At 36.0% G+C, this 60948-nt stretch overlaps 10 protein-coding genes and 1 non-coding gene across 16 annotated transcripts; 7 read left to right on the forward strand and 4 right to left on the reverse strand.

The window, feature by feature from the left end:
* Positions 1 to 73: 73 nt before the first annotated feature.
* Positions 74 to 4832, forward strand: ARF9 (auxin response factor 9). The gene is made up of 14 exons (XM_086255938.1): positions 74 to 613; positions 730 to 836; positions 963 to 1064; positions 1381 to 1437; positions 1539 to 1691; positions 1805 to 1889; positions 2018 to 2108; positions 2264 to 2428; positions 2534 to 2647; positions 2752 to 2824; positions 2973 to 3126; positions 3254 to 3855; positions 3975 to 4162; positions 4266 to 4832. Exons 1-14 carry the CDS (start codon positions 562 to 564, stop codon positions 4390 to 4392), a joined length of 2070 nt encoding a protein of 689 aa, XP_086112064.1. The 5' UTR covers positions 74 to 561; the 3' UTR covers positions 4393 to 4832.
* A 10092-nt stretch (positions 4833 to 14924) lies between these two features.
* On the forward strand, positions 14925 to 20257 carry LOC147274294 (cellulose synthase-like protein G3). The gene is made up of 6 exons (XM_086257566.1): positions 14925 to 15580; positions 16953 to 17102; positions 17344 to 17469; positions 17576 to 18022; positions 18567 to 18914; positions 19633 to 20257. Exons 1-6 carry the CDS (start codon positions 14954 to 14956, stop codon positions 20194 to 20196), a joined length of 2262 nt encoding a protein of 753 aa, XP_086113692.1. The 5' UTR covers positions 14925 to 14953; the 3' UTR covers positions 20197 to 20257.
* Positions 20258 to 20439: 182 nt separating this feature from the next.
* Positions 20440 to 20521, forward strand: TRNAS-UGA (transfer RNA serine (anticodon UGA)). The gene has a single exon. It is a non-coding gene; the product is annotated as a tRNA-Ser (tRNA).
* Positions 20473 to 23394, reverse strand: LOC147274296 (RING/U-box superfamily protein). The gene is made up of 3 exons (XM_086227923.1): positions 23032 to 23394; positions 22779 to 22864; positions 20473 to 21357 (listed from the first exon to the last, which is right to left on the reverse strand). Exons 1-3 carry the CDS (start codon positions 23275 to 23277, stop codon positions 20919 to 20921), a joined length of 771 nt encoding a protein of 256 aa, XP_086084049.1. The 5' UTR covers positions 23278 to 23394; the 3' UTR covers positions 20473 to 20918.
* A 3619-nt stretch (positions 23395 to 27013) lies between these two features.
* LOC147274297 (Translation elongation factor EF1B/ribosomal protein S6 family protein) lies at positions 27014 to 29597 on the reverse strand. The gene is made up of 2 exons (XM_086257235.1): positions 29127 to 29597; positions 27014 to 27424 (listed from the first exon to the last, which is right to left on the reverse strand). Exons 1-2 carry the CDS (start codon positions 29514 to 29516, stop codon positions 27185 to 27187), a joined length of 630 nt encoding a protein of 209 aa, XP_086113361.1. The 5' UTR covers positions 29517 to 29597; the 3' UTR covers positions 27014 to 27184.
* An 895-nt stretch (positions 29598 to 30492) lies between these two features.
* Positions 30493 to 33319, forward strand: RPN12A (regulatory particle non-ATPase 12A). Its single transcript, XM_086257478.1, has 6 exons — positions 30493 to 30676; positions 31076 to 31154; positions 31388 to 31490; positions 31898 to 32161; positions 32454 to 32565; positions 32968 to 33319. The coding sequence occupies exons 1-6, from the start codon at positions 30572 to 30574 to the stop codon at positions 33106 to 33108; spliced, it is 804 nt and encodes a 267-aa protein (XP_086113604.1). The 5' UTR covers positions 30493 to 30571; the 3' UTR covers positions 33109 to 33319.
* Positions 33320 to 34354: 1035 nt separating this feature from the next.
* Positions 34355 to 37682, forward strand: LOC147274299 (protein ABIL2-like). Of its 5 annotated transcripts, none has more exons than XM_086257475.1 (10): positions 34355 to 34425; positions 35069 to 35194; positions 35530 to 35612; positions 35766 to 35916; positions 36153 to 36252; positions 36395 to 36475; positions 36611 to 36692; positions 36784 to 36860; positions 36997 to 37097; positions 37301 to 37682. In XM_086257475.1, exons 2-10 carry the CDS (start codon positions 35090 to 35092, stop codon positions 37472 to 37474), a joined length of 954 nt encoding a protein of 317 aa, XP_086113601.1. In that variant the 5' UTR covers positions 34355 to 34425; positions 35069 to 35089; the 3' UTR covers positions 37475 to 37682. The 5 variants fall into 5 exon arrangements, with proteins under 5 accessions (XP_086113601.1, XP_086113599.1, XP_086113598.1 ...); XM_086257473.1 differs by lacking the exon at positions 34355 to 34425 and adding an exon at positions 34432 to 34601 and having other exon boundaries at positions 35072 to 35194; XM_086257472.1 differs by lacking the exon at positions 34355 to 34425 and adding an exon at positions 34432 to 34599.
* A 220-nt stretch (positions 37683 to 37902) lies between these two features.
* On the reverse strand, positions 37903 to 42693 carry LOC147274300 (uncharacterized). The gene is made up of 14 exons (XM_086228446.1): positions 42589 to 42693; positions 42284 to 42494; positions 42124 to 42171; positions 41684 to 41764; positions 41312 to 41409; positions 40839 to 41082; positions 40606 to 40703; positions 40223 to 40463; positions 39610 to 39707; positions 39288 to 39423; positions 39079 to 39201; positions 38682 to 38933; positions 38515 to 38570; positions 37903 to 38082 (listed from the first exon to the last, which is right to left on the reverse strand). The coding sequence occupies exons 1-14, from the start codon at positions 42691 to 42693 to the stop codon at positions 37903 to 37905; spliced, it is 1971 nt and encodes a 656-aa protein (XP_086084572.1).
* A 231-nt stretch (positions 42694 to 42924) lies between these two features.
* Positions 42925 to 45494, forward strand: LOC147274301 (kish-A-like protein). 2 transcript variants are annotated; one of them, XM_086256423.1, is made up of 5 exons: positions 42925 to 43085; positions 43191 to 43297; positions 44175 to 44209; positions 44322 to 44389; positions 45183 to 45494. In XM_086256423.1, exons 1-4 carry the CDS (start codon positions 43083 to 43085, stop codon positions 44387 to 44389), a joined length of 213 nt encoding a protein of 70 aa, XP_086112549.1. In that variant the 5' UTR covers positions 42925 to 43082; the 3' UTR covers positions 45183 to 45494. The 2 variants fall into 2 exon arrangements, with proteins under 2 accessions (XP_086112549.1, XP_086112550.1); XM_086256424.1 differs by lacking the exon at positions 45183 to 45494 and having other exon boundaries at positions 44322 to 44481.
* A 5401-nt stretch (positions 45495 to 50895) lies between these two features.
* LOC147274302 (protein NLP6-like) lies at positions 50896 to 55286 on the forward strand. The gene is made up of 5 exons (XM_086256422.1): positions 50896 to 51310; positions 52074 to 52645; positions 52822 to 52869; positions 53000 to 53936; positions 54080 to 55286. Exons 1-5 carry the CDS (start codon positions 51019 to 51021, stop codon positions 55207 to 55209), a joined length of 2979 nt encoding a protein of 992 aa, XP_086112548.1. The 5' UTR covers positions 50896 to 51018; the 3' UTR covers positions 55210 to 55286.
* A 792-nt stretch (positions 55287 to 56078) lies between these two features.
* Positions 56079 to 59024, reverse strand: SWEET7 (Nodulin MtN3 family protein). The gene is made up of 5 exons (XM_086257511.1): positions 58832 to 59024; positions 58584 to 58620; positions 57306 to 57687; positions 56950 to 57069; positions 56079 to 56684 (listed from the first exon to the last, which is right to left on the reverse strand). Exons 1-5 carry the CDS (start codon positions 58872 to 58874, stop codon positions 56484 to 56486), a joined length of 783 nt encoding a protein of 260 aa, XP_086113637.1. The 5' UTR covers positions 58875 to 59024; the 3' UTR covers positions 56079 to 56483.
* Between the last annotated feature and the right edge of the window lie 1924 nt (positions 59025 to 60948).

Genomic DNA, 60948 nt, shown 5'->3' on the forward strand with positions numbered 1-60948 from the left:
TTACTTAACCCAACTACGGTTAGTGAAGTTCGTACTATTACACAGAAAGGCACAGAGAGAGAGGGTCAGAGTTAAAAGCAAACAAAGAGTCGCGTATAACAAACAAGACGCGCGCAAAGCGGTTTGGGGATTCTCTGTAACGGCGTTTTCCTCCTGGATTCCTCCTAGAGAGAGAGAGTGTGAGCAAGTGTTTTTGTGCGAGTTTTTTTAGAAAGAGAAAGGGCGAAAAGCGGTTTTGCGGGGCTGAGGAAGGCGGTTTTGTAACGGTTGCAGAGGAGGGGATTGGCGGTTTTGGCGTAACGGTTTTTCGATCGTGAATCGTTACACGGAGAGTGCGTGAGCGAGAAAAAGTGGAAGTGCTGCTGGTGCTGCTTGGTTGCTGGTGGAGTCGAAAAGCAAAGAGCTTTGTGGTTAAAATCGTGTTAACGGCTTGATAATACTCATTATTATTGGCGGTATTTATTATGCTTAATTATATGTATGCATTGAGCTCAGCTTTTTTAGCTTAGAGCGAGAAACACAGACACAGAGAGAGAGAGAGACAGAGAGGCAGACAGAGAGATGATGGCTAATCGAGGAGGGTCGTTTTCGCGGCCAAATGGTTCGATTGAAGGTAAAATGGCCGTTGATTTTCTCTCTCATTTTTCTCAAACTTTGCTCAATTTTCCCGCAAATTAAAAATTTTATTTATTTATTTATTTATTTTCCTTTGGGGTTTTGGTTTTGCAGGAGATGTTCTGTATTCTGAGCTATGGAAGGCATGTGCGGGCCCACTCGTTGATGTCCCTCGCCACCGCGAGAGAGTCTTCTACTTCCCACAGGGGCACATGGAACAAGTAAGTTCTTCTTCATCTTCTTCTTTTTTTTTTTTTTTTTTTTTTTTTCTGTTTATGGAAGTGTTATATTTTCGTTGAAATTGAAACCCTTTTGCTATTTTTGGGGGGGTTTATATGTATATATAGTTAGAGGCGTCAACACCAACAAATCTGGAAGTGAATCAGGGGATTCCGCAGTTTAACCTTCCCTCAAAGATTCTTTGTCGCGTCCTTCACGTTGAGCTACTGGTATTTCCTCTTTCTCAAATTCTGTTTCTTAATTTCTGTTTGGTTACTGAGAAAATGAAGGATGGATGGAAAGTAGTGAACTTTTGCTTTTGATTCCGGAAAAGTGATAAGTCAGATCAGCTGGATCCATTAGTTGAATTTAGCTCCAGTTGATTAGGAGTTATAATTTTAAAGGGTCCTTGTAATTGGAAGTCTTGGACTTCATAAAATATATTTTTCTATTTTCTGCATTTTCTCAGAAACCGAACGAGTTAAGTATAATTTGTGAAAGTTATTTATTCGGCAAGAATTTACCTTGAGTTTTCTGAAATTTTAGGCTGAACAAGAAACGGATGAGGTTTATGCACAGATTACTTTACTTCCAGATGCAAGTGTAAGAACCAATTGTGCTTCTTTCTGATTTCAACAGCTTTCTATATTTGGGCAGCAATTTATTTGTCCTTAAGTTCTAATAGTGTTAATATTTATGTTTAGCAAAACGAGCCCACTAGTCCCGATCCTTGCCATCCTGAACCTCCAAGACCGACAGTTCACTCATTCTGCAAAGTTTTAACAGCCTCTGATACAAGCACCCATGGCGGGTTTTCTGTTCTACGGAAACACGCCACTGAATGCCTTCCTCCACTGGTATTTTTCTTTTGTTTTGCCTTTTTGTTGACTTTTCCTTTAGTCTTGATATTTCTTTGATGTTGATTTCCATGTCTATATCCTTTTCACCAAGTGTGTATCTTCTTTTTCAGGATATGACCCAGTCAACCCCAACTCAGGAATTGGTTTCCAAGGATCTTCATGGTTATGAGTGGCGATTTAAGCATATTTTCAGAGGTGATTTACTTCGTCTGATTTGCACCCTTTTGTCCCAAATGTGTAAACATTCAGACATGATGTGTGATGGACCAATTAACCTTATCAATCCTCACTCATGGTTCCTCGATCTGTAATTAACTGAACAGGTCAACCACGAAGACACTTGCTTACAACAGGCTGGAGTACTTTTGTTACTTCTAAGAGATTGAGTGCCGGGGATTCCTTTGTATTTCTCAGGTATACATTTTGCTTTTGTAGTCCCTTTTTTTTGTCCTTTTATTGGTTGTCAACCAAATTTAACACTGCCTGAAAAATAAATTCTCCCCTATGGTTATTGGCTATATAGATTTCCAATGGAACAATCATTAAACTATATAAGATTGGTTGCTCAGGGGGGACAGCGGGGAGTTACGTGTCGGAGTTAGGCGTCTTGCTCGTCAACATAGCAGCATGCCATCATCTGTGATCTCAAGTCAAAGCATGCATGTAGGGGTTCTTGCAACTGCATCTCATGCTGTTGCAACCCAAACTCTCTTTGTAGTCTATTATAAACCAAGGTATGATGCATTAATTAAATCTGACAAACTTAAGATGACTTTTGTGTTGAATCATTCGCACCAGATTTCTCATATTCTTTCATGATTCCCTTTTAAAATGTCCAGGACAAGTCAGTTCATTATTAGCTTGAATAAGTATTTGGAGGCTGTTAACAATAAGTTTGCAGTTGGAATGAGGTTCAAGATGAGGTTTGAGGGGGAGGATGCTCCTGAGCGAAGGTAGTAAAAGTGCAAAACAGGATTGCTGTGAGAATTGTTCTTCCCTTAAATGTGTTTATGAACTGTCTAATGTATTCTTGTTCTATGTTCTTTAAATTTTATAGGTTTTCAGGGACAATAATTGGTCTCGAAGATAAATCTCGTCATTGGGCAGATTCAAAATGGCGATCACTTAAAGTAAACTCTTCTTACACTTAGTTTCTTTTCTGTTACCTTTTCTTTTTGTTCCTTTTTCTTTTTCTTGTAATATTGTTCCTCTCTTCCCCTTACCCTTCCCCTTGTGCACTGTCTTAAATGAAAATGGTTGACCTTACTTTTCTCTCAGGTTCAATGGGATGAGTCTGCATCCATTCCAAGACCTGACAGGGTTTCACCCTGGGAGATAGAACCTTTTGTGGCTTCTATACCTGCGAGTCTTCCTCAACCAGCTGTGGTGAAGAACAAAAGGCCTCGACCAGCCACTGAAATCCCAGCTCATGGTAGGACTTCTTACTGTATATTATCTAGTAACCAACCAAACAACCTCCCCCCTTTTCTTTTCCTTTTTCTTTGCCTTGGACTATTATAAGTTTTCTAGCTCTTAATTCTGTTTTATTTGGATTATAGATGCTACAAGTTCAACTGCATCGGCTCTCTGGAATCCTGGGTTGGCACAGTCCCATGACATGACACAACTGAGTGTTGCTGCTGAAGGCAAAAGAAGTGAGAACCATGTTGTTTGGCACGATCAGCAGACAGATGTTATCAGCAATAGCAACTTTATCTCAAGGACTCAGACTGATGGTGGCTGGCTATCTTCTCATGCAGGTGGTTCTCAGCATATCTTTCAGGATACAATGGAGGATAGTAAAAGTGTTTCTGCCTGGCCTGTTTTGTCTGGATATTCAACTCCAAAATCATCAAAGCTGAAAAGTGACTCAATGTTTGACCATGTTGAAAAAGGGAGGAAAACTGAGACTAGTTGGCGATTGTTTGGGATAGATCTCATTAATCATTCTACGAGCTCCCCTTCTGTGGAGAAGCCACCTCCAGAACCAATCAATGTATCTACTAGAACCACTGAAAGATATGTTAGTACCTCGTTGGCAGCTGAGTCAGACCTGAAATCTGACCTTTCAAAGGCTTCTAAAGAGAGCAAACCTGAGCAGTCACCAAAAGAGACACAGAGCAAGCAGAGTTGCTCCACGTCTACCAGAAGTCGCACCAAGGTGCTCAAAGTAGAATTTGTTTTTTCCTTTATTTATTTTCGAAGTTGCAACTATCTATATCTGGAGTTAGTAGACTATTTAGCAGAGTTCTGATTTATGGTGCTTGGACATGCCAAAAGGTTCAAATGCAGGGGATAGCTGTTGGCCGAGCAGTGGACTTGGCAATGTTGGAAGGATATGACCAGCTTATAGATGAGCTGGAGGAGATGTTTGATATCAAGGGACAGATTGGTCCACGTAACAAGTGGGAAATTGTATTTACTGATGATGAAGGAGATATGATGCTTGCGGGTGACGACCCATGGTCGTAAGTATTCTTTAATACAAAAGTGTTGTAAACGGTTAGCGTTTGGATTTTCTAACATGTTACTTGTGTTAGTTTTAATTCCTTCGTGTCATTTTCTTTGCAGGGAATTCTGTAGCATGGTGAGAAGAATCTTTATATGCTCAAGTCAGGACGTGAAGAAAATTAGTGCAGGGAGCAAACTGCCTATGTCTTCACTAGAAGTTGAAGGGACTGTAATAAGCTCGGACTAACACCAAGCTGGTTGTTCTTTTTCTTTCTCTTTTGTTTTTTTGGATCTTTGGGACATGGTTTTTTTGTTTGTTTGTTTGTTTGTGGAGGAGACTCTTCTTAATTTGGTCAAAGGAAAAAAGAAAAAGTTTGAAGTTGGAAGTAGAGAGGACATTGGCTAATTGATAGCTCGCTTTTTAGAGCTAACTTACAATTTGACTGGGAAATTAAAGGGGTCTAATGCAGCATCTGTTGGATAGTGGATAGGATTAGAATATGTGAATATATTTAAAGCTATTTTGTGGTGGGTGGATGAGGGGAGGGGGTGGTGAAGTCTTTGTTCCATGTTGTTGTAAATATGTGTACTTTGACAGTGTAATCTTGGTCGTTAGTGAGTGGCAGTATGCAAATGCAATCTTTTTGTTGCTGTATTTTAGCTTTGAATGAATGATTTTTGTAATAATCAATGCGATTTGTTTTTCCCCATCCAAATTTTTGTGCACATGTCGCTTCTTCTTGCTGGTGGTAGCGAGCACTCTTGTTCCTCTCTCCCCCTTTTAGGTTCCACCTAAACCCCCCCACTGGAGCTTTTAGGTTAGCTGAAATAAGTAGGAGGTAATTTAATACCCAGTGCTTGAAAAAATATCTGGAGGTGGACTGTAAAAGCATTGAAGCTGTGATCCATATACTTGCTTTGGGCTAGATTATGGACTTGTATACCAATAATATATGGGTAATGGGTACTTTGAGAGGTTGTACCTCGTAGATGCTGTTTCATTTGTTATTATCCTTTATGGGCTATGCTGTTATTTGATGGCCCAGAGAGCAAACCTGTATAAGGTCCATTAACTTTTTATTTTGAAGTTTGTTTGGAAATTGCAAAGAACCACTTAATTTTCAAGTAGTGTTTTATTTTGAGAGCAGTTTTGCTCACCCCTTTAACTAAGGTGTATACTAAGGTGTATGTTTACTTCTCTTTTAAAATGTTGTCATGTGTTTAAAAAATTAATTATGAGTTAACCCAAAATTATTTTATTTTATTTTTCCTTTGTTTTTCCCAAAACCCGGTTCCCCCCTTTCTCCTTTTTTTTTTTTTTTTTTTTTTCTTCTTCTTCTTCTCCATTCTCTCCATTACCCCGTGCTTCTCTTTCTCATGGTTAACCCAGAATATCATAAAACCATTCTATACAATAAACAAATCATACTACACTTTCTTCCTTAAAAAAAAAAAAATAATAATAACTAGAAGAACACAAAAGAATAAAATAGAGAAACTGGGCTTGGATATACCAATAATTATGGTTGTGATTATGAATTTATGGATTTTGGGTGCGATCACTAAATTGTCTGCAGTTGTAGCAGTGATCTTGTTTGGTAATTTACATGCTCTATGTTCAACTACAACTAGTAGTGTGCCAACAATTTCAGCTTCTCCAGCCGTTTTACCATATGGGAATGGGAACGCAGAGCATCACCCAACATGTCCTCATTTTTCCCTTCTCCAAGTGCCCAGAGGCCTCTGAGCTCCGTAGAATAGTCTCCTAATGCACAGGCATTTGCACCACTGCCAACCTCAGGGGAGTTTGTGGGCAAGGTTTCATCCGCCAACTCCAATTTCAACCTCAACCCTACTCTTTTTGTTTGTGATTATGAATTTATGGATTTTGGGTGCGATCATAAATTCATAATCACAACCATGTATAATTATTGGTATATCCAAGCCCAATTTCTCTATTTTATTGTTTTTTGTTCTTCTAGTTATTTATTCTTTTTTTTTTTTTTTGGAAGGAAGAAAGTGCAGTATGATTTGTTCATTTTATAGAACTATAGAATGGTTTTATCATGTTCTGGGTTAACCATGAGAGAGAGAAGCACGGGGTATGGAGAGAGGAGAAGAACAAAGAAAAATAAAAAGGAAAGGGGAACCGGGTTTTGGGAAAAAACAAAGAAAAAAAATAATAAAATAATTTTAAGTTAACTCTAGTTAATTTTTTAAACACATGACAGTATTTTAAAAATGAGGTGAGCATATACCTTAGTTGGGGGTGAGCAAAACTACTCTCTTTTATTTTAGGTGTTGTTACTCAGACCCAACTTTTTTAAACCTAATACATTTTTTATATTCAAAATTAAATTTAAAATTACAAAAATTCATTATCACACTTAACAAGTTTCTCAAAAATACCCTATTAAAACCCAATATCATGACCAACTTATTTTATTTTCTATACCCAACAACACACCCAATTAATGGTCCCAACACTACCCCCGCCACCTTAACACCATAACCACCACCATTTGACACCAACACATGACCACCACTACCCAACTTGAGGTATTTTCATTAAATAGAATATCTCTAGCAGCCCTCCACCTCCCTCTCTCTCTCTTCTTCATATTGAAGCCGACCTGAGGGACAAGTTCCACTACTACACAAAAACAACCAAGAGGCAAACACCTCTTGAATTTCTCATAATCCAAGATTATGGAGTTGAAATCACCAAATGATCAACTTGAGAAACCCAAACAGATCAACTTAAGAAAGTCACAACCCACTTCTCAACTTTTGCCGGTAGTTGATCTTTTTGGGTTTTCCAAGATGATAAGGTGATTTCAACTCCAAAATCTTGGATTCTGAGAAATTCAAGAGGTGTTTGCTTTTTGGGTATTTTTGTGTAGTAGTGGAACTTGTCCCTCAAGTCGACTCCGATATAAGGGAGAGAAAGAGGGAGGTGAACGGCTGCCAGAGATATTCTATTTAATTAAAATACATCAAGTTGGGTGGTGGTGGTTATAGTGTTAAGGTGGCGGCGGTAGTTTTGAGACCATTAATTGGGTGTATTGTTGGGTATAGAGAATAAAATAGGTTGGTTATGATGAGTTTTAATATGGGTACTTTTGAGAAACTTGTTGGGTGTGATAATGAATTTTTGTAAGTTTAAATTTAATGTTGAATATAAAAATGTGTTGCGTATACTGATAAAAAAGATGGGGCCGAATAGCTACACCATTTTATTTTTTGCCGGAACGATGAGTCCACGATACTATGACTCCTTTTTCATATTCAGTATGCACCATCTTGGGAATGAGTTAGCCTTAAAAATAAGACACTCATACAATGTAGAAATCAATGAGAATCACTCATTGAGTGTGCCATTCTCATTTCCTCGAATGAGCTTATAATAATTTTTAATGACTATATTACCCCTCATATCATTTAATGATAATAATTTTAATGACTATTTTTTATTGGAAAACACCCTTTATATCTTGAAATCTTGGAGCATTTTTAAATATTGGAATGAGAATTATTGATTGTTATTACTTTGAAACGGGTCTTATCTCAACATATTCATCCGTAAACAAACCTTACTTAAGAGTAAAGTTCCAACAGACATTAATGGTGGAATTAATGGTTTAATTAAGTGACGAAGGGTGTAACATTGTAACTCAACCTAAAGTTTGTTATAATAGGAATTCAATTTACAAATTTAAACTCGTCACATTCAAGATTAGAGAAGTATTTGTATTTCATAAGAATTCTTACTACATATATTTTTTGAAAACTTGGTGGGTCATTCAAATTTTAAGGATGGCACTTGCTGAATGGTAGTTGGAAGGTGCTGAATGACAGTTACTTGCTCCATTATTCTCAGGATGACATGTACGTGAAACATCCTCAGACGCTTCCTCTTTTAGGACGTGTTACATTTCACTTCCATTTGGAGATTTGACATTAATCCGTTCAAGGTGCCACTCTGAAATGGAAAGCAATGACTAATGACAGCGCCATTTGGACCATGATAATTTGGTTTAATTTGATTGTTTTGGAGTGGGTTGTTCATTGCTATCTGCTATGTGCATTTCATGACTATAGTTGAGACTACCAACTGGCCATTAATCTAATAATATGAATTCGTTCGTCTTTGGTACGATAGCTGGCCATATATAACAAACAACTCAAATAAAATCTCTTAAGTTGGAATTCTCTTTTCTCAAATAAAAAGACTTAAATATAGCACGTTCCGTAAACAAATTCTCAGAAGCTTGAGAAAGAGACAGTAATGCTGTACATATATATAGTGGTGGCCCATGAAAAAACCATTACGTCCTGGACCTCCTCACATTGCTATCACAGCTACAGCTACAGCTAGCTACCTCCAAATTGACGGCCTGGAATTGAGCAATCCCCAATGTCCAAGGACAGCTCCAAGCTCAGTCGACCTAGCATGTGCATAACAGTAGGCCCTGCCCACCATTATTCTCATAAAATAATTAACAAGGCAGGGGCAAGTGGGCAATGTGACTGCAACCAGTCAGTGATAATGTATGGACTTCTTTGCGCACACACACCCATGCATTTGACGTACACCGTATCTTTTAGAGAATAACTTACCTGCTGAAACGGGATACACAGCTGGTATCTCCTCTCTCTCTCTCTCTCATTTCGGACAAAACTTACCTATCACGGTTGTATACACTCTTTGTGTCTATTTCTCTCGTTATGTAATCTAACACATGATGAGAGAGATAGACATAATGTTATATACACTCGTTACATGGAAGTCTTTTTCCTCTCCTCTCTCTTTTTTTCTCTCTCCCTTTCTCTTTCTCTCCTCTCCTTCTGTTCTTTTTCTCTCACTACTGATACACAAGCCTCTCCTATCACAGTGATAGCGCAGTAGGTTATTCTCTATCTTTTATAATGGGATCACAAAAAATATCTCATCCAATTATTTGTTCTTGTGGGTCTCATGCCCCTCACTTCATATGAATCTCGATCATCTAATGCGACTTCACTTCCAGCATTATTTCAAATCAAATTCTAAAGACAATAATTACAAAGGACGATGATATGAATCAATACATAATGTTTTTTTGTTAAACAGTCTGTTTAAACAGGCTGATGTTGTTCATCATTTTGAGACGCTCCTGAAGAAGAACTGCTGTCACGAAAGATGGTAGCCATGATGACTTGTGTGAAGGAAGAGCTTAGCACTTGTGGTGATGAACACAACGGCTGAAGTCGATCTTCCCACAGACGGCGCCAATCTGTTGATGCAAATTTCCGTAAGAAAGTTACAACAACTTAGGGGTAGTGACCTGGCTGATCCGAAGTCTTGCTGGATGATGACGTGAGATGTTGATTGGGATCTTCCTGCAAATGAACACAAAACCAAAGGAGATGGACCGGTGTGGTACCAGCCAAACACGCTCCGATGATGAAGTCAGTGATGTGTGTTTGGTGGTGTTTGAATGGAAGTGAGGAAGAACATGTGATGAACTTGGGAGAATGGGAAGAACAAGGCAAATGTTCTGGGTTTATTCTCAGCAAATCCAAGTGTGATTTTGGTAAGCCAAAGTTTGTGCAAGTGTTTGCTTTGTGATGGCTGGATGGGTGGGGATCCTGGCTTTGTGCATATAAGTTGGTTTATATAGACAAGGGAAGGTGTGGAGAGTAAGTTACCTGCATGTGATTGAGTGGCTGAGAGAGATCCACGCGTTCGGTCATAACTAGTAGCATGCACAGCTACTCACCTCCTTTGCATTCAATGCTGCATTGAATGCAAGGATGAAAGATCAGGTGGAATGCCCCAATAGTCATGGCTGTGAGCTGGAATGTCTTATCTGTCAGAGAGTCACGTCAGGTGCACTTGAGTATGGCGGTTCGTCCCAACGTGATCTTCTTTAGGATGGCGGTGGGAGGCCGAGCCGATCCGAACACATGTCCTCACGTGTAGACGTGAAACCCATGTGTGATCGGATCGGATTTAGACAAGTCGGCCAAGCCGATTAGGTAGGTAGTGCAGTGATCCTCTCAAGTGAAATCCGGCCGCAACTAGGTTCTGAGATGACGATCACCAAAGCCGAGCCGATCCGAACTGGGAATGGAATGGACTGAGTTGATGTGGTGATGTGGAGATCCACGTCTGATCGTGATCGGTCATTGGTCCGGGCCGAGCCGAACCAATGGTTGAGATGATCAGGTGGTGACAAGATTGTCGAAGCACGTCTGATCGTGATCGGTCATTGGGCCGGGCCGAGCCGAACCAATGGTTGAGATGATCAGGTGGTGACAAGATTGTCGAAGCACGTCTGATCGTGATCGGTCATCGGTCCGGGCCGAGCCGAACCAATGGTTGAGATGATCAGGTGGTGACAAGATTGTCGAAGCACGTCTGATCGTGATCGGTCATTGGGCCGGGCCGAGCCGAACCAATGGTTGAGACGATCAGGTGGTGACAAGATTGTCGAAGCACGTCTGATCGTGATCGGTCATTGGGCCGGGCCGAGCCGAACCAATGGTCGAGGTGTGACTGGAGAAAAATGATCTCCAGATCCGAGCCGAACTGATGGTGCCGAAAAAGATGATCTCTCGAATTCCTAGTGGATCCCAATGTCGGTTCGGATCGGATATGGGTAACCCGGAGGTAAGAGCCGATCTCAGATGTACATGTTGTTGGCATTTGCTGAGCTAAGATGATGACACAGATGGCTGGGTCTGACCAAGTTAACTATCAAAGAGTCTGAGCAAAAATGGGACCTGGTGTGCCACGTGTTGGTATGTGTTTGGTCATTGAATCCATGTGGATTTATCCACAAACAGTCAACATAATTAATAATTTAGATTTACAACATAACAAGAGAAATAGAGCACAAAACACTAGGCAAGCCAACAAATTAAAAAATAAAAATATTTGTGTGCAGTTCATCTTCTATAAAGTCTACCTTTTGGACGGGTATTGTCTTGTAACTATTACTCAATTCAGTTACGTATTAGCATCGATCTCTTTTATTTTCAGAGTTATATATATATGGCAGTAGTAAGGATTATATACTTTTGTATTTGTTTGGTTGCTAAGAAAGTCAACCACGTGCTTGACTATATACGTATTGCCACAGTAGGCATCCACAAACAATGCACCAAGTTGAAGTCGTAAGAATATGGCGATTGGTGTGCCTTTCTAAGAAAGATCCAAATTATTGTGAGATCTTCTATACAATACAATACAAATATACAATAACTTGGGAGGATCACCACTTTCCATTTCCAATGCACAAAAGGCATCGTTATATGGATAGATAGGGATATGCATGCATTTCTTTAATTAATTCTTGGACTGATCAGCTCCATATATTTCATTTAATTATTTTGTTTTCTAATGCCGATTTTCTTGACAGTCTCATGCATATATATATATGTTCCTTTTGACCATGTTACAGCAGCATTGACTGCTAGTACTAGAATTGTATTCTATATATCAATGATCAATCCTCGATATTAATCTTTACGTACTATTTAATTGGGTGTGATTTTTATAATATAATTAATACAAAAAAAGTTTTCACTAAGTAAGTATAATACTATATCTACACCTGCAATGTCATATCCAGCTATTACATTGTAAACCTTTTTAATTGTTTACAAGTACAAAATTTATATATATATGAAAATTTTCAAGTAAGGATGTCCTTATTTTAAGAAAAGTAACAACATCATCTTTGGACCTACCATTCAATGATCAGAACCGTCTATATTTTAGAACATCATTCAAAGATCACCCTTGTAAAAAATCAGCCAGATTGAAAACTGTTTAGCCAGTTTAATTATTATAGCAAATATTATTTTAATTTTATTTGACGAACTGTATTTGTTTGCATAGTTTAGATGACCAAACAATTACCGATTTGACTTATTTTTTACAGAGGTGACCCTTGAGGAGGAACCTAAAATAAGAACAGTTCTTATTATGGAACTACACTGCATGGTGGTAACGAGAGATCGAGGATGTCCTTACTTTAACGGGACTATATATATATATATATATGATTTTTCGTTTAATTCTTTTCAAACAATCATCCTTTAACCTTTGTTTTTTCTTTATCCTTCTTCTCTTATAAGTTTTTTGGTTTGAATTATAAATAGTTGATGTTGTCTTGTTGATAATGATGCATCACTACCGGCACACCCTAGAAGATTTAGAAAACTTAGAGGCAATATCTTCACAAAAATATGGATGCATGGTAAATGAATGATATTAAGTAACCAAAGACAAAACCATCTGATTAATTATCCTCCTGATCTGGCCTTTGTCATGCCAATGGTATCAAATTAAGGTGTGGTCTTGTAGCTCATGTATTCTTTATTTTTTTATTTTTGGAAAGTAACATGCATATGTGCTAATAATGTAAGTGATAGAAGATTGTATAAGTAAAAAGTGTGTATTTTATTTTCTAACCATAATAGTTGATGGCATGCTGTGACCTGTGAGATAGTCACGTATATTTAGTATATCAATTATTATGAACAGTTGTCAATTAATCGACACATTAACTGGCACATTATATAAAAAAAAAATTATAATAACATTACTCTTATATTTAGTGAAGATATCCCTCAACAATAAGTCACACATCAACACACAAACTATTGTCTCACATGTGTATCAAATGGCATTAACAGTAATTAACATCCTATAATGTAATTAAATTGTATTATAATTAGTTTTGTAGATAATTCAGTAAATTAAAGCTATTTAATACTGTTGAACAATGTCTTAAGTTCTAATTTGGTTTGGTGAATATTGTTTGTATTTTGATAACTTTATAAGAATGAATTGTATTCATTAATTGTTAAGTAAGTGATTACTTGTGGTGCATACATAGCTCTATAAATTAATTAATATGTTGTTAGTCAACAATTAGGGTTATAAAACTTTTATTTAATTTGTTTCGTACGTGCATGATTAATTAATTATACATGTACATCTTGACGAAGATCAAAATATATCGACCATATATTTATGACATGAATGTGTCTCGTTAATGGTTCTTTGATTTTTTATTTTATTTATGTAGAAAATAATTTTTGGGCTCTACTTTCTAACATAACTTTTTTTTGTGTGGTCAAACTCCACTTTCTAATTACATGCATGTGCCTTGTTTGTGCTTCTTTGATATTTTCTCTTACGTAAACACTAAACATGCAATAATTTTTTTGGCTCAAGTTGCCATGAAATTGAGGTTGTCTGTTTTTTTTATTTTTTATTATAAATTATTGGGGTCTTTAATTTACATTATCGATCACACACACATCCACTGGACCATTTGTGTGCATAACTACGCGTATAAATTTGAAAATTTAGGTAGGCGCGCACTCCAAACCCTAACATGTGCTAGCTACTCTTACTCATTCTAACCAAAACATTACCATTTCTTATTCCAAAACAATTGGAAGCATTCATGGGATTTAACTCAAGTAGTATGAGTCAATGAATAATAGATTATAAATTTGGTTATCTATTAACCAAAAAGTAAAAACATATATATAGAGTTTAAATATTTGTTTTCCGAAAATAAAGAAAACGAAAAAATAATGTCATAGAATATTGATTAATTGAAAAGTAATGTTAATTTGATAAATAAAAAGTAATATTAGAGGTAATATATATATATATACAGGCTCCTTCTGTTGAGGTATACCTCAACTTATTTATGTTGAGGTATGACCTTGTTGAAGCCCACACGAGTCGTTTTGTGTCGATCCAAACCGTTCACAAGGATCATCTTCATTGATAGATCATCCTTGTAAAAAATTAGTCAAATCGGAAATCATTTGCCTATCTAACTTTGATAAAACAAATGGACGGTTTCATCGAAAATATTTGGTTCGTCCATTTATTTGATCAAAGTTAGATAGGCAAATGATTTCCGATTTGGCTAATTTTTTGCAAAGATGATCTATCTATGGAGATATAAAAATTGAACGGTTCGGATCGACACAAAACGACTCGTGTGGGCCCCAATAAGGTATACCTCAACATAAATAAGTTGAGATATACCTTAACAGAAGGAAGCTGTATATATATATATATATTGTACGTAGAGGTAGAAAAATGTTATTGTATAAGGTCTACGTACCCAATTAGTGCTAGATGTAGATCAGGCACATAATAGATCGATTGATCTTTATGAATATCATAAATTGTCTCGTAATATATAGAACCGATTTTTGCTTATATATAGTTTCTTCTCAATTCTTTCTTCTTTGATATATAACTACTCGGAGAAGAAAAAAGAGAGGGTCATGTGCTGCATTTTGCCAGGCATCCATTTATACAAGCATGTCCCACTTTTATTAAAGCTGGTCAATTTATTTATTTTTATTTATTTATACTTGACTTTTAATTTGAATTATATATTTGATATTTAAAGATAAAATTTAAAAGATGAAATAAATGTGAGTGGAGTTACATAAACTCCATTCGCGATTTAAATTATACTTATATTACACGATTTAAAATTATATTGAAACAAGTAAAAATAAATCAAACAAATAACTAATAATGTCTTATCTAAAGTATATATTTTCTTTAGAAAAAATAAAAGTTAAGATAATCTTAATTTATCACTGAGAAAAAAAAAAAAAAAAAAAAAAAAAAAGGTAATGATCTTGTGTCCTAGAGACAGATGTTCCTCTCACATGCACTTACATGCATATACATATATAATGGTCTATATATACAAGACCCTCTCGACCTCATGCCATGTCTTGACATAGCAGCACCAGCTTATTGATCTTCCATGGCGGCTCAAAAAGCAGCTGCTTGCACTTGCACCACCACCACCACCCACAACCCTCCTCTCCACACCCACCAACACTCTCATCGCACCACCCTCAACCGCCTCTTTGTGGTGCTTCACTCTCTCGCCGTCTTAGCCCTCCTCTACCACCACTCCCTCTCTCTACTCCATTCCACCACCCCAACCTCCTTCCTCATCACCCTCTCCCTCTTAATCTCCGACACCATCCTTGCCTTCATGTCCGCCACCACACACTCCTTCCGCCTCCGTCCCATTTACCGAACCGAATTCCCGGAAAACCTCGAAAGGGTTATTGGCCTCGGAGATGCTGAGTCTCCGGGGCTTGATGTGTTCATCTGCACGGCAGATCCTTACAAGGAGCCGCCGTGCAGCGTGGTGAACACAGCGCTGTCAGTGATGTCGTATGACTATCCGGCAGCAAAGGTGTCGGTTTATGTTTCGGACGACGGGGGATCGGCGCTGACTCTGTTTGCTTTCATGGAGGCTGCCAAGTTTGCGAGCCACTGGCTGCCTTTCTGCAGAGAGAATAATATAGTGGAGCGCAGCCCAGAGGCTTATTTTGCAATGGATCATTCCAGGATTAATTCTGAGGCTGAGAAGATTAAGGTAATTAATCAGCTATAGTTTTCTTGGTTTTAGTGGATGCCTAATTAAGGAAACATGCATTAAAGTTTACGAAGTGATATTCATTGTTATTTACCAAAAAAAGATATTCATAGTTACCTTAAAGTCACCAAATCTGCTAATTTCCGAAAGATATGTCTGTACATATGTATGTTAATTAATGTTCTATATATATGTTAGAAATAAATGAATCTAAAGGGGTATTGGATAATATGGTTTTTGAAATTGATTTCTGGAAGCTGATATGGTATTGGATAATGATTAGACGATTGGTTGTTTGTTTCCTTAGTTGTTAAATTTGAATTGTTTGTAGTTTTTTTTATTCTATATGTTATCAGAGCTACCGATCCTTTAGCCTTAGCTCCCCAACCCATCCATTCATGATTAAGTGAAATAGACCACTGACACCGATATTTATAAAGGCATACAAGGACAAGACTATAAGTCTATAATGGTCATAACTCATAATGCCCCTTCCTTGCAATTCCCTTCAATTATCCCTACTTTAATTTTGTAGCGGCTGTGAAATAAAGGGAGGCACATCCTGTGCTTGTTTTTTTTCTACTTATTTATACTTTATTTTTATTTTTAATTATATATTTATTATTTAATGGTAGGAAATAAAAGATAAAATGATTTTTAACTACATTTTGAATATGAATAGAGTTATATAATCTTTAAACTTATATTTTAAGTTACAATTAAAACAAGTAAAAAAAAGTTATTGGGATTAGTCCAAGTGGTGAGGGTGAGTGAGGTAAAAATTAAGATTAAATTAAGTCTAAGATTCGATTTCTTTCAATATAAAAAATAATAATAATTCAAATCCGAATTAAATAAATGTAAATACATGAATAATGAAAAACATTGAAACCTGATCCACGCACCAGCTAACTATGCAGCAGCAATATTTGTTTGTCACTTTCTTTGGTCCTTATCCTCTTCATAATGATTCACATGATTGTATAAAGAGAAAAACTTATTTATCCCCTTATAGGTAATATGACATCACCACTAAAGAGAAAGTGTGACGCAGAGAATTTTAATGTATCAAAACTCTTCTATTTTAGTAGTAATGCCACGTCACCTATCATGGGGATAGGTAATTAAGTTTCTCTCCTACACAAAAAACCATCACCATTACACACGTACCATGCATGTTACTAGTACCACATCACATTTGCATATTATGGACCTAGTTAATTTTTTCTTGGTTTCAGTTTTAATCTGTAATTTTTTGTTGGTTGGATCAGTATGATTTAATTACTTAACCGGATCAAATCAACTATTCAAACTTCCCTAATTAACTTAATTAGGGCTTAATTTTGTTCTAAATCATATATATGTGCCACAGATTATGTACCAAGGTATGAAGGTGCGGGTAGACAATGTAATCGAAAGAGGCAAAGTTGGCAGCGAGTATATAACTGGAGAACGAGAAAGCCAAGTTTTTAGCAAGTGGACTGATGGATTTACCCGCCAAGACCATCCCACTATCATTCAGGTAAGCTTTGTATTTTCTCCCAACAATATTTTGCGATTCGCATCACAAGAGTTCAATTCTAATTCACGAATGGCATATAATTTATCAAATTGTAAATAAAAATATATAGCAGATCGATATATGACTTATGAGCAACTCAATTAAGGTTTATGCACATATACGAAAATGTTCTCTTATCAAACTCTAATTAAATTTAAATTATTAATTATGTTGATTTTTATCTAAATATGTAATTGAACAGGTTTTATCCGACACTAGAAGAGACAAAGACATCACAGGGAATCCAATGCCAAACCTAATATATGTCTCTAGAGAAAAAAGCAGGACATCAACCCACCATTTTAAAGCTGGTGCCCTTAATGTCCTTGTAAGCTTAGTTTCAATAATTCAATTCCCTACATATTTAATTTTCTCATTTACTAGCTGTTTATTACTTAAATTATTAACTAATTAATTAATCTATTGATGTGAAGCTTCGAGTTTCAGCTGCCATGACCAATGCGCCAATAGTCTTGACCCTAGACTGTGACATGTACTCAAACGATCCCCAAACGCCACGTCGTGTGCTGTGCTACTTATCAGACCCCAAACTTCGATCCCAAGTAGGCTACGTGCAGTTTCCTCAGCGTTTTCGCGGAATCAACAAAAACGACATCTATGGATGCGAACACAAGCGTTTGTTTCAAATCAATCCGGTGGGAATGGATGGGCTTTCTGGCCCAAATTATGTGGGAACGGGATGCTTTTTCTCTAGACGAGTGTTCTTTGGAGGCCCATCAAATTTTTTGCCACCCGAAATCCCTGAACTGGGCCCAAACTATGTAGTGAACAAGCCCATTCAGTCTCCAGAGGTTCTGGAATTGGCTCACCGTGTTGCTGCTTGCAATTATGAGAACAATTATACTGATTGGGGCTACAAGGTAAGCAAATAAATACACCCAAACATTTGATCAGTATACCCAGTTAAAAAACATCCAAAAATACTTATTTATCTTAGATTTACATGCAAGGTGGCATGATATTTAGAGGCCCGAGACGAACTATAAAAATAACGCTCTCGATTCTTCATGTAGTCATATACATTTACGTAATTTTAATTTTTGATAAGAACTCACAAAAACGATCAAAATATATAAGGATCTATAAAATCTGGGGTCCGAAGCAATTGCCTCATTTCCCTACCCTCAAGGTTGATCATGTTGGCCCCCATGAGCCCTAAGAGATGGTGGTTCAAATCCCCCATCTCATGAGAATCGGCAATATCCGACTCTTTTTTCATTCTTTCATTTTCGATTTGTTTTGTTTAATTTTTGTAAATTTGAAAAATATTTTTTTTTTTGAAGCTGGGTGGACTGATCAAATATTTGGGTGGATTTACAAACTCTTTTACTTCTTTTCTTTCATTTGTATGACAATGCTAAGATAATTTGGAATCTGATAAACCAAAATTTTAAAACTATGTAGGTGGGTGTGAGATATGGGTCACTGGTGGAGGACTTCTTCACAGGCTATCGTTTGCAGTGTGAGGGGTGGAAGTCCATATTCTGCCATCCAGATAGGGCAGCATTTTATGGGGATGCCCCAATAAACCTTCTTGATGTGCTGAATCAAAACAAGCGATGGGCCATAGGCCTCCTTGAGGTGGTTTTCTCTAGATATAATCCACTCATATTTGGCACGCAGTCCATGGGCCCTCTAATGGGCCTTACTTATGCTCACTATGCATTTTGGCCCGTTTGGTCAATTCCAGTGACCACCTATGCCTTCCTACCCCAGCTAGCTCTCCTCAATGGACTCACTATCTTTCCGAAGGTAATGTACATTCACCCTTTCCTATCTCTTTTTGGGGTTATTCTCTTGCCAAATACACTCAATTTAAACAAAATATTTAAACATGAATTAAGTTGGGAACCAACCCGAATAATTGCCACTTAAACGTTTAATCTCAAACCTGAATCCAATATGATACACATTTGTCCACTATCTCAACCTAGAAATTACTGTAGCCCTTTGCTTTCTTTTAAGTTTTAGCTGTCTAGTGATTTTAGAGTGAATACGCCACAACTTGAGTGATGACTAAAACGCCTTGTATGGATCTCCTTCTTTATATATATAGATTATAGGTAATAGGCTCAAGGTATGCCTAAAATTAGGCCATCAATAAACTAACAACAAGCCACATTGAATACAAGTGTACGAATACTAAAAGCCAAATGTCAAAATGCATTCGCCACTCTCTTTTCTATATAGGCTCACGGTATGGCTAAAATTAGGTCATCAATAAAGCAATAGCCACCCACATGGAGAATTCAAGCTTAAGAAGACTAAAAGCCAAAAACCAAAATGCATTCACCAACGTCCACCACAATGAATGTAAAATTGTTCGTGTGCCAAAATATGAAAAACTTTCACTAAGGAGGGAATTAATATAACACTAACCTTGACAAATTCATTTGTCTTACAAGCTTTCATACGCTATGGTAAGAGAACATTTTCGTTGTATTTCTTAAGATTTAAGTGATTGTTACAGGTTTCAGAGCCATGGTTTCTCTTATATGTGTTTACTTTCCTTGGAACCTACACTCAAGACCTCCTAGATTTTGTGTTAGCTGGAGGAACATTCCATAGGTGGTGGAATGACCAAAGGATGTGGATGGGTAGGGCCCTCTCAAGCTACTTGTTTGGGTCCATTGAGTTCTTCCTCAAGTCCTTGGGCATTTCCACACATGGGTTCAATGTGACTAGCAAAGTCCTTGAGGATGACCAAAGCAAAAGATATGAGCAAGGAACCATTGAGTTTGGAGTCCCATCACCCATGATTGTGCCACTAACAATGGCTGCCATTCTCAACTTGGCTGCCTTTGCTTGGGGCCATGTGGAGGTTTTCAGAGGCAGCAATAATTTGGAGGGATTGTTCTTGCAGACGTTTATAGCTGGTTTTGGTGTAGTGAATTGCTTACCAATTTATGAGGCCATAATCTATAGGAGTGATAAAGGAAGACTTCCTACAAAAACAACCGTAATTTCAGCTTTTCTAGCTTTTGCTCTTTATGCAGCTGCGCGCTTATCAGCTTATGTTACTCTAAGGAACTGAATGGCCAAAATGGGTATTTTAGCCTTAAAAATTATTCTTAAATTTACAAGAACTTCATGTATTTGCACTATTGATGTCACACTTGTGGGTCTTCTTTTTTATTTTTTTCTCTATACAAACCAATCAAAGATTTGTACACTATTGTATAAAAAGTTATGCAAGAAGCAATATTAGTAGAGTTAGTATAAAGAAATTCTGGTGGTATTGGTTTATAAAGTTAACTTCAACTTTCCATAACATGAGGTCGATATGTCCGAGTGGTTAAGGAGACAGACTTGAAATCTGTTGGGCTTCGCCCGCGCAGGTTCGAACCCTGCTGTCGACGCTTTTTCAATTTTACCCTTTTTCCTAACCCAATATAATTATGCCATGAACTTCCACTGCGAAAAAGTACTTCAAATTACATTTATTTCTCCTTAAGTTTTTGATAATTGATGATTAAACACCTCCATTGAGGTTTCAGAAAAATACATGCTGACCTTCTCTCCCATATTCCCTAAGCAATATAAATAACAGGCCTCTCTTTTATCTATCTAGTTGTTGACAAAAATGAACTTTTTAAAATGATCGAAAAGAACAATTTTTATGAGACATGTGAATATATTTTATGTGTCTATTTTTTTATTACGTAAAGTTCAGAGATGAGAGAGATAAACACATTTGAGTATAAATGCTCTCTTATCTTTAGTTGTTGAAGAAATTAAGAAAGGTTATTAATGGTATCATGAATCATGTATTTGGATATGTATAGTAACTGAGTCTCCCAAATCTTGATTGCTACAATACCCAGATAACCTACCTGCTGAGTCGTCCCTTAAAATTGCACCACTCACACTTGATGACCCTTCAATGGGTGTTGTTGTACTATCTGAAACAGCATTAACGTCCAATTGTTGTTGTTGGTGTGGTTGTTCCAAAACAATCCCAGGACTGTGGTGAGAGATTATTGTGCTATGGTTCTGGGGTGGTACTACTGGCTCGGACTGCACAGGACTATTATTATCAAGTTTGGTAATGGGAATTACTGAGCATCTACACAGTGGGCAAGTTGTGTTGTTGTGCAGCCAGTGATGTATGCAATCGATGTGAAACACGTGTCTGCACGATAGCACCTGCAGTAACTCCTCTTCCATTTCGAACTCTCCCAAGCAAACACAACATCTGCCACAATTTTTTTGTGAGCTTTGTTAAGCATAACCCAATTAGCATAATTAAGACCATACAATTAATTAATTAATTAAAGTGCCAAAATATAGAAGCTGTAGATGGGAGAGTTGTGATGACGATTTCAGTGTTCAATATTATCCACTTTGAAGGAAAAGCTAAGTAATTATTTTCCTGAAGAATCTTAGAAAAGCACTTTTTGTGTCCTCCAGAGATGTCATTTCACATTTATTCTACTTCCTTATCGCTCTCTCTTTCTCAAAAGCACTTTCGAGAAAATAGTGTATGTTATGAGAGATTCTAAACTCACATGTGTAAACAGTTCAAATGATGTTCTACCCCTTGATGGCCATAACTGGTGGGGAGAGAGACAGAATAAAAATGCATGACTATAGGAGAATTTCAAGGATATATATGTCCTAATTTTAGGAGAATTTACCTAATATATAAAAAATCACTGATTTTCTTTTCTGGGTTGTTTGGACTTAGTTCAAACTGAACCGAGAAGGGCAAGAATCAAACTTTTAAAATATATACAATGACATGGTTAAATATTATGCTATATAGTAAATAAGTAAATATAGTGAAATTGATCAAAAATTCACTAAAATGATATAGCTAAATTTAATATTTACTATGCTATTACTATATTCTCCAAAATATAGTAAAAAATATAACATTTACTTTTGAGAAACTCAGAAAATTAGTGAATCCCATAATCTGAAATATATGAACAAAGAAAGATATAAAAAAGCATGTGAAATAAATTTATTGGCTGTTGGAATGAAGGGTCCCACGGAGAGAGAGAAAAGGAATTCTAGGTGGGATAAAATGTTGCAGCAAGCCAGCAAGCCAGCAAGAGGCATTGAGTGTTGGCCAGCTAATATGGGCTGATGCCCATTTCAAATTTTGGCGATTTTTGGGCTGCAACCAATGGCTCTTTGGGCTCATATTAAAGATATTTAAATATTTGAGTATTAACATAATAATATTTGAATATATTTAATATTGAGCTCAGATTAGTAAATAACCAACCAATGTATAGCATTTAACAAATAACCATCGAACATGCTTTTATAAGGAATAATTAAATGCTTTACCACTTGAACTAGAAGTTCCTGTTGGATTTTCTTTTTGAGTGGTCAATCTCAAGAGTCAAGATATAGTTGGTGGAAGTGTATTGGCTTTTCAACTTCAAGATGTGATATTTGTATATTACACACTAATGCAGTAATGCACTATCTAGCTAGGTACATGCCACTTGTTGCAGGGTATGATTGAATTAATATGGACCGCATTAACTAATGTCTCCAATATTACAAAGACCCCAAATAACCAATTTCGTTTGTAGTGTCAAATCTGATCCAATTAATGGGCAATCAAATTTTCAATGATCAGTAGAAGAAGTTAAAACTTACTGGGAATCTTTTTTCCTTAGTTCTTCATCAAATAGAATTATGTGAAGCTTCTCTTTGAGCTCCCCGTTCAAACCCACTGGACAAGCCTAGACATTTATGATATGAAAAGAAAATAAAAGGAATTAGCTAGATCGTAAATTTAAATCAAGTAACTGGATTAATGTTTGCTTTGCTTGTCTGCATGCATGTTATATATATATATATATATATATATATGCATGTGTGTATGAGAGAAAGAGAGAGAGAGACTTACAGAGGAAACATAAGTGGTAGCTGCAGCATGATTAATATTATGACTTCCTGGAAGAATTGGTGGAGAAGATGAAAGAGAGGAAGCCCTTCTTTTGAGGTAGAACAAGTAGAACAAGAGGAAGAGAATGATGGAAAAAAGGATGGGAATGGAGAATATGAAGGCCTGGTAAAGTTTGAGTTGGAGTGCTTGAGGATAAAGGTGAGAAGTACTGGCCATGCTTGGAGTAGTCTGATCAGGAACACCCATCTCTCTATCGAAGCTTAATTGCTTCTAATCTAAAACCAGGACAGATTATATGATTAGGCCTATTAGCTGACGATGGATGTAAGTATATAGGAGAAGTAGAAATGGCTTGTTGGGTGTATTTATATTGGAGAGAGGTTGTGGACTTATAATTGTGGTGGGATTGATTTATTCAAGTATTAAAGTATTAGAGATATTTTACTTTTCATACCAAAAAGGTAGAGGCTTATATAGTATATATATATGTATAGAGAGAGAGAGAGTGAGAGAGAGAGAGAGAGAGAGGTACAAAGATCATGTTGAGTGTATTTATGGACATTATACACTCCAACACAATTGTTTGTTGAAAACAAAGTAATCAAATTATTTTATTGAGAAATGCTCTTTTATAAAATAGTTTGACAGATTATGTTAGATTGAATTAATTATTTGGTAACATAAAAAAACAATATTATATTATATGGACATCACTTTCACATTAATGATAATTGTTAGAATAAATTACACTTAAGACAAAGAAAAAAAAAAAGCTTAAGCAGTTAGAATGTGATCCAACAATTATTCAATATTTTAACATTTCCCTTCACATCTTTTTATCACTAAATTTTACAAATAGAATTTTGAAATTGCAATTGCAAATATTTGAACTTAGAATTTCTTTCAAACTCGCAATTTTTTTTCATTTACATCTTTGCTTCTCTTATCTCTCATTTTTCTTCCTCCCTACGTCTTTCTAAAATTAAATATCAAAAACCATTACTACACAGAAATACAGGATAGTACGTACCCAACATTTCCTCTACAATTCTAAATTTTTTTTTTTTATGTGAATTTTTCTTTTTTGGTGTGTTCCTTTTGGCTTGAGGGAGGGTAGGGAGAGAGGTACATGATGATTGCTATTAGATTCGGGAAAGGACACTTTATATAACTTTGTTGATTAATATAATAGGAACCATCAATACTACATCAAAGAAAAAAAGAAAATCAAACAAAAAACCCAGAGCAATAGCTTTTGAGATCAAATTTACATGATGGTATATATTCCTTCTTTCAAGTTTCAATGATGGGGCACACACCAATTAAGCACTAAGGCCCAGTTATATATATCCACTGTAAAAGCATGGACCCAAACATCATCATATATACATAAAAAATGCTGAATTCAATTTTTTTAATTGATCCAAATTTTTACCGAGTTGGGTGTAAGTTTTGGTTTAGGTCAAGAAAGACCATAGATGCATTGCTCTTAACTAATTAAGCTGTTCAGACCAAAAAAAAAAAAAAACTAATTAAGCTGTTGGTCGATCTGATCTGATATCCATGTTTGGCAGGTAAGTCGATGGCCTAACAAACCTATAAAGAGGTACAAGCATACATATAGGGTTAGCAAGGTGGTTTGTCTTGACTTCAACTAATTGACACCTCTCTACCTTATACAGATATTTTTGTGCTCATGATAACGAGCATTATATATAATTAGGCCTGCATGTTCACCAATGGACATCAAGTTTGTTGGTGTGTTAACATGTCAATTCAACATAGTTAGGAATTGTGTTTGATACACACAATTACTAACTATGTTATATATATATATTAAGTTATACATATTAAGTAATATTTTTTTTGGCCATATTAAGTAATATATATTAATTAGGTCTACACATGAAGGGCTCATTGGGGCCAAATCTTTTCTATAGAGTAATATATTTTGTAAACAAAGAACTTATTCTTGTAAATGAATGGAAGAATTCTTTCCCTTTCAAGTTGTTTAGACCTTCTTTATTATCTCATGACTAGCTAAGAAATAAAAGAAGAATTCTTTCTTTCATGCACTAAACTAAAGTGATGTTGGTGCTTTGACCTTTTCATCATTACATATAAAGATTTGAGCAACATAACAGCACTAAAGCATAGAAAGCATCACTAAAGCATGGCATCCTCTAATGTCAAACGACTCAAACCTAAGATCTTACCTGGTGAGATCAAGTTTAAGCCATAATATGACAAAGAAAAAAGAGAGGGGGTGAGAAACACAAAGCTAATTACCTATAAATATGAGAATACGAAGTAATTTACTTTTTATTTTTTTGAGAAATGAAAGTTGGAAATATGGAAAAAGAATAAGACTCGAAGAGATAGATAGCAAGTTTTGGAGAAAATATTTTGCATACGATGAGTGTATACAATATTTTCTCTCAACTATTATTTCAGATGCTGATCATGTGACCAATTATTATAAATAGGCTGTAGATAAATTTCTAAGTTCTCGAAAGTAGACCATAAAGAAGCAAATAAAAACTTGGAGAGATTTTTTTATTTTTTTTCCTTTCTGCTCTAACTTCTTTTATCGAAGAAAAATTGCCTAAGCAGCAACACCAAATTTTATAGCTGCAGAAAATGGGTTGGTAGTTACAAATCTGTGCTGCGGGGAGCTGTTCGAGCATGTTTAAAAGATATGAAATCCAAAGTGCAAAGCATCCAGTATTCCCATGTACGAAAAAACCCAAGTCATTCTTCATAATTCATCCACTCATCTAAGCATGACCAAAAAGAAAAAAGAAGAAAAATAAAGAATCTTGGTCTACAGGATTTCAGAACAACTTTTGTAACTCATCACTTTTCTCTACTCTATTTTTTTAATGCATTTCACATTTATTGTATGATCTCATTTTGTGCAACTTGTCCTTTTTTATGCTTTTCTAGGATGCAATTTGAGTAGGGGGGTGTCCCTTGATTGAATTGAGGAGATTTTACCGTATGTGGTGGATCATGAAGAAAGCTCTCTCTCACAAAGTGGATTGAAGATCAGATCTTTTGCTGCAGCACAATCAGATTATCTAGCTCTTAAAAAAAGTCCATGTCTGTTTCACACTTTTGTTTTCACTGAGTAAAGTGATCTTACTTTAGTTCTCAGTAATCTTTTAGCAGCTGTGGAATCTGCATGTACAAATCAAAAGAATGACTCCAACCTTTGTAAGACGGCGGCTTGGATCCAGATCCTCTCCTATTCTTGAGAATTTTCGGCTTTTAATCTTAAGTGTCTATTTGAAATTTAAAAGGTTATAATGTGTTTTCAAGTTTTAGGTATAAGTTTTATTATTATACCTAAAAAAAATGGAAGAACCCTTAAAATTTTAATAGACGACTTAGAATAGAAACCGAAGATTGTGAAGACAAGAAGATGATCTAAATTCCACGAGAGTGTGACTGTGTCATGCTTGCTTAATTATCACTGACAAAGGTTGATACCATAATCTCCCATGATTAAGTGCAAGTAATTTTTAATTAGTGCTCTCCAAGAATGACAGGTTAATTACTCAATGGCTATGATGAGGGAGATGAAAACGATGGAATGCTTTTGAGACGTTTAATATTGCTGCTGGGGTATGATTGTAGTGTCCTCTGTCATGGTGGATAATGACCAAACTTTAGAAAACCATAGAATATGATAATTAATGAATTAAATATGGTTTTGGCTTCAATTTTTGTGGAAAAAGCAAACTCCCACCCTTGAGATTGTGCAGTCTGCTGTGTTAAAAAGGCATTTTGAACAATGAAACGAACCTAGGAGAACAATACATATATTCTATTGATGCAGAAGTTGGAGTTAATGATTTTATGACCTCCTCACCTGATTCAACTTCTAAATCCAGAATGTAATGCCTATCCATATAGGCATATATCATGCTTGTTTATAAGTAGGTGTTACAGGACATGCTCACACTCAATTGCAAGTCCATTCTAGAAACTGCAGATTTTTTCTTTGGTCATTCATCCAAATATGTTACAATACAAACTGAATAACCTGAACCTCAATAACAAAGGAAAGAATGAAGGATTCAAAACATATGACATTACCATGTAACTTTTTCTTTCCTGTCTTCCTCTCAGAGAAAAGATTTAAACTAAACTAGTACTTCCTCTTCCTTATTTTGAAACTCATTGATCGGATGACATTGTCATCGGCTTTCAGATTCTCTTCAAGTACCTCGATAGACTCGGGTTTTGTGAAGTAGGTAAAGAGTAGGTAGATACCGTCTAGGTAAGTGTTAGACTCCCCAGCTTTGTTTTTCTTCAAGATGCCATAGGCTAGTGGAATGACCCCTCTATTGAAGACCTCCACATACATGCCACCCCCGGCTATAAGCAACTGTGAAAAACAGACTATCAGCAAAAACCTTGTAACCAACTAAACTTCCAAGTTTCTTAACCTCATTATGAAACTTCAAGCTGCTTCAAGCAAAATTTCATGATTTGCATTTAAACTTGCCTTCCTCGTCTCCATAGACATGATTGTTCTATTTCATTTCAGATAAGTTGTAACACAGTGGATAAGAGCATGCTCTAACAAAAAGATTTCTGACCATGCGTCAAACCTCATCTTCTTTCAGATAAGTTCTTACATGGTTAATAAAATCACGAAGCAATCCTCACCCTAGTAAAATCACGATGGTTTATAACTATGACTAGAAGTCTCCTTCAATATGAAACTTCAATTACATCATGATTAGACCAATAGAAAATCCTCACCCTAGTTCTTCAGATCTTCATAGCTAAAAAATATGGGTTAAAAAGCATGGATAGAGTGTGAAACTTATATTGAGGAAAGGAGTAAAATATGGCATAACAAGTCAAATAATGTAAAAATCTGGCATGTCTTAACATTAGGAGATATTTGGGTGACCCACTGGAGTGATACAATCCCACTGAGGACCCAGCTTTTCAAGACCACAGCATTAAAAGAAATTAAGAAAATAAGTTGAAATAGACCGCTCAATGACATGATCTTCACTCTACTAGAACCCCATCCCATGCAAATATGCAATAGATCTTTTTCTTCAAATGCTCAAGGAGAAATATTTCATTGCATTTCCAAACATTAAACATAGCATGGAATTTAAAGATTGCTTTTCGTGGAAAGCAGCAACAAAATATAAATAGGATGATAAATTTTATTAGCTTACCACTATTCCTAAAGATCTAACAATTACTTTTATACTGTAACATATGATATACTGGGTACACTTATACCTCCAACTAGATTATAAGAGATGTTCATCACACGAAACAAGCAAGAGGGTGACTATAAGTTATGTCCAAAAGATTCAGAAAATCCATAGCTCCCAAGCTACAAAGACAAAGACTGGCACATGTGCCAATACAACAATTGAGGTGTCCGATAGGGAACTTTTCACTAAATACAATTAAAACTAGGGACCAAAAGACAGTTTTCCGAGAATAGGTGCTATTAAGTCTGAAATTTAAATTAACAAATGAACCCTGTGGCCTGTTCAAAAACTATTAAAGTTTGAGGATTCAAAATTTATTAGGGAAGTAACATCTTCACAAATAGCACTCTAATAAAGAAAATCATTTCGTAATTCAAAGTAAGCTTGTTAAATCAAAATATCTGTGTCCGAAATCCTTAAGAATATATTGCACCAGATACTCTCTGCTGTCACAAACCTTCAGTTCTTATTACACACTTCTTCCTCTTCAGACAGATGAGGTGGACATAAACAGAGACTAGTGAAGCAGTTTCACTTTGGCAAAAGGACCAACTACATTACACCAACTTTAAGGCCAAGCCAGTGTTGTGCTTCACTGGGATGTTTCCATTTTAGTGCCGTGCCTAAATGACCATGTGCATGTATTATACATTATGTAGAGTCATTCTATTCAAACCAAAATTATTTTTTGTTCAGTCATCTACTCAAAACCTCAACCCAACACATTCCTCACTTCTGCTAAAATTTTCTCAGCCACCAAACAGATTACAAAGCAAAATTGAAGGAAATAGATAAAACCCAGTTTTTTAAAAACAAAAGTGATCAAATTTAAAACCCTTTTACCTCCTCGTACTTCTGGGTAAGAGCGAGTCTTTCATCCTCCGACATGTCGGGTCTGAGAACCGCCATGGTCTCGTACTGTCGGAGCCCCGGTGGGCACGGGGGCTCCTCCTTCTCCTCCACGGCTGTTAAACCCGACCCGGGTGGGGAAGTCGGGTCGTCCTCTGAATTGAACCCGCCCTCGAAGAACGAGCCCGAGAACTCCAATGATTGGACATTGACGGTTAGGCCCGAAGCAGGGCCGGGTCTGGTTCGGCAAAGAAGAGGCTTTGAGCTTGTGTGAGTGAAGGAGAGGGTCTGGGGTAGAGATGGAATTTGGGAAAGAGAATTGGGGCAAAATGGGAAATTTGAAGGAGGGGTTAGAGTTGAAATGAGTGAAGAAGTGGAAGCCATTGTTTGAAGCTCTGTTTGGAATAACAGAAGGCTTTTGGTCAGTGTGTCTCAGTGGATATTGATAAGGGACGAAGGACTGGAGGAGAGGACAACGAAATAGAAACGACTTGTCGTAGTTGATGTCGAATAGTAGGATAAGTCGTTTGTTTTCGGCTTTTCGCCAAAGTGGGTTGGGGTCCAAGTCCAAGCCCAACCACCGAGCATGGGCCATAAGATTTAAGGCGCTTCTAAAGAAATCCTACAGTTTTCTTTCTCCGCCTCCTAAAAACCTTCTCTCTTAATTTGACAATTTCACCCTCACTTCCCTAAAAAAAATAAATCAAAACCCATACAACCCCCACACGGAGTAATTTATGTTATAACACGTGTATATTAATTAAAACTATGACCTAAAAATATAAATTTGTCGTTCACCAGTGTTATAACATGTCACACCAAAAACATACCATGGTGGGGTTACAGTCATCCGTTGTTCACCCGTGGTGGAGTTACAGCCACGCCAAAAATTTTCACCCCCACACAACACCATCCTCCCTCCCACCCACTCACCTCGCCATCGGTCGAAAATACCTCCTTTCCTCTCTCATTCTCTTTCCCTTTCTCTTTCTCTATATATTCCCTTATTTGTCCCTCACTCTCCGACCTGGGAGCAAGGGGAGGTCGTGTGAGTATATAGATTGCCTTTCTTCGGATCAAAGAGACGGAGGCGATGCTGACCGGCGGTGAGGCCGGTGGGTGGGAAGGACAAAGGAGGTTGGTGTTGTGTGGGAGTCTGTTTGGGTATTTGTTTTTTCTTTTTTTATAATTGAGGGTAAAATTGGCAAAATTCAAAGAAATTTATTTAAGTGAGGTGAGGTAAGAAAACGGTGTGGTTTTTTAGAAGCCCAACAACAAGATTAAACCCAGAGGCCCAAGCCCAACCTAGACTCGATCCCATAAAAACGATTTCTTCTTGTATAGGAAGCAAAGAGTGAGAGAAACTCAGAGAAGCAAACCAAACAAAGCAAAAGCAATCAGAGGAAGAAGAAGAGAGGCAAAGCACAGGACGACGAGAAATGGATCCAAAGCTGACGGAGGTGGCACAGCTCTTCGAGCGATTGAAAGCGGCATCCGTACGAAACGATTCCGATACCTGTGAGAAACTCCTTTCCCAGCTCAAGGTACTTAGCAATCTCTAAAACCCTAATTTCTCGCCCGAATTTAAGATTCTGAGCTGCTCCTGTACATGCTTTAGTAACTATCATTCTGTTCTTCTTTTGCTTAATGCAAAATTGGAGATTCTTGTATGCTGCGGCGATGTGATTAGGTTTTTGGATCAATCAGCGAGATGTTTTAGTCTTTTGCTGTTTATTCTTTAAATTGCTTCAAGAACTGATACATTTTGTATTTGGTGCATTAACGTGTTGTTGTTGTTGGGTTACAAGTCATCTTGGTTGTTATGCTTACAGGAAATAAAATTTAGCCCATAGAAATTTGAGTGAAGGCATTATTAAGATATTTGCTGGTTTATATGTGAAAATATATAGATTCTGATGTTGGTCTTGGCTGTTTGTTTGCAGGTCAAGCTGACTGAATTCAGAAGCCTGCCGCCATTGTTCGAAGAGACACCTAACGCGGTGCATGAATTAACATTAGCAAGTAACATTTTTGACCCAAATATGTTGCTTTCTTATTTTTCTGTTGATGCATTCCTTAGAATTCTTTTTATGTTTCACCGTATGAAATATTGGTTTTATAGTTCATTGTGTTGCCTAAGTATATTTTACCAAAAGAGTGTGCTAGTTTCATCATTATTTATGGATGTAGTCGTTTTCATTACTTTAATCCCAATTACCTCCTCTTTGAATTTTTTTCTGTTTGAGAACTTTCAGGGGATATATATGAGTATGCCGTTATTCTTAGTGTGAAGATTGAAGATCAGGATGCATTCGAGAGGGATTTCTGTCAGTTGAAATCCTATTACACAGATGCTCGGTAACTTTTGAAGCCTTTAAGCTATCTACGTTTCACCCTCTACTTGTTATCGAAAAAAAGTTTCGCCCTCTACTGCAAAAATAGAGGCACCTACTATGAATATGCTAAGCAGAAGCCAAATTTGTTCAAATGAACACACACACACAGACACACACAAGCATTCATAAAGATATATGTATCTGCTGCCCTGACACAAATTCTCCCATATATTATTTGGCTTTAGATTTAATTTTTGAAGTAAATAGAACATGTAATTTGAAACACATCTGCTGCTGCTGGAGCTTCTGTTGACACTTTCTCTCTATGCTGTTATTATTCTGTTTATCTTATATCAATTGCTTGGTGTTTTTTGTTTATAATTTTTATTTAGAAGGATTGTTGATGAATTTACATTTCTTTTGGAGCAGTAACCGTCTTCCACCATCCTCTCAAGAGTACCCAATTTTAGGTCTCAACCTGTTGAGACTCCTTGTCCAGAATAGAATTGCTGAATTCCATACTGAACTGGAACTGCTTCCATCATCTGCTTTGGAGAACACTTGCATTAAGCATGCTGTGGAATTGGAGCAATCCTTTATGGAGGGGGCTTACAACCGTGTATTGAGTGCTCGGCAGACAGTGCCACATGAGACTTATGTTTATTTTATGGATCTCCTGGCAAAAACAGTCAGGTAATTTATTTAACTTTAATATGTGATTAAACTTGAATGAATGACAACAGTTGTTTAAAACCAATGACAAAAAATGTAAATGAGGGAATTTGGAAGTTGTTTGAAAAAAAAGAAAAAAGAATCCCCTTTATTTGCAGTTCAGTTTCCATTTCTAGGAATATGTAGATGGTGTGATCCCATCATCTTCATATTCTTGTGTTGTTTAGTTCTTCAAATCATATGTTTGCTTCCATTTATAAAATGAACGCCTTTTATTGGGTTCTTATTGGTTGATTTGTTCTGTCACTTATAGAGATGAGATAGCTGGATGCAGCGAGAAGGCATATGATTCTCTCTCGATTAAGGATGCACAGGAAATGTTGCTGTTCTCTTCTGACCGTGAACTTTTGGCATATGTCAATGAGGTAACCTTCTCAGTAACATATGTAATTTTTTTTTAAAAAAATCCAAATTGACTGAACTGCTTCAGAGGAGTTGGACTTCTGTTTTCACAATCACACAGCAAATTAGGAATGACTGTAGTGTTCTGGCAGTAATGAATATAAATACCCTTGAAAATGTCATGGGTGGGAAAGGCACCATGTAGAAGTTTCAAATTATTTGAATGATCCGCTTGCCCAAGTCGTGATCTTGGACCTGTGGATATTTGAACTAGGAAAATGATTGCCTCAAGGGCTTTGTTTTTGAGTATAAATGAAATATAAACTATATCTATAGCATGAAGGAACCAGTCCCACCAGCACTAGAAATACGCCGCCTTTCTCCAATGGTTGTACAATGTTTAAGACTCTGTTCCTTGAATACAGGATCATCCAGAGTGGGAAGTAAAGAATGGCTCCGTCTTTTTCCAGAAGGCAAAGGAGTCTGCACCCTGCAAGGAGATACCTTCTCTGCAGCTCATCAACCAAACGCTCAGTTATGCGAGAGAGTTGGAGCGGATTGTGTAAAGAAAACTGCTGCATGTGGTTGTTTGTTTTGTTATTCACAACACCCAACAACTGTCGCTGATACTGTTACTTCAAAAATCATCTTCTCGATTTAGTATGAACTCAAAATTGTTCTACTTTGTATTTTAATTTGGCCACTTTGGTGGCAATATTTTTTGTTAGCATTCATGTTCTAAGCATTGAGGGTTTAATACTTTTTAATTATCTAGAATGTTTCTGTCCAATACTTATCAGTTGGAAAAAGAAAAAGAAAAAGAAAAAACCCTATTAAGCTCATTGACATGCTAAGACAAGTTATGAATAATCATTCATGTCAAGCATTTAATAAGCCAATTTACTGCTTGAATCATTGCCTAAGATATCAAGTCTTTGTTTGGGATGTCGTATTGAACTAGATTGGACTATACTTAATTGTAAGATACTAGACTATATTATTGGCAAAACATTGTGCTGGACTGTATCATAACTATGCTTAAATCGTCCGAAGAGCCTTAAAAGCTTTGCACCTAACAATTCAGTACAGTTTAGAGTGATCTCTACGGTATAGTCCAATAGGGAGTAGCTACAATGTGGTCAATTGCCACAGTGAATCACTGAATCCAATGCTCAAAAACTTGAATAGGACCTTTCACCCTTTGTCTATCCAATGCAGGTTTGATTTGATGGCCATTTGTGTGCCCATCAGTCCCATTTTCAATGTCATATAAATCCAACGGTCTGATGTCGAACCCTCAACTGCCATATGATTGAATGTCTTGTTGGTATTTTCTGGTTGCGTTTGGACATATGCCCTTCTACATTCACCCTCTCCTTCTACCAAAATAAATGCAGTAATAGTGATTTGCTCATAAACACATGAAGTCAAAGGGCTAAGTAGTTGGCTCGTAAAGGTAGGACATCATAGATTGAACCACTGGATTAAATGTTTATGAGCTAATCACCTAATAAAGCATGACCTATTTACACCATATAACTTTCTGCACTCAAGTTAGCAAACATCTAAATATCTAATTGACTCTTTCCCTTGTGTAAGTAAAGATCAAATTCAAGACCCACTTTCTTCCTATCAACTTGCTGGTCCCAGGTTTTAAAATAATCATACCACGACATGGATGACAAGTGGCTTGTTTTTAATGAACTTATTGGACTTTTCCCACTTTCAAAGGAACCCATATTAACCAGTCCAACCAAAATAATTAGTGACCCAGATGGTGTTATTTTGCTTTCAAGAATATGTGATCTGATAAAAGATGGTTTCCAAGTGATGCTATCACTTTTTTACATGCACTTCTATAGAGGGGACCTGATTGAAAAGTTGTCAGTATCTTCTTCTATTCTTTATGCTGAGAGTTTCTTGTCAACAAAAGACATACTATTCCAGGAATGAGGACCAATTAATTTTCTTTTGCTCTTCTTAACACTTGGGCTGCTTATTTAGAGTATTGAGTTTGAGTGGGAACTGAGTTTTGGATTGCAGCTGAGCGCACCCAGGTGTGTGCTCTTTACCTCAAAACTTGTAGTTGGTTCTGTATTGAACCATTCTCTGTTTGTTTGAACAGGAAACTTTGAATGCTTTGCACGTTATGCTTTTTGGTTAGGCTATGTTCTTAGAGAATTTTGAGACTAGTAAAATTCTGTGATAGTTGCAGAGTTATTATAAACTTCTCTTACAATCTATCCTTTGATTTATGAATGATATATGCAGAATTGAAGTTTTTATCTACCATTTCTTTGTTTTCTTTACAAGAAAAGAAGCCCTCTTGTTTTCAGTAAAGCATCATGGTTTTTCTGGTTCAAAATGATTTTCACAACAAACAGAAATCTGGGAATTAACATCTGAGTTTTCTATTACCAGATGATTTTTGCTTTTCATATTAGCATGGCTTTGTTTTTCTGGTTTGAGGGGTTAAGGCAGGTCTAACTGATTCCAGAAGCTTTCTTTTCTGTAAAAATGTTGTAGGAGGCAAAAAGAATATCCAATATGCAGAGGATGACTTCTTCCTCTTCAGTTTCTACCCCAAAAGAAGCTTCTCACCATGAAGAACTTTTCATGCAGCAGAGGGTGCTCTTTTCAGAGAATCTGAATGTGTGTCTCTCATCTAATCATTTATCTTAATGTTTTAGAGTTGGAAGGCAATTCACCATCAAGTGTCTATTTATTTAATGGGTATACAAAGTCTAATCCATATAGAAATCAATGTTTTACTTATTCTATGATGTTTGTCATAAGTCATAACTCATATACAAAAGAATGTAGGATTGAGGAAAATACCCAATTTTCTGGTGTTTATCTACCAAATAAATGATGGTATTATTTTTGAAGTGTAATGATTAATCATTCACTTCCAGAAAAGTATATAACATTATGAGATGGTTTTTAATTCAGTCACAAAAATTTTCTGAATTCATTTGGGAATTTAGGAATTGAAGAATCTGAGGAAACAGCTGTACTCAGCAGCTGAATATTTCGAAAAATCTTACAGCAAAGAGGACCAAAAACAATTGTGAGTTAGATTTTTTTGTCCCCTTTTATGTACTCAGTGTTTATTCTAGACAAAATTGCAATATATTGAGACTTGAGAGATGGGATATTATTGTTCCCTTGTAACTTTTTCCTATATCATACTAAGCTCTTAAATTTTGATTCTATAAAATAGAGTAGTGGAGACCTTGAAAGATTATGTCATCAAAGCAGTTATCAATACTGTGGATCACTTGGGTTCAATGGCATACAAGGTCAATGGATTTATGGATGAACAAGTCAGAGAAGTTTCAGAAACTGAGCATGGGCTCTCTTGCATTGAACAGGTAGAGTCCTTCAGTTCTCTTCCCTATGACCTTGTGTAGTTATAAGTTCAATAAGGATGGTGAGGACAGTCTTACCTTCTCCAATTCAACACAACACGGGACTACTTTCTGCATACTACATTTAACATAATATTTAATTTATTATCAACTAGGCTAGTTAAGAATTTTAGAATGGCAGGAGTTTGGACAGATTCCTCTTTTAACTTTTAACTCATTCCATTTTTCGGCAATCCCAGCGACTGAAGACGTGCCATGGCTTCATCGATCAAGGGGGCTTTGTCCAACACTCGTTACCCATAAAATTTCCTAAGCACTATAAGCGATACATCATTCCAGGCAAATTATGCTCTTATCTTCTTTTTATCACATTGACATCATATTGGTACTCTTTGAAGTTTCCTTTCTATAATTACATTCTTGAGCTTGATTGAAAAGAAAAATATAGGTTATAATTTACTTGGTTTCATTTTGTGTTCAGTTGGAGCAACCATGGATGCTGTTGGCCAGTCTGCAATGGTATATCAAAGTGCTGAAGAGGATTTGCTTGAGATTAATACTGGTATTCATTTCATTCTTACCATTGTATTTATTATGAGAAGATAATGGAATTTGAGACTACAAACCTCATTTCTGCTACCTTAACACCTCAACAATTGATGAGGTAGCTTGCAATTGTTTATATCTGTTGTTCAAGTTACTAGGGAAAAGCTGATGATTTGTTTATCTGAATATTTTGCTGAAGCAACAACTAGGGAGACCTCTCCAACAATTGTCAGGTAAATGTTATGAACACAATGTTTTTCAACATAATTGCCAACTTATTTTGAGTTTGAACTTCACATAGTCTGTGCTGTATTTCTGATGCAGTTCAGAGTATTCTGCATTACACTCTCCACAGTCTTCACCCGGAGCGTTGCAGTTCCCAAGATTTGCATCCAAACATGGTTTGTATAAATGTGTTTTACATTTTTTCAATATACAAAAATTATTCCTGACCTTAATATGTTGGTGGGATTTTGTTGGATATGCTATAATTTTCATGCAATTATTTATTTTGATTTTTTTCCCCCATAAAATCAGAGAAACTAGCAGTCTCACCCAATCGGTTTCCACTTGGACGTTGTGGCACTGTTGTCAAGAGATCAGTCACTATGAACTGTTCTTCTAGTGTTAAACAGAGGGTAAGCACTGCCAACTGCAGAATGTTGAATAATGAAGTACGAATTTGGATCATCTCCTTGTCTTAGCAATCCTTGGTTTCTAATCTATGAATTAAAACATCTCCTATAATTCTCTCATCTTTTTTAGGATTTAATAGTAAAACTCAAAATAAAATACTACATATGCTATGAAATTAAGAACAGACATTCTATTATATTTGCAGTACCCATCAGATCCGCGGACAAGGAGATCCGTTTCATTGTCTCTTCATGGTGAAAGAGACAGGACTAAAGATACTGAACAGCATTTGGGCAAAAATAGACGTCTCAAGGCTTTGCTCAGCTTGCGCAAGTCTAGAAAGGATGCCGTATTGTACAAATATTTGGATGAGAATTGAGAGAACAAAACAGAAAGAGGTAGAGGCCTATCAGAATTTCAGTTTACTCCTTCAGGCTTTTGTTGTCCTTGCTACCAAGTTTTAAATCATTGGTTTCTTTATATTTCATTTATGGAATTTTATGTGATGTTATATAAAAACTGCTCGTTAGTCATTATCCAACCCTATAAAATCATTTCACTTCTGATGATCATGAAACTCAAGACAATTGATCAGAGTGAACATAGTGTATTGGGTTGCTATTTCATTAGGCAGTCATTCTTTTTGTCTTTTGCAAAGGAGTTCCTCAAAATGGAAGTGTCACTCTTGCATGAGACAATGTCTAGTTATCTATAGTAGAGGCCATTCGTGTTAACCCACTCGGTAAACAAAGATTCACCACAAGCTATCGCAAAACACATTCAAAGGAAATTGCCAGGTAATGTTGTTTAAAACCCAAGATCAAAACTTGGGCAGTCTTTCATTTCCCTTGAACAAGTAAGCTCCTCAGAACTACTTTTTTTCTCATCAGCAGCATCATGAGAAGCACCAAAACTCGAACTTGATTTGTCACAAAAATATGCTTTGTCATGATCTCTAGTGTCAGCTTCCACATGGTCTGAAAAAAGCTGCTTGAAACAATTGCAAACACAATACATTGATAAAAGCTACAAATTTTACAGATAGATTGGTGCTATAAGAGTACAATGCATTGTAAAATAAATAAGAGCTATGCAACATGTGCTGTTTGCATAAAAATCATGAAATATAACAGTGGTCAGGTGAAACATTGTATAAGGTCCTGTGCCATAGCAGGGTTCTAGATATACTTTAGTGATATAAATTCTTTATGGATTGGGTTCGATTACATAAATCCAAACTTCTTGGTTTTATGTTCTTAAATGGTCTGACCGCAGCCAGCAGGTTTAGCCTGGTTGCTTATGCAGTTTATTTGGTGGCTAATAAGGATCTGAATGTGAAAGAGGCAGAGTAATCCAAAATTAATAGTACAATCAGAAAAGTGGCAATACATAGATACAATGGGTAATAACAGTCTAGACCTGGTGGGAGTTTCCGGTGTCGATTTCCTCAGTTAACTCACTACCACTGGATATTGCTGCATAGTCCAAATTAGATTGGATTTCCACAGTCAAATTCTGAGAAACTAATTTCAGACAATATAGAAGTAAATGCTGATGCAAGTATGAAAAATTCTTATAGAACTTGCCTTTGAAAGACATAAGATCAGGGGGATTTTCAGTGTCTATTTTTCTGCTTGGTTCTATATTTTCAACTGATCTATGATGTGGTTGCAAAGATTGTGATGGTTGACCATCTTCAGAGATATCCAATGTTATAGCATCTGAAACTTGAGATCCCTTGTTGGAAGAAACTGGTCTTGCCGTGCTGTTATCAGCATGACCTACAACTTTGATCTCCTGAGCCATAGGTTTTTGGAGAATGGACAAAATCTGATTTGCTGCACAGATGAAGCAGATAAATCAATCAGCAATGCATTAAGATCTAAATAAAAACACCGCACGTACACACATCAAAATTCCCCATCCCACTCCCGGGACCAAAAAGGTTGTTGTATGTGATTTACCAAGTAACGCTAGACTCACCATCACGTAAAGGCTTGTTTGTAGGGACTCTCCTGCTTGATTTTGTTTCCTCTACACTGTAATTGTTAAGATTTGAGTCTGGAGCTTTTTTGAAACAAGCTATGTTGTGAGATTTTCCTTCACCTTCAGGCCAAAACGAATGCAGGAGGCAAGATCAAGAGCTTCACAAGCATTGATGTCTAAATTAGCATATTAGAACAGCACCATACCTCTAGCAGTTTCACATGGTCTACCAATCTCTACCAAATATTTTGGAAGCTCAAACGTACATCCTGTTCTTATATCTTCTGATAAACTGACATACTTACTGCTCAGCTTGGTTTTATCTTCACTAAGTAATGTAACCTGACATATATACAATGATTCACAAGTCAAAAGCTAATTTGAATTCATCAGTCGACAAAAACGACATGACTTCGGAAAGCTTATGTGATCTCATGCGAGGCACGGATGTGGCATGTGACAGATGCAACAGAAATGGCCCATGGATATGAAAGCAACATCTGTGACAAGGGAGCTCAAGATAACAACCTGCTTACGGTAAGAACCAGAAAAGGCAAGTCTGAGGATGCCACCGTGGTACTTTTTGGCCTTTTGAGTAATCTGAGTGGTGTATAGAGCATGCCACTCTGCATTTTAGAGAATATAAGTGCAATAGGTATCATAATGGAATAATTCTCACAAAACCAAGGGTATCCTTATATGCAAAGTGCAATCGTCATCCTACTATGAGGTTATAGCCTTATAGGTATCCAAACTGTCCCAGCATAATGTCAGTTGATCTCTTCCACTATATGATCTCAACTTGTTAATTCTTAATTTGGAACACATACGCTAATTCAAACTATGAACGACATCAAAACCATATCCTTTACTTTTAGGTCAGAAGGCATTGAATTCAAGACTTAGCTTCTGGTGATGAGCATCTACAAGTTGATTATTTCCAAGATCTGATATTTAAGTATAAAGCAACATTTAAGCAATGAATTGTCATGAAGCTCGAAAACAAGATGTCAGGACTACAGCAAGGTGGAAACCTCTAAATCAGTTAGAAGAAATAGAAAGAAAGATCTAGTAGATAACAACCATGAAAATTGCTTAAAAAAAAAGCGCCAAACAATATATATATATATATCACACTAACCTTTTACATCAAAATTATCGACTATAAGACAATCATCTTCTCCATGCGATTTCCCTGTTTTCTGAACATGGCAATCGGTTCGTTGAAAATTCAAATCGACTGGAGCTTCATGATTTCCTTCAGGTTCACCAATGTCAACCAAATGAGCATCAAATGTAAATGATTCACCAGATCTTATATCTTCATCTTTTTTGAGGAACTTGGTATCTAAGAGTTTCCTAGTTGCATCAAACAGCATGGCCTGAACAGGATCAAAGATGGAACTGTAAGCATCAAGTTCCTCAAAACCAAACTTTTGCAATCAAATATATCATACAGTGTTGGGTGTGAGATCAACAAACAAGATTACATTGTGAAAACATCTAAAGTTTCATAATATATACCTGCATCCCAAGGGAGCCACAAATTTTGATCTGTAAGAAACCATCATGGTACTTTTTGGCCTTTTGAGTTAATTGTGTAGTGTACAGGACCTTCCATTCTAAATTTGAAAAAGGGAAAGAAAGAAAAAAAGTCAACCTGGGACCAAATGGGGGAAAACATAAAAGAAAATTAAGCAGTCACATTCAGAGAATGCAATATATTATAGGGGAAAAATATTATTTCACTTACTAACCTTTTCCAGCAGCTTTATCAGAATTAACACCATTCCGCTGTCCATGCTTTATTCCTGCTTCCCCAACAACATTACGCTTATGTTCTTTGAAATGAAAATCAGTCACGGGTTTATGATCTCCTTCACATTCTCCAATTTCAACCAAATGACTATCAAATGCAATTGATTCACCGGATCTTATCACTTCATCTTTCTTAAGGAACCTGCTATCTAAGTGTTTCCTGCTTGCATCCAACAGTATTATCTGAACAGACACAGAAAAGGTAAATCCTGAGCATCAATTTTTCTTTTATGGTAAATCTATTTGCAATTACTTACATAATTAAGGAGCGACTTAAGAATTTATGTAAGAGAAGGAAAATAAATACAGATCGATAACAAAAAAAAGATGGTTGAATTGTCAGTTATTGAGATCAACAAATAAGAAGATGGCACTTGTGAAGAAGAATAGAAGGATAGTAGGATAAGTCAACCTGCCTTCCATGAGCCCCAGAAGTTGCAAGTTGTAAGAAACCATCATGATACTTCTTGGCCTTTTGAGTTAGTTGTGTGGTGTACAGAACCTGCCATTCTACAATGTAAAGGGTGTGACAGTGAAAAACAACTTTAACTGGGGGGATTTAAAGAACAGAATACAGTGGATCCTCAGAGAAACCGTGACACTATAATCAAATTAACACATCTGACAAATGTGAAGCAACAACTCCCAGATAAAAAAAAAAAAAAAAAAAAGTATAAGACTTGTAAACAGCTGCCTGAGTAGAACTTGCAAAATCCTATAATGCTTCATCATTTTAAAGTTAAAAACTTCTTTTATTTAAAGAGCTGCCAATTCACAAACTAACCTGTTTTGCTACTTTTCATCGTTTCTGGACTACTCTGTGCTGCACCATATTTGTGTAACTGTCCTTCCTTCTTCTTAAACTCTGAAATGTAAAAAACACTTACACGTGTGCCCGGCTATATACACTCAAACGTAAAACCACAATAATGTTACACATGTTGCCATGGATTATAGATATGTGGGGAATGGGGACACTTGAACAAGCTTACGCAATAGCTGTGCTTGTAGCAGAATTAATATCAATGATAAAGATGCAGACAAACTAGACACGTTAAACCCATTTCGGAACTTAGAATGATTCGTCAATGTATGCCCCTTTCATGAAAATTCCTAATATCCTTATGCTAATTGCCCTAAACCAGTTGGCAAAGAAACGCAAACAATCACTTTGTAATTAATTGCTATATGAAATGAGATAATATATAGAGGCATTACACTAACCTCTAATAATCTTTTGCGACGGACTCAGATTCAGCTGTGGCTTATTCCCTGTAGAAAATCACAAAGTCGGTGACTGAAAACCTAGGAAGCGAAAGATATATAATGCATTAATGCTAGGTTATTGAACTAAGCTGAGTTGAGGTAGCAACAGAAACTGAACTATTCACAAACGGTTTCGCCCGTTTCTCATTGAATTTCATATCTTTGCCTTGAGAATTGAAACCAGGTATAGGCTTGTGATCTCCTCCAGCAGCTTCGTTCACGTCAACAAGAAAAGCATTGAATGTGAGTGTCTCGCCGCAGCTAACCGCTTCGTCTTTCTTCAAGATCCTGCACTCCAAGAGCTTCTCACAGTCGTCGTACAGCAGCATCTGTACATCAGAATCCGAAATTACATTCAAAACAAAAACGAAACTTGAAGTAAATTTCGGTTTAATTTGAAACTTGTGAGTCAAATTGAAATACCTTATTTGTGGAGGTGTGGAGCTCTAAGAAACCGTCTTGGTAAACCTTGCGCTTCTGCTTCATGTGCTTGGTGTAGGTGACGCTCCATCGCTTCATTTCCGCCATTGACGTCTCGCTCTGAGTCTCTGAGAGCGACCACGAAGAATCAAAAAGATGTTCCAAGTTTTTTTCTTTTTTTTTGGCGGGACTAATATCTTAAAATTTTCGATTTGGCGGCGGTCAAATTCGTAATTTCAACCAAATCTTGTGGCCTTTTATGTAATTTCGCCAACCGCCACGCTGGCAAATGCGATTTAACTAGGCGGACGCTTTTAAAAACGACAAGGCGTTCGGAGATACACCATTAATGGCGTTCGCTTAATTGCGAAGGCACACTGCTTCAGCTTGTAATTGATCTTCTGCAACTGCGAAGCTCTGCGAACCTTCAATCTCTTTGCTCAGATCCCCAATCTTTCTTGCAGATCTATACGAATTCAAATACCCAGAATCCAGATATGGTAATAATCAATTAATTAATTTTATTTCTTTCTTTCTTATTTGGTCGAATTTGAGTGTTTTTATTAAAAATCTTAGGTTTTGTTTGTTCTGTATTTTGTGTGCAGTCCGCGCTATTCAATTTCAATTCGTTCTTGACGGTGGTGCTGCTCGTGATTTGCACTTGCACCTTCTTGAAGATGCAGTTCCCAACCATCCTCGAACAGAAAACCGGGTCAGCTACTTTATGGCTTTGTTGATCTTTGTTGATCTTTGTTATCATTCATTGCTTTCTTCTTTGATCGAAATGTGTATGATAACAGTTTAAAACTTCCAATTTTCATGGATGATTGCAATTATTGCAACAATAGCACCTTGTATTGTGTAATTTGTAAAGTCCATATTGGGTTGGTAAAGTGTTAAGAGTACATGCTGTTGTTTCCAAAGCCTATCAAAATGTTCAAGTTTGGTAATTAAACTCTAATTGTGTGCATTGAAGTCTTTGCAATATATTATCACTGTCTAAGCACATTGCTGCTGAGTTAAACAACTCTATTCAAATGTTTAATTCAGCCCTTCTTCTGCTGCAATGCTACATTGCAGCAAAAAATGGTAAAAAACAAATACCCATGTTTGCGATTTTGCAAACTGGGCATTCCCCCAATCTCTTTCCCTCACCTGAAGTTATCTAGAGTATACATTATGCCTCCTTCCTGGCTTGTTTTGTAAGGAGATGGTCGAGCGCTCGCGCACACACACAGAGTAGTTGGTTTTTGGACTCTGATTTCTACTTGTGACATGGGTATCAAAAAAGATTTCTACTTGCAACATAGTGTTGCTTATGTTTTCTGTTCTCCTGCTTACCCTGCATGAATCCTCTCGGTAGGGGTACTTGTTGCTTTGCTTCTACTTATTTGGTTCCACTTTATTATTTTCTCTCTCTCTCTCTCTCTCTCTCTCTCTCTCTCTCTCTCTCTCTCTCTCTCTCTCTCTCTCTCTCTCTCTCTCCTGTGATCTATGTGTTAAACTTCCCTTCATGCTTCCATGTCTTTATATGATATGTCAAAATTCAAGATTTAGCTGTGTTCTGATTCTGTGTCTTCTACTGGCAGGTTCCGGGGATTTTTTTGGAAGGCAGCTAGAATAGGTAGGTTGCTTATATTTTCTATTGATTTATTTGCTATGGTGTTGCTGCTAGAATAGTGTGAATTACCTAGTCCATGTGTGTGGTGGGTGACTTTTGTGGCCTCTTGAAACAGGTGAACGCTTGAGCCCTTGGGTTGCTGCTGGATGCTTTACAATGGGAGTCTCAATTATATTTTTCTAGGTATTGGGTTATTTGTTATGATGTCTTTTATTGCTATTTTTGCCATGTTTATCAGAATTTGGGAGTATTAATTTGAGTAGACTTGTTGTATATGTTCCTGAGTTTAATCCCAAAATTGGATTATGATTTGAATTTGATAATCAAGATTAAGATATGGACCAATCTAGTTAATATCCGAGCTGTTTATGGACCTACTTATTAGTCTACTCACCACCCAATACTCACTCCCATCCGTAAGTGCCAACGACAGTTCAAAGAAATACAGTTTTTTGACAGGTTTGGGTGAAAACAGTGGCAAGGAAACTTGGATCATGGTTTAGTGATCGTAGTGATCATGCTCTTGTCATTAGACCTAGCTTCCTGTGAAAGGAAAAAGATTATTAGATAGAAATTCCCAAGAGAGAGCGGAGAGAGTGAGATATGAGAAATGAAAAAGAAGTCATATCTTGTTTTTGGCCATGAAAAAAAAGTCATATCTTAGAGATGAAAGAGAGCCATGAAGAGATTAATTGATAGAGTAACTCCCACGGGCACTTATAAATTTTAAAAAGGAATTAGTCAAAATTTCATGAATGAATAGGATATTTTCCAAAAAAAAAAAAAGCACAAAGAAAGCAAAACTTATGGTGTAGCTTTTGAGGTAGCAGCAGCAATCACCAAAACTTATGGTGGGTCTACCATATAAAATATGTTTTATATGGTACATATAGCATTACTCTTTTACAAGCTAGTACTTTGTAGTGCTTACATTGATTAGTTCATTCCAATTAACGGTCTATGTTCGTTTGTGTAGATTGACTATGGCTAGCATTTTGTTTGGATACGTATGTCATGGTTGAATGCTGATGGTCCAATCCTCCTTCCAAGGATGAAAACCAACCACACTCTTGATCACTTTGGATGATGGAGGGAGAGCGGAATCTTTGTGAACGCTGACCAAGCCTTCAAGATTTTTTTTTTATTTCTTTTTTATAAATATTGTATTTTCAGATGCTGTCAGCATACAATAGTACTTTTAGGCGTATCGCTTTCTCTGTTTAAAGAAAATAGATTCTTAAATGCTTTGTTTATCAGAATTGTTAACTTGTACTAGTGGTTGCCTATAAAATTTCGTTTTAAAAAGAAAGAAAAACTGGTTGACTTTAAATTTTTGGTAAGAGTTTTACATCAATTTCTAAAACATTTTTTAATTTTTTTTAACCTCTAACAAGTAACAACACTCTTCTTTTCTTAATGCTGGCTACAATATTTATGTAAGTTAAATGGTAAGTTTGGTAACTCATTTTTAGGTAGAGGTTATTCCGACTACCTTCATTGCTCAGTTAACCATTTTAATATATTTTTTTCTATTTTACCCCTTATTATAAAAAATTATAGAATCACCTGACCCATTCGGCAGTATGCCACCAAAATATACTAAAGAGTTCTGCAGCTTATGACTGAATATAATGATAATGTTCAGTAGAATACTACCGAATGTTTTTTTCATTTCTATTTGATAGTTACTTGCCGGAAACTCCACTAATGTTCGGTAGTTAGGTGTCGAATAATCACAAATATTTTGAAAGACCAGTGTCGAATAATCTAACGAATAAAATTGAAATTTTTATTTTAAGAGTAAAATTAAAATTAAAAAATATATTGATTAACTCAACAATTTAAGATAGTAGAGATGATCTATCCTCTATTTTGTTATAACTGAATATTTGATGCCATGTAGTGTACGGGTACAGGGTAGTATGTATATGTCAGCCTCGAGTCCAGTTAATCTAGTCTAAATTAATAAAACTAATTGAGAAAATTGGTGGGGGTTGTAAACTTGTAATTGAGTATTTTATTGCTAAGAGTACAACTGAGAGCCGTCCTCTTGAGAATCAAAGAGATAAAAAATAATAAGATTATCTAGAATTGAATCTTCAACTTTGTGTCACAGCATTGCCGCACTTTGAGGTAATCTTTTAGTTCTCTTTAGGGTCCAAATTTAGATACGCGGCGTCTTGGTGATTTTCTTTTTGGTTTATGCGCCCCAACGAACAACCCACAAGCTGCTGGAAAACAAGTGGACAAGTGGATCGATGCTGACAACGGCTACGGCGCAATGTCTATATTTGTCTCCATCGTTTAGATACCATACAATAATCAATTTTTCTGATTTTTTAACATGGACAACTCTTAAGGAGTGATTTGAAAAACAAATAATTTCGATCATTCAACTTTTGCGGGTATCTAAAGAGAATGTTTTTAGTTTTCTTACAATAAGAACATGTTTATTTTAAGTTTCCTCATGATTTATAATATATAAGATAAATGGTCTACGACTAATAGCACATATACTTTTTGATGTAAAACCACACACTTTATAAGTTTTTTAGGCTTGTTCAAAATTCCTATTAGACCTAATCAGTTAAATCGGAGATAATATCAATAATAGTTCAAAATTAATAGTGAATTCACGCTGGTATGTTGTTTTGGATGTGAATTCAACGGCTGTGTATTTAGGTGTCATAAATTCATAATGCAAGAGAAATGTAAACATATTATATTTGTATCAGGAAATTACTGATGCTTCGGTTATGATTATCTTAATCCATTAGTTTAGGTTTTTAACCAGAGGGGACCTCCCAAACCTAAATCGATGCAATCAATTTGTCAATGTTACTAATGGATCCATTGCATCCAAATAACTTATATTTTATTCTGAAATGTTCAAATAAACAACTGTATTTGTCAGTTGTGACATCCATATTCTATAATTTCAACATCAACTTCCAGATACTTCACACATAAATTTATAATAAAACTAAAACCAATTATTTGGATTTGGGATTCCCTCTTTTTCAATTTTGGGCTCCTCTGTTTAATGTTTATTTATTCTAACTGTAAAAGAAGGAAGCATAGTTACAATGTTAATTAATATACATGAAATCAGGTAGAGGAGGATTTAATAATTTCTTTATGGGGCGGGAAATACAAATAGAACAAATTAATATGAAAAATATCGATGGATAAGTTGCATAATTAAAACAAATTCTGGCACACAAAAAAAAAAACAAATTAATGTGAAAAATGTTATTGTATGAGAGCAATAGATTCTATGAAGCCATATATTTTATGGTCAGCGTTAAAGAGTGTCTTTGTTAATGAGAGTGCGCGAATGGCCAAATTTTAAGATTAAAATAAGCTTAATCGTTAACAATAAGCAAGCTAATTAATCAACATTTCAAATATAACAACTCCTTTGTTTAATAAACTAGGAGAGCCATTAATCAATTAGTCTTTGTGAAAAGTTTGTCCCTTTGTTATAACTTATAAGACACAAGAACAGTAGGACAGTGACGAAGGCTGCTGGGATTATCAAATAATTAGAAATAAACTGGGTTTACCTTTTTAGTAAGTAGTTGCCTCTCATAGGCTCTACGCACTTATTTACTTTTTGCCTTTCCTTTCTTATTTAGATTATTATTCAATTAATTGTAAATATTATAGTCACTAACGATTCTATATAGGAGCCACTATAGTTTTAGTCTATCAGTATGCACAACTAAATTTCCTTATTACTTTTAGATAAATCGTCTTAAAGAGATGAAGTAGATAACTTAATGTGTTTTCTTGTTCCACAAATAAATATTCCTAAATACGCATCATTGATTCTAGCTCATTGTTAGGCATCAAGTACAAATTTGTTTTATATAATGGCTTATGTGAGTGTGTACACCTATTCATAGTTGATGATAGAAAACCTATGTGTAGGATGTTCATATTAAACAATACTTTACTCCTTCACCTAATGGTGTGCCTCCTCCTTCCCCTGTGATGTGACACATCCACAACGGCCACAACTACGAAACATTTCTTTCTTGTCATTTTTTGTGGTTGTGATTGTGCCACGTCACAAGAAAGAAGGATGTACTCCGTTATATCTAAGAGTGATATCAATATCTAACATTGTTTTATATTAATATCTAAGATAGGTGACATTCAACAAAACCTAAGCTATGATTATGAACACGGTAGGTTATATAATTATATCGAACGGGCCTTCCAATGAGAGATTTTTCTCTTGGCCCACACAAATCATTTTATGTGGATCCAAATCGTTCATTTTTACATCTCTATTGATAAAATCATCTTTGCAAAAAATTAGCCAAATCGAAAATAATTTGTCTATCTAACTTTGATCAAGCAAATAGATGAACCAAATACGACAGAAATTATATAGAAATGACGGAAATTGCTATCAAAATACGAAAATTTTGAATGAAACTTTACCATATGTTTATTTAACATATTATCTACTAAATTGATAAAAAAACATTGAAGAAATCAAATTATATAGTAGGTTTCATGTGATATAAGGTGAATATAATACGCGCTGAAGCAAATACTGTTAAATAAAATTAGTATAATGAATAAACAAAATTAGTATATTCTTTATACTATATAATTTAATTATACACTAAAATCTAAACTCTAATACTCTATATATTCTATATACCCTAATACTCTTTATACTCTATAATCTATATATTAAACCTTATATACTCTATATTTTTTAGGATATTAGGTTTTAAGCCCTTTAGGATACTTTTAATTATTTTTTTATATAGAAATGTATTAAAGTTTAAGGTTTAAAATAACTAAAAGAAATCTCAAACCTTTTTTTCTTCTTTCCAATTGCCCAAAGGACTCAAACCCCCCCTCATTTTTTTTCTTTCCTTACTTTTTTTCCCCGTGCCTCTCTCTTCAGTTTTTATTTTTATTTTTTATCTTTCCTTTCTTTTTTTCCCGTGTCTCTTACTTAGCCAAACTTTGTCTTCACTAAGTGTAACAACCCAAATTTTGGCTTATGTTAATTTTGTTACTTAACTTTTTCAAATTTGTTTTAAGGTTTGTTTAAAGGAATTATAAATTTCTTTAAATTTATTTTAATTAACTTAGACCTTTGGTTGTGGTTTTAGAGCTTAGTTGTGTGGAAATAAATTTTAGAAAATGAAAATTCAAGAATTTGACGATTATTATTTTTTTCATAATTAAATTATAAGAGTAAGATTTTTCATAATTTTTTTGAAAGCAATTTGACTATTTCAAGGTTATAGGAAATTAGTACTCATCAATACGAGTCCGTAGAATTTTTCGGTGAATTATTTGGAGTCTCGAGCTATTTTTGGTGAATTTCTGAAGTTGGAGAAAATAGAAAATATGAAAATTTCAAAAATTTCGATAAATTTCGGTAATTTTCGGTAATTTTCGATAATTTCGATAAATTCAATAAATTTCGATAAATTCGAAAAATTTTGGTAAATTTCGATAAATTCGAAAAATTTCGATAATTTCGAAAAATTTCGGTAAATTTCGGTAAATTTCGGTAAATTTCGATAATTTCGATAATTTCGATAAATTTTTGATAAATTTCGATAAATTTCGATAATTTCGATAAATTTCGATAAATTTCGGTAAATTCGATAAATTTTGATAATTTCGATAAATTTCGGTAAATTTCAAAAAATTTCGATAATTTCGATAAATTCAATAGTTTCGATTAATTTCGATGATTTCGATAAATTTCAATAAATTCGATAAATTTCAAAAATTTTGATAAATTCGATAACTTTTGATAATTTCGATAAATTTCGGTAAATTTTAGTATATTTCGATAATTTTGAAAAATTTCGGTAAATTTCGATAAATTTTCAAAATTTCGGCAAAATCTTCCCGAAAAATTATTAAACATGTGTTTCGATTTCGACCCCCTAAAAAAACAAAATTTAATTCCTTGTTTATATCTAAGAGTGATATCAATATCTAACATTGTTTTATATTAATATCTAAGATAGGTGACATTCAACAAAACCTAAGCTATGATTATGAACACGGTAGGTTATATAATTATATCGAACGGGCCTTCCAATGAAAGATTTTTCTCTGGGGCCCACACAAATCATTTTATGTGGATTCGAATCGTTCATTTTTACATCTCTATTGATAAGATTATCTTTACAAAAAATTAGCCAAATCGAAAATAATTTGTCTATCTAACTTTGATCAAGCAAATAAATAAACCAAACATTTTCGATGAAACCGTTCATTTGTTTGATCAAAGTTAAATAAGTGAATGATTTATGGCCTAACTGATTTTTTACAAAGTTAATCTATCAATGAAAATGTAAAAATTGAACGGTTCAGATTGATACAAAATGATTCATGTAGGCTCCACAAGAAGGATCTCTCATTTAGTGTTAAATGAGAGATCGCTCGTTGAAAGACCTCTGCACTGTGCAATATATAAACATATCTAACAATGAAAAAATATAATTTATACTCTAATAGTAAACTCATCAAAATCTAAGAATTAAAGAGGGTATTTCAAATTTCAACGGTAGATTGTTATCCAAAAACAGACAAAAAATAAATGGCGGCAACATCCATTGGCGGCAACACAGGATCATTTCCGCATATTTTATCCACTACACACTCTCAGCAAGTTGTAAAAAGCTTATGGATTCCATGGAATCACATACACTCTGCAAATTACCATTACCGAGTCTTCTCTTTCTACCACACCTTCTCTCCCTCTCAAAATCTTTTCTTCTCTCTAGACCTTTCCCGGAAATCAACCGCTTTCCGAGAAAATGCCTGAACCCGAAGACGAAACCCGAACCCCCGCCATTCCTCCAAAGTCAAAGAACGTAGCAGTAGTGGACGAGAGAGAGGCTGCTGTGCTCATGGACTTTGAGCTCGACCTCGACGATTCTTGGCCGTTGGATCAGATCCACTTCGTCTCTAACCCCACCTCCCCACTAACGTTCTCGTCCACTGACCAGCCTTGTTCTCCTTTGTGGGCTTTTTCTGATGGTGATATTGATGACAAGCTCGCAGGACATGTCACCCAAGCTCTTTCTGACTCTTCCCAATTCGTTGCCTGTGAGTTTTTCTTATTGGGTTGTGTTCTTTGGAGGTTGAAGTTCAATGGGTTTTTGTTTTTATTGGTTTTTTCCTTTCTGGGTCGATCAGTTTTCGCTGTGTTACCATTGATTTTGGTCTTTCTGAATCGGAAATCTCTTAGAAGTTTGTATATTTACTGTGTAACTTTGTAATGATATATGGAGAAGTTTAAAATTTACTTTGGGTTCGCTGAGAAACATGAAAATGAGGCAAAGTAAATGAAATATGGATTGTTTTTGGTCCATGAATAACTCATCTGAACAAATGCTTTCATGGGCTTCTTTGTGGAAAGTGGTTTTAATTAAATGAATACAAGTTACATGTATTTGGTTTAGCTTGATTAATTATCTTATTCCCTCATAGAATTCAACAACTAAAACGTTATGGATCAATAAAAATGTTTACTTCACTCGTTTCTCAGCAAGTAAACAGACTATACCCTGTTACACTCAAGAGGTTGCATTTTGTACTTCCGAGGATTTAATTTGGAGACTTTGGTCCCTTGTGAACTGGATTTTCTTTAATCTTTATTCTTGTTTTACTTTTATAAGATTTTGAAGTTCATTCATCGAAAATAAGTTTTGAGATTTCAATGGTCCTATTAGAATTGAAAACGCATTTCTTACTTTGTGTCATCCAGTTCCAGCCTAGCATATTGTTTCATGTAAAGTTTTCATTTATTGAGTAGCAGTCAGAAGTTCACTCATCTGGGTTTCTCTTTTATAATATTACAAAAATACAGGTATTTCTGATCCGGTAACAGAAAGGCCAAGAGAGAATGAGTACAACAGAATGCTTCCATCCCCATTTCTGGGACTCGAACCAGTTGAAAATCCATATGGTTATTGTCTATTTAAAGAGAGGATCACTCAAGCACTTCGGTATCTCAAGGAATCAACTGACCAGCATGTTCTAGCTCAGGTTTGGGCACCAGTGAAAAATGGGAGTCGGTATGTACTCACAACTTCAGGGCAACCCTTTGTTCTTGATGCACATAGTAATGGACTTCATCAGTATAGGATGGCTTCTGTGATGTATATGTTTTCTGTGGATGGGGAGAGTGATGGAGCACTTGGGCTTCCTGGCCGTGTTTTCCAGCAAAAATTGCCAGAATGGACTCCAAATGTTCAGTACTACTCCATCAAAGAGTATCCACGGCTTGATCATGCACAGCATTACAATGTTCAGGGAACCTTGGCTTTGCCCGTGTTTGAACCCTCTGGACAGTCCTGTGTTGGTGTACTTGAGCTCATAATGACTTCTCCAAAGATCAACTATGGTCCTGAGGTTGATAAAGTTTGCAAAGCACTTGAGGTTGGGTTACTCTTCTTTGCTATGCATATATATTACATATTGTGTGATGTTCTTATTTTAAAATATACTTAATGTACTTTTTATGATGGATTTTGTTATGGGTATAACAATATGATTATGTAAGTATTTCAAACATCAATAGATTTGTCAGTCACAAAATTTCTTTTCCCCTGCAGGCAGTAAGTCTGAAAAGTACAGAGATATTGGAGCATACAAACAAGCAGGTGAGCTGCAATAATCATGTGTGCCTAATTCAGTAATCTTTTGGAAACCGTGAAAGTAAATATGGACTTCTTCTTTCATTTCTTCCCCCTCCATTCTCACAGATATATGCTTGGCACTTCTTGTAACCAGATCCAAATATGCAATGAAGGTCGCCAAAAGGCATTGACTGAAATCTTGGAGATACTGACAGTGGTATGTGAAACTCACAAATTACCACTGGCTCAGACCTGGGTTCCATGTATGCATCGCAATGTTTTGGCTCATGGTGGTGGCCTGAAGAAGAGCTGTACAAGCTTTGATGGTAGTTGCATGGAGCAGGTCTGCATGTCCACAACTGATGTGGCATGCTATATTGTAGATGCTCACATGTGGGGTTTCAGAGAGGCCTGTGTTGAGCATCACTTGCAAAAGGGTCAAGGGGTTACGGGGAGGGCATTTTTGTCCCGTAACGCATGCTTCTGCAGAGACATTACCCAGTTCTGCAAAACTGAGTACCCTTTAGTACACTATGCACGCATGTTTGGGTTAACCAGCTGTTTTGCAATCTGCTTACAAAGCATTCATACTGGAAATGATGATTACATTCTAGAATTCTTTCTGCCCCCTAGCGCAGACAGTTATGAACAGCAGACTTTGTTGGGCTCCTTATTGGCGATAATTAAGAATCATTTCCAGACTCTCAAGGTTGCTTCTGGATTTGTACTTGAAGAGGAAGGACTTGTTGAAGTTGTTGAAGTTTCTACAAATGAGGGACTTGACTCAAGACTTGAATGTATATGGATACCTCATTCCACGGAAACACCACCAGAGCCTGAACTACCTAATAGAGAAGAGACGGTGCACCTAGATTCATCAAACCCACAGTTAATGGTGGACTTTGATGCTGTCAATAATGGGAACAATGCTGTTAATGAGTGTGAGAAAAACAATAGTTCTTTGTCAGAGAATAAAGACATAAAAAGGGCATCGGAGAGGAAACGTGGAAAAGCCGAGAAATCTATTAGTCTAGAGGTTCTCCAACAATATTTTGCTGGGAGTCTTAAAGATGCTGCAAAGAGCCTTGGAGGTATGCTTGTGCACTTATCATATTGTTTCTTGCAATTTGCTCATGTTTCAGCAGATGCTAAAATCTTTATTTACAAAAGCTGGATTTTGTATGTTGTGTAGCAATTTTAATAAATTGTTCTGAAAGAAATTCCTTCTTTGCAGTTTGCCCTACTACAATGAAGCGCATCTGTAGGCAGCATGGAATCTCCCGCTGGCCATCTCGCAAGATCAACAAGGTCAATCGTTCTCTCTCTAAGCTACAGCGTGTAATTGAATCTGTCCAAGGTGCTGAAGGATCATTTGGCTTATCTCCTCTAACTGCAAGTCCACTTCCTGTTGCAGTGGGCCCCATTTCTCAGCCTTCTATTTTAAATGGGTCTAATAAGCAGAGCTCACCAAGATCTAAACCCTGTCAACTTCATGGAGAAAAGAAAGGAAGTTTGGGGCAGGCTGGGATAGAAGATCAATTGATAGATGGGGGAATACTGAGTCAGGAGGAACTTCTTCAAGAACATAGCAGGTTTCTGCTAGATACTGGTAAAGGCTCATACATGTCCAAAACGGGAAGTGGCTCAAGGGAGGCGAGTGCTGGTACCCCCCCTACTTCTAACAGTTCATGCCAAGGTAGTCCTGCAAATGGAGGTTCAATGGTAAATGGTCCTGTTGTTTCTTCCATCCATGAGCAAGGCATTGAAGTAGATGGCTCCCCTGAATCAGCATTTCGGCCACCAGTGGAACTGAATTTAGCAGTTGCATGCTCAATACCAGATGCTCTGTTGATGACAGAAGCCGAAGAACCATGTGGAGGAATGTTAATCGAGGATGCTGGAAGTTCAAAAGATTTGAGAAACCTGTGTCCTTCAGCAGCAGATGCAGTTGTGGACGAGCAAGTTCCCAAAGCTCGTTGGACAAACCACCCATGTTCTGATTCAGCTCCCAAGCAGTCTATAGGTACTCTTCCTCACACAATGCCACATATCGTAGATAGGAAAGAAATGAAGAGTGTGACCATAAAGGCAACATATAAAGAAGATATAATTAGGTTTCGTTTGTCCATGAGTTCTGGTATTGTGGACCTGAAAGAGGAAGTGGAAAAGAGATTAAAATTGGAAGTGGGCACATTTGATATCAAATATATGGATGATGACCTTGAGTGGGTTCTGATAGCCTGTGATGCAGACCTACAGGAGTGCATGGAAATTTGTATATCATCAGGCAGCAATATGTTTAGAGTCTCAGTTCATGACATAATGCCCAATCTTGGAAGCTCTTACGAGAGCACTGATGAATGAGGATTGAATTGTAGATATGGTTAGTTTCTATTATTTATAAATGATGCTTGGCAAGTTAAGGTGTAGTTATTGATTCATAGAGCTTGCTTCAGTTTTTTTTTTTTTTTTTTTTTTTTTTTTTAAAACACACACGCGCGCGGGCACGCACACATTTGAGTGAATTCTTGGAATCCCAGTGTCAATATAGTTTTGCCCCCCCTTCCTCAAATATGCAATAGATATTTGGTTCTGTTCTATTTTGCAATTGATATATAGTGGGATATCACACTAAGTAATCTCTCTGGGTTCGAAAGTCAAATCTAGCTTTCTGATCCCAGAAAAAACTAAAGCATGCAAAAACTGTGAGTGTTAATGGTTACGACAATGCTTCAAGCTTGTTAAAAAGCTTGAAATTTAACTGCTCAAGGGCAGCGAGTGTTCATCACAGATAAGTGCACCTTTTACCTTTTACCTTTTAGAAGGGGTTATGGTTGGTTATTTTCTTTATGAAAAAAATGTTAAATTGTGGATGAAATAATTACAATATGCTTTGAGCTTGATACATTACCAAGTGTTTGTAGCTTGTTAAAAAACTTTAGGGTGAAGTCAAAATATGGAGAATATATCATAAATTTTCAGCCTTGTTTATCATCTGGGATTTCTTATGGTTTGGGAAAAGGCTTAAATTAGACTTGGTCTTTGATACCAAGCATCTGAACGGATTATGAATATGATGGCTGAGTATTGATGGGCTGTGACAGTGACTTGCAGGACTGTGTGAAGAAATCACAGGGCTGTGATAATAGGAGTCATTAAATTTTGAGCCTTAAGTTAATGTTTACTTCAGAACCAAGTTAACCAACTGTTATTCGGCCACACTGCACCTGATATGGCTGCATTTTATAAGGCTTGTGCCTTAATCATAAGTACAATTAATGTCACTCTCAGTAGGCTAAACATGCCACAGAGTGACAACTTACAAAAGACCTTGTATGTATCATTCTATAATAAAACCATTTATGCCACATTCAGTGACTATATTATATATCATATTTCTCACAAAATTAGAGCCTACCTTGTATAAACAGAGCTCATACATATGAGAGATGTGATCTATAATAAGATTACTAAATGCGATACAAGTAGCATTACTCATCAAACTTTTTTGATGGATAAAAAAAAAAAAAAAAAAAAAAAGACGGACTCATAGTCTTATGTGATAAAACTTGTATTTCTTTGACAGGGTCCGCTCATCTGATGGCGGAGATGGCGGAGTTTATCATGTCCACTGGTTCTCAAGGGTCGAGAGCATAACCATTCTGAGGAGTAGAGACGCTGCCTATCTTTTTGGCTCCATTATCTCCGTCCACAGCCACCTCTGACAAATTCACCTGCCTGCCTTTCCTCTCTGCTAACATTCGCTTGGTGGACTTGTAGTATGTAGCATAGAGAATCAGCTGGGCTAACCCAAACACTGTGCCCAGCCCATTGGGAATCTGAGACCAACACACCACAGGCCCATTTTTATTTCTTACTTTAATCAAGAACCCCAATGTGCAAATAAATAAATGCATGGAAAAGAATACCACTTCTAATTATTTTAAGAATAGAACTATTTGTACCATATTTATTAATCACATATTATATTTCTAACAGAAGTATGACCGACCTCAAGTCGTCGTGAGTTCATGAGAGATGGATATGTGATCAGTAAATGTGTTAATGGAGAATATAATTGGAGTTTGAGTTTGAGATGATTACACTGATGAAGGGGTCAAAACGGATGAGAGCATATGCAGTCCAAGCAAGACCATTTGCAAGGGAAGCGAACGACAAGAAAAACGGCATGTATTCCACACTTTTTGTTGTAATCACCAATTTCTGTTAAGCATAATCAAACATCAGAGTAAGACATATATATATAGCTCTATACTACTCTGTAATTCTAACTGTTAATTGACAGTCTGTGATGTTATGATACTAAAATGTTAATCCGAACTACACATTCAGCTAAAAGTGCATCTAATCAATAATTTAGATTAACAGATTATCTGCAACATAATACATTAGACTGTCTAACACAAATATTTGCGTACGTGGGGGTTTCAATTACGTACCATGACAGCCAAAGGTGAAGCATACATCATGATGTTAAAGAGAATGCATACAATGCCGACAATCATGGACCGCTTGGTGTGGGTATGGGCTAAAGTGAGAACCAGAAGGGTAAGAACAGCAATGAAAATGAGCTCCACAAGGACCACGAGAAGCACTTTGAGCCTCTTTTTCTTGTCATGACAGTAGACGACGAAGAGGATGATGTAGACCACCTCAATGGCAGACCCGGACCCATTGATGGTCACCACCAGAATGCTATTCGGGTGCACAATGGGTAACCCGTATAAGGTCCACAGCATGCAGTTCACTAGGGTTGCTAGGTATGGGATTGGTGAGTATTGCTCCACTGACCCTTTCTTCCATATTTTAACAAATGTTGGCCTGCAAATTAAATTGTTAATAAGACAAAATTCTCTTGTCAACTCCAAATAGGGGATGTGGCAATATATTGAACAAGTGCATTGCAAATAATTATGTCTCTAAAAGCATGATGGATTCATAATATTGTTTGTATGTGGACCTAAGTGTGAGTGGATTAATTGAGAGTCCGATAACCATACCTTCTCAGAAAGTAACATGCCGTATAGAATTAACAATACAATATTGGTAAAGGTTGGAATTTCTAATTAAAGCAAACTTAGATCTTTATTAATGGTTATAGTCTTCTAGATACCCAAAAGTACCCTTTGTATAATTCCATTCAACTTTTTATTGGGATAACTGTTTGTGAATTCCCTTCAACTTTATTTATGGGAAATAACAAATGTAAGGTACTTTTGGTTAATGCCTAAAATGCCCTTCTAGTGCATGAGGTGGACTCTCATGTCTTTAATTTTATTTTTTAAGTTTTAGTTATACTATGGACAGTCGAAATAAATTCTAAATTTTAAATACTTCAAGTGATCATGTGCTGGTGTCTTATTAATTTATAGTTTTTTTCTTTAGAATCCTTATTAATTAATTTATAGTTAATTAGCTAAGATAATGCCATTCCATTTACCAAATTTTATGCGTAAAATCTGTTAGATGATCGACCCCATCATCATGATTCATTTGGGTTGTACAGTATATCTAGCTTGGACAATCTTTCCCTTACAAGTCAGTTTATAAAAATGAGTTAGGCTCATAGAACTTTTAAAAAAAATTAGTATCTCTAATATTATTTATCACTTTTCAAAATAAACATATAAGTGCAAGTGCCAAAAATATTGAAAATGCATCACTCGATTTGCCTCAAAGAATTAGAGAAATTAATGGAACTGAAAAACCATGCTTACACTGGTGACAAGAACATAAACAGTGAGATGACGTTTCCTGAAAATAAGCAAAAAACACAGCCCACATCAAGTTTCATAATCTTCCGAATTAAGATGATAAATTAAAACAATTCTATACAAGAAACCATGAAAGAAAATCTTTAATTTCTTCATTCTAACAAAAACCCACAAGCATAAATTAAGATGCTAATGCATAATAATATTGATGTGCATGTAATAATACAAAGCAAATGAGCGGTCTAACTCACCTATGATTCCGACCACTGTTCGAGCAGTATCTGCAGAAACCATGGCTGTGACTTAGAGCTAGCTAGCTTGCTGATGAAGATGAAGAGATTAAAAAGAAGATTATTCAAGCTAATTAAAGAAAAGGGATCAAAGCGCAGAAGGTGAAGAGAAAGATAGTAAAGAGGAAATGAGGAGCAGTTTCAGTGAGGGTTGTCTGGTGCTATAGACACTAACTAGAGAGAGAGAGAGAGAGAGAGAGAGAGAGAGAGAGAGAGAGAGAGAGAGAGAGAGTCTTAATTAATTGGGTACAGTTTGGCTTGTATCCAAGTCTGTTAGGTCACACTTGCATGGCATGTATTGGAGTGGTGGCAACTTATAGCAACACATGTACTATATATACAGTGACTTAAATGACGGAAGAGAAAGAGAATCACATTCATCCAAACCCAAACCCCCAAAGGATGAGAGAGAAAGCGTGTGTGTGAGAGAGAGAGTGTGTCTATGGATTGGTACTACCTTCAAAATTCTCAAAACCCTACCGTTGCTTACAGGGAGTACTCTCCTAACGTTACAGGGCATCGAAAGTGACTGATTTTTTGTTTTTTCTTGTTTTTCAGTGGCTTAATTTCTTAGACTTATATATAGCTAGCCATTGGGCATTGCTAGCTGCCACTTCACTGAATCAAAACTCTAGCTCATCAAAACCCCCCATATGGTATATTGCCATTTTGGGTGTTTGGGTTCACAGTAATTAATTTCTTGATTTATTGCAGAGAAGCTGTGAAAATCTGTGGTTCTTACCTCTCCTTATGGAGTCAGATATGAATCAATGGACATATATGCATATATGGGGCAGAATTGGATTTTTAGGATTTTTAGGATTTTAGGATATATATATATATATAGGATTTTTAGTTAATATATATTACAAAGAAATTCATGATGGCTAAACTAGCTAGTCAAGATCGATCTGTAGCTTTTGATGGTGCAACAAGATCAGATACTGTATAATAATTATGGATATTTTGACTTTTTTTCTTTCTTTATTTCAGAGATCAATATGGATTTGATCCCTAGTTAGTTTGCTTTGGAGTTTTATTATAATTAATTTTGGTCTCGTGGGGAGGTGGGTCATAGTTTCCTTATTTTCTTCAATGACTCGATGGCCCTTGCCTTGTTTCCAAATAGTAAAAAGGAGCAAATTTATAGCACAGCTAGGTCCACAGCAGTAGTACAAGGGCTGGTGACAAGTGATCAGTCACAATGACAATGTGTACGTGTTGGGCATGCATTTAAATGATACGTGTACCTATTAAATCATGAAAAGCCCTTATCTTCTTCTTAATTAAGGAGATTTTCTTACTCCTAAGTCATTAATTAGCATCTGGTTTTACTCAAAACAGTGTGCTTATATAAGGTAATTGCAAAAATATATGCATATGCACTAAACTTAATGCAAAAGTGATCGATGAATACTTGTAGCTTTTTTTTTTTTTTGGGCCAAGATGAATACTTGTAGCTTGAGTGGTAATGAGTAATATTGAACTAAATAGTGTTAGAGCTACCAACTATTATTCTAATTTTTTGAATAATTCAGCCTGCTCTAATAATAAATTGTCATATTGTTTTGATGAACAAAAGTTGAGATAATAATTAGGGAAAAGATTTTGTGCCCAGGCACGAAATATATGTGCCCTAATTAACCCTATGTGACAAAGTTAAATAATACACATCATTCTTTTATTTTTTTGGTGATATATTATACACATTACCATCTATTTTTAATATGAAATTAATATCATATATATTTATTGAAAGAACATCTTATCCAACCCAAATCTAATGGTCTATATTTATACTTAATTTGTTATCTTCTTCATATTCAAAATTTGAAATTTTCTGATCACAAAAAAAATTTTGAACAACATTTTGATCTTCTCTCATGGATTAATTGCTGTTATTTTCTCCACATTTCAATCTTCTCTCAAAGAATCCAACAGATTTTGCACTTGGATTAACTTCTCTCATAGATTGCTCCTCCCTAAAATTAAAACTTAAATCTTAAACAAAATAATTGGATCGAGTGTTTTTTTTTTTTTCCTCTCAATCTGAACGTGAATTGATTCAATGAGATCAA

Source organism: Dryas octopetala, chromosome 9 (assembly GCF_963921425.1).
Source record: "Dryas octopetala chromosome 9, drDryOcto1.1, whole genome shotgun sequence".
In the NCBI taxonomy this organism is placed as follows: domain Eukaryota; kingdom Viridiplantae; phylum Streptophyta; class Magnoliopsida; order Rosales; family Rosaceae; genus Dryas; species Dryas octopetala.

Coding starts and splice junctions, on each gene's coding strand:
- LOC147274299 (XM_086257475.1), top strand. CDS start 35,090: ATGCAGAGGATGACTTCTTCCTCTTCAGTTTCTACCCCAAAAGAAGCT. Junction 35,613..35,765: donor AAAGAGGACCAAAAACAATT/GTGAGTTAGATT, acceptor TCTATAAAATAG/AGTAGTGGAGACCTTGAAAG. Junction 35,917..36,152: donor GGCTCTCTTGCATTGAACAG/GTAGAGTCCTTC, acceptor CGGCAATCCCAG/CGACTGAAGACGTGCCATGG.
- LOC147274294 (XM_086257566.1), top strand. CDS start 14,954: ATGGCGGCTCAAAAAGCAGCTGCTTGCACTTGCACCACCACCACCACC. Junction 15,581..16,952: donor CTGAGGCTGAGAAGATTAAG/GTAATTAATCAG, acceptor TATGTGCCACAG/ATTATGTACCAAGGTATGAA. Junction 18,023..18,566: donor ATACTGATTGGGGCTACAAG/GTAAGCAAATAA, acceptor AAAACTATGTAG/GTGGGTGTGAGATATGGGTC.
- LOC147274297 (XM_086257235.1), bottom strand. CDS start 29,516: ATGGCTTCCACTTCTTCACTCATTTCAACTCTAACCCCTCCTTCAAAT. Junction 27,425..29,126: donor TTACCCAGAAGTACGAGGAG/GTAAAAGGGTTT, acceptor TGTTTTTCACAG/TTGCTTATAGCCGGGGGTGG.
- LOC147274302 (XM_086256422.1), top strand. CDS start 51,019: ATGCCTGAACCCGAAGACGAAACCCGAACCCCCGCCATTCCTCCAAAG. Junction 52,870..52,999: donor TGGAGCATACAAACAAGCAG/GTGAGCTGCAAT, acceptor TCTTGTAACCAG/ATCCAAATATGCAATGAAGG. Junction 53,937..54,079: donor TGCTGCAAAGAGCCTTGGAG/GTATGCTTGTGC, acceptor CCTTCTTTGCAG/TTTGCCCTACTACAATGAAG.
- LOC147274296 (XM_086227923.1), bottom strand. CDS start 23,277: ATGGGTGTTCCTGATCAGACTACTCCAAGCATGGCCAGTACTTCTCAC. Junction 22,865..23,031: donor CTACCACTTATGTTTCCTCT/GTAAGTCTCTCT, acceptor ATAAATGTCTAG/GCTTGTCCAGTGGGTTTGAA. Junction 21,358..22,778: donor CTAAGGAAAAAAGATTCCCA/GTAAGTTTTAAC, acceptor AAATTGTGGCAG/ATGTTGTGTTTGCTTGGGAG.
- LOC147274301 (XM_086256423.1), top strand. Junction 43,298..44,174: donor ATCCTCGAACAGAAAACCGG/GTCAGCTACTTT, acceptor TTCTACTGGCAG/GTTCCGGGGATTTTTTTGGA. Junction 44,210..44,321: donor TTGGAAGGCAGCTAGAATAG/GTAGGTTGCTTA, acceptor CTCTTGAAACAG/GTGAACGCTTGAGCCCTTGG.
- ARF9 (XM_086255938.1), top strand. CDS start 562: ATGATGGCTAATCGAGGAGGGTCGTTTTCGCGGCCAAATGGTTCGATT. Junction 1,890..2,017: donor ATTTAAGCATATTTTCAGAG/GTGATTTACTTC, acceptor TTAACTGAACAG/GTCAACCACGAAGACACTTG. Junction 2,648..2,751: donor GAGGATGCTCCTGAGCGAAG/GTAGTAAAAGTG, acceptor TAAATTTTATAG/GTTTTCAGGGACAATAATTG.
- SWEET7 (XM_086257511.1), bottom strand. CDS start 58,874: ATGGTTTCTGCAGATACTGCTCGAACAGTGGTCGGAATCATAG. Junction 57,688..58,583: donor TTTATGTTCTTGTCACCAGT/GTAAGCATGGTT, acceptor TTTAATTTGCAG/GCCAACATTTGTTAAAATAT. Junction 56,685..56,949: donor GTTTTGACCCCTTCATCAGT/GTAATCATCTCA, acceptor TGTTGGTCTCAG/ATTCCCAATGGGCTGGGCAC.
- RPN12A (XM_086257478.1), top strand. CDS start 30,572: ATGGATCCAAAGCTGACGGAGGTGGCACAGCTCTTCGAGCGATTGAAA. Junction 31,155..31,387: donor GCATGAATTAACATTAGCAA/GTAACATTTTTG, acceptor GAGAACTTTCAG/GGGATATATATGAGTATGCC. Junction 32,566..32,967: donor TTTTGGCATATGTCAATGAG/GTAACCTTCTCA, acceptor CCTTGAATACAG/GATCATCCAGAGTGGGAAGT.
- LOC147274300 (XM_086228446.1), bottom strand. CDS start 42,693: ATGGCGGAAATGAAGCGATGGAGCGTCACCTACACCAAGCACATGAAG. Junction 41,410..41,683: donor GATGAAAAGTAGCAAAACAG/GTTAGTTTGTGA, acceptor TTTACATTGTAG/AATGGCAGGTTCTGTACACC. Junction 41,083..41,311: donor CTGGGGCTCATGGAAGGCAG/GTTGACTTATCC, acceptor GTGTCTGTTCAG/ATAATACTGTTGGATGCAAG.